Source organism: Henckelia pumila, chromosome 4 (genome assembly GCF_033568475.1).
Source record: "Henckelia pumila isolate YLH828 chromosome 4, ASM3356847v2, whole genome shotgun sequence".
NCBI classification, from domain to species: Eukaryota; Viridiplantae; Streptophyta; class Magnoliopsida; order Lamiales; family Gesneriaceae; genus Henckelia; species Henckelia pumila.
Genome location: NC_133123.1, coordinates 144,077,618 through 144,149,706, shown reverse-complemented (window position 1 = coordinate 144,149,706; position 72,089 = coordinate 144,077,618). Strand labels below are relative to the sequence as shown.

The 72,089-nt window shown below is 36.1% G+C and overlaps 5 protein-coding genes across 6 annotated transcripts; 3 read left to right on the top strand and 2 right to left on the bottom strand.

The window, feature by feature from the left end:
- The first annotated feature begins 27,173 nt into the window (after positions 1–27,173).
- Positions 27,174–29,126, top strand: LOC140864525 (uncharacterized). Its single transcript, XM_073268763.1, has 3 exons — positions 27,174–27,609; positions 27,685–27,771; positions 28,970–29,126. Exons 1-3 carry the CDS (start codon positions 27,193–27,195, stop codon positions 29,114–29,116), a joined length of 651 nt encoding a protein of 216 aa, XP_073124864.1. The 5' UTR covers positions 27,174–27,192; the 3' UTR covers positions 29,117–29,126.
- Positions 29,127–29,888: 762 nt separating this feature from the next.
- On the top strand, positions 29,889–33,747 carry LOC140864524 (amino acid transporter AVT6A-like). Of its 2 annotated transcripts, XM_073268762.1 has the most exons (6): positions 29,889–30,274; positions 30,815–30,967; positions 31,634–31,837; positions 32,211–32,676; positions 32,810–32,929; positions 33,728–33,747. In XM_073268762.1, exons 1-6 carry the CDS (start codon positions 29,890–29,892, stop codon positions 33,729–33,731), a joined length of 1,332 nt encoding a protein of 443 aa, XP_073124863.1. In that variant the 5' UTR covers position 29,889; the 3' UTR covers positions 33,732–33,747. The 2 variants fall into 2 exon arrangements, with proteins under 2 accessions (XP_073124863.1, XP_073124862.1); XM_073268761.1 differs by lacking the exon at positions 33,728–33,747 and having other exon boundaries at positions 32,810–33,644.
- A 15,220-nt stretch (positions 33,748–48,967) lies between these two features.
- On the top strand, positions 48,968–52,560 carry LOC140860692 (probable xyloglucan glycosyltransferase 12). The gene is made up of 5 exons (XM_073263699.1): positions 48,968–50,308; positions 50,412–50,720; positions 50,973–51,263; positions 51,407–51,520; positions 51,622–52,560. The coding sequence occupies exons 1-5, from the start codon at positions 49,553–49,555 to the stop codon at positions 52,243–52,245; spliced, it is 2,094 nt and encodes a 697-aa protein (XP_073119800.1). The 5' UTR covers positions 48,968–49,552; the 3' UTR covers positions 52,246–52,560.
- A 3,147-nt stretch (positions 52,561–55,707) lies between these two features.
- LOC140864052 (transcription factor bHLH74-like) lies at positions 55,708–59,011 on the bottom strand. The gene is made up of 8 exons (XM_073267949.1): positions 57,309–59,011; positions 56,989–57,219; positions 56,837–56,902; positions 56,686–56,754; positions 56,465–56,536; positions 56,232–56,372; positions 56,085–56,154; positions 55,708–56,005 (listed from the first exon to the last, which is right to left on the bottom strand). The coding sequence occupies exons 1-8, from the start codon at positions 57,771–57,773 to the stop codon at positions 55,998–56,000; spliced, it is 1,122 nt and encodes a 373-aa protein (XP_073124050.1). The 5' UTR covers positions 57,774–59,011; the 3' UTR covers positions 55,708–55,997.
- Positions 59,012–65,108: 6,097 nt separating this feature from the next.
- On the bottom strand, positions 65,109–68,900 carry LOC140863428 (AP2-like ethylene-responsive transcription factor ANT). The gene is made up of 9 exons (XM_073266858.1): positions 68,261–68,900; positions 67,592–68,144; positions 67,217–67,299; positions 67,041–67,049; positions 66,851–66,939; positions 66,706–66,779; positions 66,578–66,628; positions 66,338–66,414; positions 65,109–65,965 (listed from the first exon to the last, which is right to left on the bottom strand). The coding sequence occupies exons 1-9, from the start codon at positions 68,526–68,528 to the stop codon at positions 65,340–65,342; spliced, it is 1,830 nt and encodes a 609-aa protein (XP_073122959.1). The 5' UTR covers positions 68,529–68,900; the 3' UTR covers positions 65,109–65,339.
- Between the last annotated feature and the right edge of the window lie 3,189 nt (positions 68,901–72,089).

The following is a 72,089-nucleotide window of genomic DNA, read 5'->3' as shown; positions in this document are numbered from 1 at the left end:
GAACTACACAGATGACCGAAGAATTCGGTTAGTGTGGTACCAACTTAGAGCATTGATAAAAGTTGGTAAAATTTGAAGAAGAGAGCATTAGGAAATCGAGGTCTGTCATCAGCCCGTACACTCTGCCAGAGTTAATATTATCGAAAGATCTCCGAAGGGAATTTCCTTGTGTCTTCAACTCTGACAAAGGTACTAGCCGTTTCAGTTGTTCCTTTCGTCCGCAATAGTGTTGGAGAACAGCGATCAGATCAATCAGAATTGATACCCGGTGCAGCGGAAGTTTAAAAATTTTATATGGAACGATTCCATAATGGATATCAAAACTTTACGATTAAATTGTGTGTGTAAAAATTAAATAACAATTATAAATTTTTACCTCCAATCTCGAATCGAGATTATGGACACCAACAGATTGCTCTGCTCTTGTTGTATCTCCCAGGAACTGATGGACGAACTGTTCTTCAATCAGGTCCACGAACAGAGATTTAATCTCTCTGATAGACTGCACTAGAAAATCTATCAGAAGTTTCTACGAAGAGAATTAACGAATTTGATCCGTTAAACCAGACTATAAATTCAAAATTCACAGGCTGGATTTTCCCGAGCAGAGGGGAGGGGGGCGGCCACTTAGAGAAAACAAGGCTAGGGTTTTCAAAAATATTTTGTGACCTCTGTTGTCTAATTTCTGTACTGCAATAACTTATTTATAATGTGGGCTGCTAACAGCTTAGGGCCCATTAGTCATAAGTTCAAGCCTGACAAGCAAAGCCCGCATGTTCAGAAATTAATATAAAATTCATCGTGACTCTGATTGATAAACCGATTTTACCAATGTTCACAGAAACCATTTCTGCACCTTTTAAAGTCAAGATAAATTTTTCTGAATCCGAATTCAGTGATTTCCAAAAATGCCCATCCCTATGTCATTTTAGGAAATCTTACTCCTCTACTCTTAAATAAAAAATCCAACTTCTTTGTTCATTAAATTTAACTCTTTAAATTTAACTATCTCAACGGGGATTAAAAATCCATTACTCTGTGTGACCCTCAATGGTTCAGGGATACAGCTAGCCGTGGGCTCACAACTCCTTGTGACTCGGAACAACAATTTCCGACTTGCCCATCGAATCATGGTAAGAGCGCCTAGCAACATCGCCCCATGATTCCCTAGGTATCACTGATAGTGCCTACAAGAACGAATAGATTTTGGTTAGCGTACAGTACGGTCCCTTCATCCAAATATCCCGATCGAATCAACAACCATTGGTAAATCGAGAGTCGTTCTAGATTCGATAACTATGCAACGCAGCTTGAAGATCAAATAGTGACATCGCATGTGCTACTAAGAAACCATTTCTTAAAACACATCATGTACTCTGGCCAGAGATTCGTCACACTAATATCTCCTCAGATTGCATAGGATATCCACACTCGCAAGTATGTGGTGAATCCTTGACAACAAAGCATCGACTCCTATATGTGTTGTAACTGTACCCAATCCCGACACCTGATGACCCCAATAGAGTCGGTAAACGAGTCAAAGCACAGTACTAGCATATAGAGTCTCAATGATGTTTCAAGTAGTAAGGACTAATGGTGTACAACCAAAACCGCGGACTTTATCCACTCGATAAGTGATAACCACTTGGAAAGTCCGGATAGGGTAGTTCGATCATTCATCGTATGAATATCCATTTGCATGCTTTGAACATCTCTATGTTCCTTACCAATGAAACGTGGTACTCTGCATCGCAAATGCTAGTCTCAAACTCGAGCGATCCTTATCCTTATTATCGGACGGCTCAATCGACTAGGAACAGTTTAGAATATACAGTGACTATAAGATGTGTTTCATGATAGTCATCCCCATGTACTACCACATCTTACATACACTATAGTATATTCAAGGTCTTTATCAAAACAACAATAGTATATCACAATATAACAATATGAAGAAAGATAAAGTCATTGCCATTAATAAAATTGTAAATTATATTAAACAAAAGATTGTTTATACAAAGAGTCATCAAAGCCCTTAGCCACAAGTTGGCTCACCGGGCACCCACTCTTTCAAATAGCAAAATCTATGAGAATTTAATCATATGATGAATCAATCTTCGAGGCAATAGATTCTAGTTGTACTCTTATCGAGGATCAGACTCAGATTTCTCCGATGATGACCGCAGGAAACAGTAGATTATGGTTTCTTTTATTATTATGATATGATCGGTTACACACCTTATCTTTCTTCTTATTGATATTTATTGATTCATCTCAATTTATTGAATTTGATTATCAGTAGTCGTAATTCTTTGAAATGACGAGATGAGATGGAACCAAACAGTATAGTACTTCAGATTCTGATTTGATTGAGATTTTGATTTGATTGTGACTGTACAGTATCATAATTTAGTTATCAAATTTTGATTTGATTGTCTATTAGCTGTTTTATCCAGTTCAGAACTACTGAGGATTGTTTCAGGGAGTTGACAGATTCAGATCCGAGTCAATAGACGAACAGAAATCCTCCGATAAGGACTCTCGATTCCAGGATTCTTTGTTAGTTATCTGCCGAATGACCTTCTGATTTTAGAGTTTCGCGGAGGTATTGTCTTGTTCATAGCTGATGTCCTAGAATCTAGCCTGAAGTGGTTGATAAACTAGTTGTTAGAGAGTTGCTGTTATCATCCAGATGAGATTTCTGGATTACCTCTGTCATGAGGTTAGATTCAGCAATGACTTGAGATCAGATACCCTCAGCCGAGAGTTTGATAGAAATAAGTATTGAAGACTGGACTTGGATCGATGTATGACTGCTTTGGAGTATAGTCGTACCGTTTGAAGTGAAACTCGTCTACAGTATTGTAGATCATTCGGACTGAATCTATTAGAAGTGTTTAGATGGAAGTAGAAATTCTTATCGATCTTTTTGGTTCTTTTCGAAGAATAGTACTGATCATACAGAACATGGGAGAATGGTTTTACAGAATTGAGACGTTGCATCTCATGCTATTGAAGTCTGAATTTTGATTGTATCGAGATGTCCTTTCCTCGATCATTTTAATTCTAGAGCTGGAATTTCTGTGATCATTTCAAGACCGAAGCTGTTTTGATTGAAGCCAAACCGACATCTGTACCTGAGAATTGAAGATTTTGAGTTCTATAGCAGATTTTCGAGAGATTCTTATCGTCGTGGAGCCAATTTCTCATCTAACTCCAGAGAATGCACTTGTACCTGAACCGAACCTTATGAGATCAGTTTGTTTGACATGAATAAGAGATCGACCCGAGATCCAGTATTTCTTATTTTCCTCTGTACTGATAATCTTGAATCTTCAGTGCATTGCATCTTTTTATCCAGATTCTGGAGATATTCTTATTCAGAAGGAGTCTGTGATAGCTCAGTCATAGTAGCAGCTGAAGCAGTACGAGACTCAACATCCGATTCATGATATTGAATTGGCAGTAATCTTATTGCTTGTAAGATCGGGCATCACTATCTCCAGTGAAATTTTCGAAGTCTTTTCTGAACTGAGAAGTCAAAGTCTGAGTTTCACAACCGAACTGATTTTGAGATTGAGGAAAAGAATTGATATAATGAAGAATCCGATGGTGAATTCCAATATGATCTGAAGTAGAACAGTGCAGCCACTGAGGTTTGAACAAAATGATCTATTATTATTTTATCTACTACCATTATTCTCTTTGAGCCGATGGATCTGTTCTTATTTTATCTACTATCCTTGACTTCGCCGACCGATGAGTGTTGCACTTCCGATTTAGAGTCTGAAACATATATGAAGTCTATCAGAATTACTTTATCCGAACTGAGCCAGAATTGATTTAGAAGATGGAGATAGCGCAGAAAACAGATTCGAATTGGAGAATTTAATGAAGAAGAGTCAGAACTGAGCACAGTCTGAGTTTCAGGACAGTGACGATACCTCAGTTGTGAGTAATTGTTTTGTTGTGCCAGAGATTTTGATTTAGATAGAGTATCTTGAAATTGGCACTTTGCAGTTATTCATTATTATTTCAGACGACCGAAAGATATTCAGAGGATTGAGGAATCGACCTTTATAGGAACAAATGAAGAATGAGGTTCGAAGTATGATTTCGTAATTGCTAGTCTGTCCACTTTTGATAGTTGATAGAGAGAAGGAACCGACTGTCTGTGGTACAGTTAATTGTCAGAATGAAAGGAAGATTACTTTTCGACGAATACCTTTTTGAAGCTATCGATCAGTCTGGAAATTTGAAGCCACCCGAGCTTTAATAGATCGATTGCATAAATCTGCTTCTGTACTCCATACAGAATGAATTCCAGACTCGACCCGATGTCGATAAGTTGGCCAGAAATAATTTCTGATTGTTTTGCTTTGTCGCAGTTTATCCGTGCAGAATAGAATTGGGAGTGTTCGGCATGTGGTCACGGAGGTATAGAACTGTCTGATTTGGAGATGCTATCTGATTAGAATCGAGATATTGCTGTAGTCTGCTTCTGTTTTCGTACAGAATAGATTTCAAACACGACATTATGATTGGGATTGTTGTCAAGAGGATTTTCATATAGTTGACTTGTCAAAGTCTGTCCTTTCAGAATGAGATTTTGAATTAACTCTTCCCTTGAACTCAGTCTTTAAGAGACTTTTGTTATTGGATTATAATTGGGTTCAGTTTATTATCCTCAGAACGACGGACAACCAAGAATAAGCGATATAGACTTTAAGAGTATATGCTGAGCTGTAGTGCTTGATTTTGGCACTAGCTGGATAAATTTCTCATCTTTTGCGAAGTTTCTGTACAACAGCTATCAGACGAGTATCTTGATATCAATTTTTTTAAATGAGTTGTACGAGAAGAAATGAGAATCCCAATTGAATTGGGATGATTTTCTGAGTTCCCTGACTTGGGATCAGATTTGATTCGAGGTTCGATAGATGGATGGAGATTTCCTATCTAGAATGAAGACGACTTGAGGAGAAGGATGAACGAAGTACTCGGATTCCGATGCAGATCTCTGTACTTAGGTTCAGGGAGGCCAAGTAATTCAGAAAATTTCCTCTGTTCGAGGTTGTGACAGTTATGATAAGAGAGAGAATTGTCTCGATGAACTCACGAGTTCCTTTGAGATTCTAGAGGAGATAGGCGATCTTGCCTACCGACTTTTGCGATCTCGCCTACCGACTTTTACTCCTTCAGTTCTCCTTGTTTTTCCACTACCTTGATCTTCAGTATTCAGCAGGTATTCCTGACGTGCTTCTCGTCTTTTGTTGTCGGTTCACAGATTTTCTTTGATGTCGAGACAGAAATCGATGAGTCGCTAATTTTTTTGAGACGACCGATTTAGAGTTGACCGAACATAGAAACAGCTCCTTAATGGAACCGAATAAGATGAGTTTTTGCAGTTGAACCGATTCAGATTTGAAGAAACGGTTCAAGAAACGGAGTTTGATTTGAACCATGCTTTCAGAATTATTTTGAGAGGAGAATTATTTTAGCAGTCTTTGAACTTTATCTTGTTTTTTGAGATTGAACTGCTTTGATTTCGAGGACAAAATCAATTTTTAGAGGGGGAGAATTGTAAGGCCCTGAAATTAATTATTTTGGGATTAGTGGAATTTGTTAATTATTAGAATTGAATTGATGGGAATTAATTGAGTCGGGATTGAATCGAATTAAATTGGGAGTTTCAGGGACCAAAATGCAAAAGTTGGACTTTATTATTATTATCTCATGCAAGTTGCTCCTCCCCATCCCTTCACCATCACTTCACCCATTCCTCTCCCTCCTCTTTCCTTCCATTCGTACGTACTGAAGCGAGAAGCCATGGGAGACGCTTCTTCAAGCTTTTCTTCCGTCTGATTCGCACGATCCGACCATTAGATTTTATTTTCGAGTTGAGATTCACGATCACCGCAACGAGGGCTTCGTTTTGACGTAAGTTTTGCTACGATCTATGAACTTTGATTTTTGTTGGGTTGTCAGAATTTGATGATTTTTGAGTATGTTGTTCTTGAGCTAGCATAGTCTGTGTATTCGAAGTCGGTTTGGAAAAAGAACGAAGTTTGGATTTTATATGAATTTTTAGGCTTAAATTCGAAAATGGGTTGTTGGATTTTGATTGGATTTTGATTATATTGTTGGTTGAGAAGTTGAAATGGATGGTATAGGATGGTTTGATGATGTTGATGATTTTTGGTTCGACCGTTTATAGTCGTTATGTCGCCGAAATCGAGTTTTGAACTATCGGTTATATTATTCGGTTTGATTTTCGGGTTTGTTTGAGTTGGAAGATTTATATCGAATCCGTATTTCACATTTTCAGATTTGAGTTGAAAGATTTGGGTTTGGATCGAACTTGGAAGTTGAATCGATTCGAGAATTGAAGAACGGTATAGTATTGAACTTCTTGTATGACTTGTTTTGATTTGATTCGATTCGATATTGATTTAGTTTGTTGTTATTTTCAGATTTGAATCCTCGACGAACTTGAAAAGGTAAAAAGACGACGATTGAATGAATGGGACGATTAACTCGAATTTGAATTAATTCGAGTGCCCAAAAGAAATCACATACTTGTATGTTATTTGAATTATTTGTTTTTAACTTGAATGAGTTTATTTTCACTTGCATACATCTTGAGCCAAAGATTCGATTCGTTTTGAATTTAGACGATTTAGGGAGCTATATTGAAGTGGCTTTGGATTTCGAGTTTTTCCAATTGCCAGAATACTTCTTATAGTTGCTCTAAATTCTAGGGGTTTGAGTTGAACGACATCCACCCCGAATGGGTGTGTCGGTGAGTTGTTCGTGAAAACTTGACCCCGGGATCCCAACTGAGTACTGATTGATTTTGATTATCCGATTAGATAATCCCGAGTTTTGAATTCATGCATTGCATTTTAATGCATTTCGAGTTGAGTGCTGATATGCCTTTTTGAAATTGATTGAATCGTTGTTTTATATAACATGATTGGTTATATTATTTGAAATTGCTTTATTTGTCTCTTTTACTGGGAATTATATTCTCACCGGATTATCCGGCTGTCGTTTTGTTTGTATGTGTACTTGACGGCAGGTGGGGCAAGATCGAGTCAAGATCTGCATGACTAGATCGAGTGGGAAATGATAGAGTAAGGACTTGGTTTTAGAAGTCATACCTTGTATTCGAACTCCCGTGTATTCCATTTTGAATTGTAGAACTTAGAATCGACGCTTGTTCTACATTTTTATGTATTTGAATATCTCATTGTTGGAAAAATATTAGTTGGATCATGTTAGAGTCCTTATGGGTATGACATTACACTTTTGGATCATTTTTGGTGCAAAAACAGCAGGCCATGCGCTCCCGCGCAGCCCGGAAGGTGCGCCCGCGCGTCTTGCACTGTCTCGGAGGCCCGAATAGGCGTCATGCGCGCCCGCGCCTCGTTTGGTGCGCCCGCGCGTCACCCCGAATTAAAAAAAAACAACCTACTTTTCGCGACGTGGTTTTGCGTCGCCGAATGTAAGATGTGCGTCGCTAAATGTCTTATTGATTATTTTTATTTCTTTTGAATTACATGATTTATTTATGTTTGAAATATTAGAATCCGGGTCCTCACATTAAGTGGTATCAGAGCGATAAGATTCTTGGAATTGAACTAGAGGGGTAGATCGAGTCCGCATGAATTGAATTCTCGCATGTGATTGATTTATTTAAATGAGTATTTAAATACTTGCGAGCATGATTTATTGACTCTTGAATTAATTGAATTACATGAGTTGTGATTTAATTTTCGGATCACGATTACTTGATTTGATTGAAAGCATGCTTTATTATTTGTAAATTACTTTAAATTACATGATTATGTGATTTAAAATTTAAAGCATGAATTACAAGAAATATGAACGGTATTTTTATTTCGGATCCGAGTTCCACCATCTGCTTGAGCTAGCAGATCAGAGATTGTTTGCGATATGAATTAGAATTTGATTGAGATCCGAAATTCAGTAATTTGTAGTTGAACGAACTTTTCGAACAGAGATGTGGAACACCGAATTTTGATATGGAGATTTGGTATCCTTTTCATACCGAACATCAGAATTGTCTCCTGAAAAATTTTAGCAGATGTCAACCAGCAGTAACTCCTTCACCTAGACCGTATCGCTACTTCACTGATAGATGTCACTTTGACACCGATGGGAGTACGACCGAGGAGGTTTTAGTTGTTTAAATTACCGATTTTGAAGAGTACCGGGAATGCTGTTGGATGCAGAATTCGAATAAAAGAGATTTATCAGTTGGGTGATTCTCTGAACTACACAGATGACCGGAGAATTCGGTTAGTTTGGTACCAACTTAGAGCATTGATAAAAGTTGGTAAAATTTGAAGAAGAGAGCATTAGGGAATCGAGGTCTGTCATCAGCCCGTACACTCTGCCAGAGTTAATATTATCGAAAGATCTCCGAAGGGAATTTCCTTGTGTCTTCAACTCTGACAAAGGTACTAGCCGTTTCAGTTGTTCCTTTCGTCCGCAATAGCAGAATCTATGAGAATTTAATCATATTATGAATCAATCTTCGAGGCAACAGATTCTAGTTGTACTCTTATCGAGGATCAGACTCAGATTTCTCCGATGATGACCGCAGGAAACAGTAGATTATGGTTTCTTTTATTATTATGATATGATCGGTTACACACCTTATCTTTCTTCTTATTGATATTTATTGATTCATCTCAATTTATTGAATTTGATTATCAGTAGTCGTAATTCTTTGAAATGACGAGATGAGATGGAACCAAACAGTATAGTACTTCAGATTCTGATTTGATTGAGATTTTGATTTGATTGTGACTGTACAGTATCATAATTTAGTTATCAAATTTTGATTTGATTGTCTATTAGCTGTTTTATCCAGTTCAGAACTACTGAGGATTGTTTCAGGGAGTTGACAGATTCAGATCCGAGTCAATAGACGAACAGAAATCCTCCGATAAGGACTCTCGATTCCAGGATTCTTTGTTAGTTATCTGCCGAATGACCTTCTGATTTTAGAGTTTCGCGGAGGTATTGTCTTGTTCATAGCTGATGTCCTAGAATCTAGCCTGAAGTGGTTGATAAACTAGTTGTTAGAGAGTTGCTGTTATCATCCAGATGAGATTTCTGGATTACCTCTGTCATGAGGTTAGATTCAGCAATGACTTGAGATCAGATACCCTCAGCCGAGAGTTTGATAGAAATAAGTATTGAAGACTGGACTTGGATCGATGTATGACTGCTTTGGAGTATAGTCGTACCGTTTGAAGTGAAACTCGTCTACAGTATTGTAGATCATTCGGACTGAATCTATTAGAAGTGTTTAGATGGAAGTAGAAATTCTTATCGATCTTTTTGGTTCTTTTCGAAGAATAGTACTGATCATACAGAACATGGGAGAATGGTTTTACAGAATTGAGACGTTGCATCTCATGCTATTGAAGTCTGAATTTTGATTGTATCGAGATGTCCTTTCCTCGATCATTTTAATTCTAGAGCTGGAATTTCTGTGATCATTTCAAGACCGAAGCTGTTTTGATTGAAGCCAAACCGACATCTGTACCTGAGAATTGAAGATTTTGAGTTCTATAGCAGATTTTCGAGAGATTCTTATCGTCGTGGAGCCAATTTCTCATCTAACTCCAGAGAATGCACTTGTACCTGAACCGAACCTTATGAGATCAGTTTGTTTGACATGAATAAGAGATCGACCCGAGATCCAGTATTTCTTATTTTCCTCTGTACTGATAATCTTGAATCTTCAGTGCATTGCATCTTTTTATCCAGATTCTGGAGATATTCTTATTCAGAAGGAGTCTGTGATAGCTCAGTCATAGTAGCAGCTGAAGCAGTACGAGACTCAACATCCGATTCATGATATTGAATTGGCAGTAATCTTATTGCTTGTAAGATCGGGCATCACTATCTCCAGTGAAATTTTCGAAGTCTTTTCTGAACTGAGAAGTCAAAGTCTGAGTTTCACAACCGAACTGATTTTGAGATTGAGGAAAAGAATTGATATAATGAAGAATCCGATGGTGAATTCCAATATGATCTGAAGTAGAACAGTGCAGCCACTGAGGTTTGAACAAAATGATCTATTATTATTTTATCTACTACCATTATTCTCTTTGAGCCGATGGATCTGTTCTTATTTTATCTACTATCCTTGACTTCGCCGACCGATGAGTGTTGCACTTCCGATTTAGAGTCTGAAACATATATGAAGTCTATCAGAATTACTTTATCCGAACTGAGCCAGAATTGATTTAGAAGATGGAGATAGCGCAGAAAACAGATTCGAATTGGAGAATTTAATGAAGAAGAGTCAGAACTGAGCACAGTCTGAGTTTCAGGACAGTGACGATACCTCAGTTGTGAGTAATTGTTTTGTTGTGCCAGAGATTTTGATTTAGATAGAGTATCTTGAAATTGGCACTTTGCAGTTATTCATTATTATTTCAGACGACCGAAAGATATTCAGAGGATTGAGGAATCGACCTTTATAGGAACAAATGAAGAATGAGGTTCGAAGTATGATTTCGTAATTGCTAGTCTGTCCACTTTTGATAGTTGATAGAGAGAAGGAACCGACTGTCTGTGGTACAGTTAATTGTCAGAATGAAAGGAAGATTACTTTTCGACGAATACCTTTTTGAAGCTATCGATCAGTCTGGAAATTTGAAGCCACCCGAGCTTTAATAGATCGATTGCATAAATCTGCTTCTGTACTCCATACAGAATGAATTCCAGACTCGACCCGATGTCGATAAGTTGGCCAGAAATAATTTCTGATTGTTTTGCTTTGTCGCAGTTTATCCGTGCAGAATAGAATTGGGAGTGTTCGGCATGTGGTCACGGAGGTATAGAACTGTCTGATTTGGAGATGCTATCTGATTAGAATCGAGATATTGCTGTAGTCTGCTTCTGTTTTCGTACAGAATAGATTTCAAACACGACATTATGATTGGGATTGTTGTCAAGAGGATTTTCATATAGTTGACTTGTCAAAGTCTGTCCTTTCAGAATGAGATTTTGAATTAACTCTTCCCTTGAACTCAGTCTTTAAGAGACTTTTGTTATTGGATTATAATTGGGTTCAGTTTATTATCCTCAGAACGACGGACAACCAAGAATAAGCGATATAGACTTTAAGAGTATATGCTGAGCTGTAGTGCTTGATTTTGGCACTAGCTGGATAAATTTCTCATCTTTTGCGAAGTTTCTGTACAACAGCTATCAGACGAGTATCTTGATATCAATTTTTTTAAATGAGTTGTACGAGAAGAAATGAGAATCCCAATTGAATTGGGATGATTTTCTGAGTTCCCTGACTTGGGATCAGATTTGATTCGAGGTTCGATAGATGGATGGAGATTTCCTATCTAGAATGAAGACGACTTGAGGAGAAGGATGAACGAAGTACTCGGATTCCGATGCAGATCTCTGTACTTAGGTTCAGGGAGGCCAAGTAATTCAGAAAATTTCCTCTGTTCGAGGTTGTGACAGTTATGATAAGAGAGAGAATTGTCTCGATGAACTCACGAGTTCCTTTGAGATTCTAGAGGAGATAGGCGATCTTGCCTACCGACTTTTGCGATCTCGCCTACCGACTTTTACTCCTTCAGTTCTCCTTGTTTTTCCACTACCTTGATCTTCAGTATTCAGCAGGTATTCCTGACGTGCTTCTCGTCTTTTGTTGTCGGTTCACAGATTTTCTTTGATGTCGAGACAGAAATCGATGAGTCGCTAATTTTGATTGTATCGAGATGTCCTTTCCTCGATCATTTTAATTCTAGAGCTGGAATTTCTGTGATCATTTCAAGACCGAAGCTGTTTTGATTGAAGCCAAACCGACATATGTACCTGAGAATTGAAGATTTTCAGTTCTATAGCAGATTTTCGAGAGATTCTTATCGTCGTGGAGCCAATTTCTCATCTAACTCCAGAGAATGCACTTGTACCTGAACCGAACCTTATGAGATCAGTTTGTTTGACATGAATAAGAGATCGACCCGAGATCCAGTATTTCTTATTTTCCTCTGTACTGATAATCTTGAATCTTCAGTGCATTGCATCTTTTTATCCAGATTCTGGAGATATTCTTATTCAGAAGGAGTCTGTGATAGCTCAGTCATAGTAGCAGCTGAAGCAGTACGAGACTCAACATCCGATTCATGATATTGAATTGGCAGTAATCTTATTGCTTGTAAGATCGGGCATCACTATCTCCAGTGAAATTTTCGAAGTCTTTTCTGAACTGAGAAGTCAAAGTCTGATTTTCACAACCGAACTGATTTTGAGATTGAGGAAAAGAATTGATATAATGAAGAATCCGATGGTGAATTCCAATATGATCTGAAGTAGAACAGTGCAGCCACTGAGGTTTGAACAAAATGATCTATTATTATTTTATCTACTACCATTATTCTCTTTGAGCCGATGGATCTGTTCTTATTTTATCTACTATCCTTGACTTCGCCGACCGATGAGTGTTGCACTTCCGATTTAGAGTCTGGAACAGATATGAAGTCTATCGGAATTATTTTATCCGAACTGAGCCAGAATTGATTTAGAAGATGGAGATAGCGCAGAAAACAGATTCGAATTTGAGAATTTAATGAAGAAGAGTCAGAACTGGGCACAGTCTGAGTTTCAGGACAGTGACAATACCTCAGTTGTGAGTAATTGTTTTGTTGTGCCAGAGATTTTGATTGAGACAGAGTATCTTGAAATTGGCACTTTGCAGTTATTCATTATTCTTTCAGACGACCGAAAGATATTCAGAGGATTGAGGAATCGACCTTTATAGGAACAAATGAAGAATGAGATTCGAAGTATGATTTCGTAATTGCTAGTCTGTCCACTTTTGATAGCTGATAGAGAGAAGGAACCGACTGTCTGTGGTACAGTTAATTGTCATAATGAAAGGAAGATTACTTTTCGACGAATACCTTTCTGAAGCTATCGATCAGTCTGGAAATTTGAAGCCACCCGAGCTTTAATAGATCGATTGCAGAAATATGCTTCTGTACTCCATACAGAATGAATTCCAAACTCGACCCGATGTCGATAAGTTGGCCAAAAATAATTTCAGATTGTTTTGCTTTGTCGCAGTTTATCCGTGCAGAATAGAATTGGAAGTGTTCGGCATGTGGTCATGGAGGTATAGAACTGTCTGATTTGGAGATGCTATCTGATTAAAATCGAGATATTGCTGTAGTCTGCTTTTGTTTTCGTACAGAATGGATTTCAGACACGACATTATGATTGGGATTGTTGTCAAGAGGATTTTCAGATAGTTGACTTGTCAAAGTCTGTCCTTTCAGAATGAGATTTTGAATTAACTCTTCCCTTGAACTCAGTCTTTAAGAGACTTTTGTTATTGGATTATAATTGGGTTCAGTTTATTATCCTCAGAACGACGGACAACCAAGAATAAGCGATATAGACTTTAAGAGTATATGCTGAGCTGTAGTGCTTGATTTTGGCACTAGCTGGATGAATTTCTCATCTTTTGCGAAGTTTCTGTACAACAGCTATCAGACGAGTATCTTGATATCAATTTTTGTAAATGAGTTGTACGAGAAGAAATGAGAATCCCAATTGAATTGGGATGATTTTCTGAGTTCCCTGACTTGGGATCAGATTTGATTCGAGGTTCGATAGATGGATGGAGATTTCCTGTCTAGAATGAAGACGACTTGAGGAGAAGGATGAACGAAGTACTCGGATTTCGACGCAGATCTCTGTACTTAGGTTCAGGGAGGCCGAGTAATTTGGAAAATTTCCTCTGTTCGAGGTTGTGACAGTTATGATAAGAGAGAAAACTGTCTCGATGAACTCACGAGTTCCTTTGAGATTCTAGAGGAGATAGGCGATCTCGCCTACCGACTTTTACTCCTTCAGTTCTCCTTGTTTTTCCATTACCTTGATCTTCAGTATTCAGCAGGTATTCCTGACGTGCTTCTCGTCTTTTGTTGTCGGTTCACAGATTTTCTTTGATGTCGAGACAGAAATCGATGAGTCGCTAATTTTGTTGAGACGACCGATTCAGAGTTGACCGAACATAGAAACAGCTCCTTAATGGAACCGAATAAGATGAGTTTTTGCAGTTGAACCAATTCAGATTTGAAGAAACGGTTCAAGAAACGGAGTTTGATTTGAACCGCGCTTTCAGAATTATTTTGAGAGGAGAATTATTTTAGCAGTCTTTGAACTTTATCTTGTTTTTGAGATTGAATTGCTTTGATTTCGAAGACGAAATCGATTTTAGAGGGGGAGAATTGTAAGGCCCTGAAATTAATTATTTTGGGATTAATGGAATTTGTTAATTATTAGAATTGAATTGATGGGAATTAATTGAGCCGAGATTGAATCGAATTAAATTGAGAGTTTCAGGGACCGAAATTCAAAAGTTGGACTTTATTATTATTATCTCATGCAAGTTGCTCCTCCCCATCCCTTCACCATCACTTCACCCATTCCTCTCCCTCCTCTTTCCTTCCATTCGTACGTACTGAAGCAAGAAGCCATGGGAGATGCTTCTTCAAGCTTTTCTTCCGTCTGATTCGCATGATCCGACAGTTAGATTTTATTTTCGAGTTGAGATTCACGATCACCGCAACGAGGGCTTCGTTTTGACGTAAGTTTTGCTACGATCTATGAACTTTGATTTTTGTTGGGTTGTCAGAATTTGATGATTTTTGAGTATGTTGTTCTTGAGCTAGCATAGTCTGTGTATTCGAAGTCGGTTTGGAAAAAGAACGAAGTTTGGATTTTATATGAATTTTTAGGCTTAAATTCAAAAATGGGTTGTTGGACTTTGATTGGATTTTGATTATATTGTTGGTTGAGAAGTTGAGATGGATGGTATAGGATGGTTTGATGATGTTGATGATTTTTGGTTCGACCGTTTATAGCCGTTATGCCGCCGAAATCGAGTTTTGAACTATCAGTTATATTATTCGGTTTGATTTTCGGGTTTGTTTGAGTTGGAAGATTTATATCGAATCCGTATTTCACATTTTCAGATTTGAGTTGAAAGATTTGGGTTTGGATCGAACTTGGAAGTTGAATCGATTCGAGAATTGAAGAATTGTATAGTATTGAACTTCTTGTATGACTTGTTTTGATTCGATTCGATATTGATTTAGTTCGTTGTTATTTTCAGATTTGAATCCTCGACGAACTTGAAAAGGTAAAAAGACGACGATTGAATAAATGGGATGATTAACTCGAATTTGAATTAATTCGAGTGCCCAAAAGAAATCACATACTTGTATGCTATTTAAATTATTTGTTTTTAACTTGAATGAGTTTATTTTCAATTGCATACATCTTGAGCCGAAGATTCGATTCGTTTTGAACTTAGACGATTTAGGGAGCTATATTGAAGTGGCTTTGGATTTCGAGTTTTTCCAATTGCCAGAATACTTCTTATAGTTGCTCTAAAATCTAGGGGTTTGAGTTGAACGACATCCACCCCGAATGGGTGTGTCGGTGAGTTGTTCGTGAAAACTTGACCCCGGGATCCCAATCGAGTACCGATTGATTTTGATTATCCGATTAGATAATCCCGAGTTTTGAAGTCATGCATTGCATTTTAATGCATTTCGAGTTGGTTGCTGATATGCCTTTTTGAAATTGATTGACTCGTTGTTTTATATAACATGATTGGTTATATTATTTGAAATTTCTTTATTTGTCTCTTTTACTGGGAATTATATTCTTACCGGATTATCCGGCTGTCGTTTTGTTTGTATGTGTAATTGACGGCAGGTGGGGCAGGATCGAGTCAAGAGCTGCATGACTAGATCGAGTGGGAAATGATAGAGTGAGGACTTGGTTTTAGAAGTCATACCTTGTATTCGAACTCCCGTGTATTCCATTTTGAATTGTAGAACTTAGAATCGACGCTTGTTCTACATTTTTATGTATTTGAATACCTCGTTGTTGGAAAAATATTATTTGGATCATGTTAGAGTCCCTATGGGTATGACATTACACTTTTGGAGTCATTTTTGGTGCAAAAACAGCAGGCCATGCGCGCCCGCGCAGCCCGGAAGGCGCGCCCGCGCATCTTGCACTGTCTCGGAGGCCCGAACAGGGCTTCATGCGCGCCCGCGCCTCGTTTGAAGCGCCCGCGCGTCACCCCAAATAAAAAAAAAAAAAAAAAACCTACTTTTCGCGATGTGGTTTTGCGTCGCCGAATGTAAGATGTGCGTCGCTAAATGTCTTATTGATTATTTTTATTTCTTTTGAATTACATGATTTATTTATGTTTGAAATATTAGAATCCGGGTCCTCACATTAAGTGGTATCAGAGCGATAAGATTCTTGGAATTGAACTAGAGGGGTAGATCGAGTCCGCATGAATTGAATTCTCGCATGTGATTGATTTATTTAAATGAGTATTTAAATACTTGCGAGCATGATTTATTGACTCTTGAATTAATTGAATTACATGAGTTGTGATTTAATTTTCGGATCACGATTACTTGATTTGATTGAAAGCATGCTTTATTATTTGTAAATTACTTGAAATTACATGATTATGTGATTTAAAATTTAAAGCATGAATTACAAGAAATATGAACTGTATTTTTATTTCGGATCCGAGTTCCACCATCTGCTTGAGCTAGCAGATCAGAGATTGTTTGCGATATGAATTAGAATCCGATTGAGATCCGAAATTCAGTAATTTTTAGTTGAACGAACTTTTCGAACAGAGATGTGGAACACCGAATTTTGATATGGAGATTTGGTATCCTTTTCATACCGAACATCAGAATTGTCTCCTGAAGAATTTTAGCAGACGTCAACCAGCAGTAACTCCTTCACCTAGACCGTATCGCTACTTCACTGATAGATGTCACTTTGACACCGATGGGAGTACGACCGAGGAGGTTTTAGTCGTTTAAATTACCGATTGTGAAGAGTATCGGGAATGCTGTTGGATGCAGAAGTCGAATAGAAGAGATCGATCAGTTGGGTGATTCTCTGAACTACACAGATGACCGGAGAGCATTGATAAAAGTTGGTAGAATTTGAAGAAGAGAGCATTAGGGAATCGAGGTCTGTCATCAGCCCGTACACTCTGCCAGAGTTCGTCATCTCGATATTATCGAAAGATCTCCGAAGGGAATTTCCTTGTATCTTCAACTCCGACAAAGGTACTAGCCATTTCAGTTGTTCATTTCGTCCGCAATAGCAGAATCTATGAGAATTTAATCATATGATGAATCAATCTTCGAGGCAACAGATTCTAGTTGTACTCTTATCGAGGATCAGACTCAGATTTCTCCGATGATGACCGCAGGAAACAGTAGAGTATGGTTTCTTTTCTTATTATGATATGATCGGTTACACACCTTATCTTTCTTCTTATTGATATTTATTGATTCATCTCAATTTATTGAATTTGATTATCAGTAGTCGTAATTCTTTGAATTGACGAGATGAGATGGAACCAAACAGTATAGTACTTCAGATTCTGATTTGATTGAGATTTTGATTTGATTGTGACTGTACAGTATCGTAATTCAGTTATCAGATTTTGATTTGATTGTCTATTAGCTGTTTTATCCCGTTCAGAACTACTGAGGATTGTTTCAGGGAGTTGACAGATTCAGATCCGAGTCAATAGACGAACAAAAATCCTCAGGTAAGGATTCTCGATTCCAGGATTCTTTGTTAGTGATCTGCCGAATGACCATCTGATTTTAGAGTTTCGCGGAGGTATTGTCTTGTTCACAGCTGATGTCCTAGAATCTAGCCTGAAGTGGTTGATAAACTAGTTGTTAGAGAGTTGCTGTTATCATCCAGATGATATTTCTGGATTACCTCTGAGTCATGAGGTTAGATTCAGCAATGACTTTAGATCAGATACCCTCAGTCGAGAGTTTGATAGAAAGAAGTATTGAAGACTGGACTTGGATCGATGTATGACTGCTTTGGAGTATAGTCGTACCGTTTGAAGTGAAACTTGTCTACAGTATTGTAGATCATTCGGACTGAATCTATCAGAAGTGTTTAGATGGAAGTAGAAATTCTTATCGATCTTTTCGGTTCTTTTCGAATAATAGTACTGATCATACAGAACATGGGAGAATGGTTTTACAGAATTGAGTGCCTAGACGTTGCATCTCATGCTATTGAAGTCTGAATTTTGATTGTATCGAGATGTCCTTTCCTCGATCATTTTAATTCTAGAGCTGGAATTTCTGTGATCATTTCAAGACCGAAGCTGTTTTGATTGAAGCCAAACCGACATCTGTACCTGAGAATTAAAGATTTTGAGTTCTATAGCAGATTTTCGAGAGATTCTTATCGTCGTGGAGCCAATTTCTCATCTAACTCCAGAGAATGCACTTGTACCTGAACCGAACCTTATGAGATCAGTTTGTTTGACATGAATAAGAGATCGACCCAAGATCCAGTATTTCTTATTTTCCTCTGTACTGATAATCTTGAATCTTCAGTGCATTGCATCTTTTTATCCAGATTCTGGAGGTATTCTTATTCAGAGGGAGTCTGTGATAGCTCAGTCATAGTAGCAGCTGAAGCAGTACGAGACTCAACATCCGATTCATGATATTGAATTGGCAGTAATCTTATTGCTTGTAAGATCGGGCATCACTATCTCCAGTGAAATTTTTGAAGTCTTTTCTGAACTGAGAAGTCAAAGTCTGAGTTTCACAACCGAACTGATTTTGAGATTGAGGAAAAGAATTGATATAATGAAGAATCCGATGGTGAATTCCAGTATGATCTGAAGTAGAACAGTGCAGCCACTGAGGTTTGAACAAAATGATCTATTATTATTTTATCTACTACCATTATTCTCTTTGAGCCGATGGATCTGTTCTTATTTTATCTACTATCCTTGACTTCGCCGACCGATGAGTGTTGCACTTCTGATTTAGAGTCTGGAACAGATATGAAGTCTATCAGAATTATTTTATCCGAACTGAGCCAGAATTGATTTAGAAGATTGAGATAGCGCAGAAAACAGATTCGAATTGGAGAATTTAATGAAGAAGAGTCAGAACTGGGCACAGTCTGAGTTTCAGGACAGTGACGATACCTCAGTTGTGAGTAATTGTTTTGTTGTGCCAGAGATTTTGATTGAGACAGAGTATCTTGAAATTGGCACTTTGCAGTTATTCATTATTCTTTCAGACGACCGAAAGATATTCAGAGGATTGAGGAATCGACCTTTATAGGAACAAATGAAGAATGAGGTTCGAAGTATGATTTCGTAATTGCTAGTCTGTCCACTTTTGATAGCTGATAGAGAGAAGGAACCGACTGTCTGTGGTACAGTTAATTGTCAGAATGAAAGGAAGATTACTTTTCGACGAATACCTTTCTGAAGCTATCAATCAGTCTGGAAATTTGAAGCCACCCGAGCTTTAATAGATCGATTGCAGAAATCTGCTTCTGTACTCCATACAGAATGAATTCCAGACTCGACTCGATGTCGATAAGTTGGCCAGAAAGAATTTCAGATTGTTTTGCTCTGTCGCAGTTTATCCGTGCAGAATAGAATTGGGAGTGTTCGGCATGTGGTCACGGAGGTATAGAACTGTCTGATTTGGAGATGCTATCTGATTAGAATCAAGATATTGTTGTAGTCTTCTTCTGTTTTTGTACAGAATGGATTTCAGACACGACATTATGATTGGGATTGTTGTCAAGAGGATTTTTAGATAGTTGACTTGTCAAAGTCTGTCCTTTCAGAATGAGATTTTGAATTAACTCTTCCCTTGAACTCAGTCTTTAAGAGACTTTTGTTATTGGATTATAATTGGGTTCAGTTTATTATCCTCATAACGATGGACAACCAAGAATAAGCGATATAGACTTTAAGAGTATATGCTGAGCTGTAGTGCTTGATTTTGGCACTAGCTGGATGAATTTCTCATCTTTTGCGAAGTTTCTGTACAACAGCTATCAGACGAGTATCTTGATATCAATTTTTGTAAATGAGTTGTACGAGAAGAAAAGAGAATCCCAATTGAATTGGGATGATTTTCTGAGTTCCATGAATTGGGATCAAATTTGATTCGAGGTTCGATAGATGGATGGAGATTTCCTGTCTAGAATGAAGACGACTTGAGGAGAAGGATGAACGAAGTACTCGGATTCCGACGCAGATCTCTGTACTTAGGTTCATGGAGGCCGAGTAATTCAGAAAATTTCCTCTGTTCGAGGTTTTGACAGTTATGATAAGAGAGAGAACTGTCTCGATGAACTCACGAGTTCCTTTGAGATTCTAGAGGAGATAGGCGATCTCGCCTACCGACTTTTACTCCTTCAGTTCTCCTTGTTTTTCCACTACCTTGATCTTCAGTATTCAGCAGGTATTCCTGACGTGCTTCTCGTCTTTTGTTGTCGGTTCACAGATTTTCTTTGATGTCGAGACAGAAATCGATGAGTCGCTAATTTTGTTGAGACGACCGATTCAGAGTTGACCGAACATAGAAACAGCTCCTTAATGGAACCGAATAAGATGAGTTTTTGCAGTTGAACCGATTCAGATTTGAAGAAACGGTTCAAGAAACAGAGTTTGATTTGAACCGCGCTTTCAGAATTATTTTGAGAGGAGAATTATTTTAGCAGTCACATACTTGTATGCTATTTGAATTATTTGTTTTTAACTTGAATGAGTTTATTTTCACTTGCATACATCTTGAGCCGAAGATTCGATTCGTTTTGAACTTAGACGATTTAGGGAGCTATATTGAAGTGGCTTTGGATTTCGAGTTTTTCCAATTGCCAGAATACTTCTTATAGTTGCTCTAAAGTCTAGGGGTTTGAGTTGAACGACATCCACCCCGAATGGGTGTGTCGGTGAGTTGTTCGTGAAAACTTGACCCCGGGATCCCAACCGAGTACCGATTGATTTTGATTATCCGATTAGATAATCCCGAGTTTTGAAGTCATGCATTGCATTTTAATGCATTTCGAGTTGAGTGCTGATATGCCTTTTTGAAATTGATTGACTCGTTGTTTTATATAACGTGATTGGTTATATTATTTGAAATTGCTTTATTTGTCTCTTTTACTGGGAATTATATTTTCACCGGATTATCCGGCTGTCATTTTGTTTGTATGTGTACTTGACGGCAGGTGGGGCAGGATCGAGTCAAGAGCTGCATGACTAGATCGAGTGGGAAATGATAGAGTGAGGACTTGGTTTTAGAAGTCATGCCTTGTATTCGAACTTCCGTGTATTCCATTTTGAATTGTAGAACTTAGAATCGACGCTTGTTCTACATTTTTATGTATTTGAATACCTCGTTGTTGGAAAAATATTAGTTGGATCATGTTAGAGTCCTTATGGGTATGACATTACACTTTTGGAGTCATTTTTGGTGCAGAAACAGCAGGCCATGCGCGCCCGCGCAGCCCGGAAGGCGCGCCCGTGCGTCTTGCATTGTCTCGGAGGCCCGGACAGGGCGTCATGCAGGCCCGTGCCTCGTTTGGCGCGCCCGCGCGTCACCCCGATTATAAAAAAAAACCTACTTTTCGCGACGTGGTTTTGCGTCGCCGAATGTAAGATGTGCGTCGCTAAATGTCTTATTGATTATTTTTATTTCTTTTGAATTACATGATTTATTTATATTTGAAAGATTAGAATCCGGGTCCTCACACATAGTGCCAGAGAGGAAGCGGTAGCAAGGAAGGCCGAGGGTAATGAAGATGGAATTGGTGTATGTGGCCAGGTATAAAGTCCATCCTTACAAGACCCCGTGTGGAGACTGGCCTCCGTTAGCAGATCCTTCACCTGAAAAGACGAAGAGGAAAAAATAACAGAAACATGGTTAGTACGACATAATTGAGAGACATAGATTAAATTCTTGCACATAGATGGAACACATAAAGTATTTGGTAGTTTTAAGGACTGGGGTGACGAGGGCAAGATGAGAGTGCCAGTGTGTGTAATGGGCAAACCAGTGCCATTGCCTACAACAATGGAGTCCGAACCATCATAGGGAGTGTGATGAGACAGATTGGTGAGATCCGTATAGACATGATGAGAGGCACCAGTATCCAAGAGCCAATCAGAGGGGGATGGTGTAGACGTAGGGGCAACAGCCGTGTGATCTTGAGGTGGAGGGTATGTCTGCCGAGATGGAGAGGACGGCACCGGAGCGTAGTGAAAGGAAGGACAACGTTTGGCAGAGTGACCAGTGACACCACAAAGTTGACATCGACCAAGGTAAGGCCGCGGTGTGAAGGAGGCAGCGGGCTGTCGAGGAGGAGCCGAGGGAGAGGCACGGGCATCCCGACCCCACTGCCCATGACCATGACGAGAGGAGCCCGATGAGGTGGTGGTGTAAGTGGGGCGGTTGGAGCGAGATGCAGGGAAGGCAGTGACTGGCATGGAGGAGGGAGGAGGCGCTGCAGCATTCTCATAAAGTTCATCGAAGGAGATGGCGGTATCTCGAGCCTATATGACATGAGATAATTCCTTGTAATTGTCATCAAAGCCATGAAGAACCTTGATAGTGAGGTCTTCGGAGTCAACAGACACACCCATGAGAGCAAGAGCATCAACAGTGACTTTGATGCTTTGCATAAAATCAGTGACGGACTTCGAGCCTTTGACAGGATTCGAAATTTGAGCTTTAAGTTGGAGGATGCGACCCCGGCTAGGAGAGGCATAAGTCTTGGAGAGAGTGGACCAAGCATCAAGGGAAGTCCGTGAAGCAACAATAAATGGGATTATGGTGGGAGAGAGAGCACCAATAATCGCATTGAGGAGCAACTGATCCTGGCGAACCCAGAGTAGATATTCCGAGTTGGGAGAAGTGACAACGTTGGTGGTAATGGTGGGTGGAGGGCAAGGCTTTGAGCCATCGACATAGCCCAATAGATCATATCCAATAAGAAGAGACTGGAACTGAAGCTTCCAGGCAGGATAGTTGATAGCAGTGAGTTTTAAGGGGGCTTGAGCAGTCACATTGATGGCGGTGAGAGAGGATGGGGCAGAGGTAGTAACTGCCGAGAAAGACATAGTGGAGGTGGGCGGCGGCGTGTAGTAGGGAGAAGTAGGGTTTAGGGGAGTAAGCCAAGAAGCTTTGATACCATATAAGAGTTTGAAAGTGAATGAATCTTATTAATCACAAGATATATATATATATATATATATATATATATATATATATATATATATATATATATAATTGAAGATTAGCCTAATATTCTAGATAAGCACAATATAAGATCCTAGTATAGATTGAAATATACAAAGATAAAATCTAAACAAATAACAGAAAATATTCACACAATATTCACACAATCTTCTGCTAATATAATATAGTTAACTACTTTTAATCAAAAAACCATTTAGTGGAGACAATAGACGATCATTCTGACTAATTAATTACTTTGTATGTTTGATTATTTATATTAATTTCTACATTATATATGTATATATATGTTATGTTTTTATCAAATAATTACAATATGTTTAAAAAAATATTCACATCTATTTAAGAAGTGATAAAGTCAGATAAACATGGAAATCGAATATTGTCATTATTAAATCCCTAACGCCCTACTGGGGATTGCATTCGTTTCGGGGAATGAGTGCAACAAATTTGTTGTATAAACTATATATATATATACACCATTTGAGAATCCAGCTCATGGATTAAATGATCATTTGCAAGAATTATAGATATTCTATTTCTATCTACATATATATATAATATAAAAAATAATCATAATAATACGAGTATATTTTTCTGGATTCATCAAATTCGTGGATGATGCAAATATAATTACCTACCTAATCTGCTATCGTATTCGTACTATACAAATATATATGTGGTGCGATTTCAATTCTGCAACATTATATAATATCTGAGTACACCCAATTTCCCATGCATATACAGAAGCTGCTCCACTATCCATCTGTATATTAGTCTGCTTCCATTTATTACATTTTTTTAAAGGGAAAAAGATAATTCGATTTTGTAGCAATGAAAACTCAAATTCTGGGGCATCCAATTGGAAATTTAAGTGGTGTTTGCTATTACTTTTATGAAGTATTTTGGGCCTTTTAAATTTTGTAAAATAAAAAAAAAAACTCAAAAAGTTTAATGCCATGGAATTATTAGTTAGGTGCATATAAATATACTTATATACATCGACTTCCCACCGCCACTTGGATGCGTAAAATGAGGCGGTGCCGCGGACAAGTGTAACCTCAGGAATCACAAACTATATGGAGTTCTAAAAAGATGACGATGCATGTCCATATGAATTGTTAACAAACGAAGATTTTGACCATAGTACTAATTAATTAAGAATGTAGCTACTTGTAAAATATTAAACAATTACACAAATTATATTTAAAATAAGTTAATTATTTTAAAGTTATTTATTTAATCTATTATATATATACTATGCTATCTATTATCTTTTCTTATATATATAAAGAATCCGTCTCTTAGACACCATTTTTTATACCAAAATTACCATTATAAGATATATATATATATATATATATATATATATATATATATATTACACTTTTGTTTTAATTTGTTTTTTTTATATATTTCGATATTTCAAATTAAAGTTTAGTCCCTTGATAATTTTTACAACTATGATGTTATTCTTATTTGAATATAAATCAAATTAATTACAAAAATATTATGCAAGCACACAACGCGAGCATCAATACATTAGTATATATAAAAAATCTGTCTATTAAACCACATAGGAAACCGTAATTTTTTTTGTCAAGATTGCTCTTATATGGTGTGTGTGTGTATATACATATATTACATTTTTGTTTTGTTTTGTTTTTTTTTATTTTGACTTTTCAAATTGCAATTTAGTCTCTCATAATTTTTACAACTAAGATATTACTTATATTTAAATATAAATCAATTAATTAAAAGAATATTATACAACGTGTGCACAGTGCACCGACATACTAGATCATTAAAGTAACTATTTTTGATGTCTTAGACTCTTGGGCACCGCGTTTTGTTTGAAGTATGATATAAGTAATATATAGATAAGTAATATAATGTAATAAAAAATAAATAAAAAATGATAGTTAAAATAGTATTGGATTTGATTGATAGATTATGGTTTATTTGATTTGATTGATTAAATTTTATATAAAAATGTTAAATGACTATTTTGTCCTTTTAACAATAAATAAAATAAAAAATTATATTATTTATAAGGGATAATATAGTAATTTGAGTTCAATGATTTGATTGATTTGAGATAAATAATTAATGATTTGATTGATGTAAAATAAATAGTTAATATATGGATAAATAATATGATGAGAAGAACGTGAGATGAGATGAGATGAGATGAGATGAGATGAGTTATACGTATATTAGTAATATGGTGAACAGAACAATGCCTTGATATAGCATTATTTACTTTTCAAAAATTTAAATTATTAAATATTTTAATTCTATATCTATACTTCTAATATTTAAATAGTTATATCTTAAAATTCATTAATTAAAAATAAAAAAATTATCATATTTAAATAATTATTTCTTCTGTAAAACACACAACAACACGTGCAGAATGCCTTGTTATTATTATATATTATTCGTATAGATGAAGATAATTGTCGTTTATTACTTTAATACATAGTAGATTACAATATATTATCTATTTTTTAAGTTTATAAATTATTAAATTTTTTATCTTTATATTTTTGAAAACTGGCTTTTCATATTATCATAAAAATTAATTAATAAAAAAATTTATATATATAAATGCATCTCGTGTAAACTAATATTTATAATACAGCTAATAACTTATCTCAGGACACCTAAGTATGACCCGCATATACTTATGGGAAAATAAAGTTTTGCTGTACAGTGCATATGTTTTTAAAATTTATAAAATATCATTATCATTAAAAATAACTTATTCTAAATAAAGTTCACAGGTGGGAAGCAGAAAGTTATAGTTTTTAACCCAAAAAAAAAAAAAATTTATCACCTTCTCGATGTTTTATAATGTTTAATATTTCAAATAAATTATTAAAAAATGATGTACTTTGAGAAATACAAGTTGTCACATAATAATTTTGTATAGAAAAATGATTAAAAATCAGCATGTTAATTTGAGTATACTTGCGCTTAATATTTAGTTTGGATTCTAAAACAGTAATCAATATGGTTTATTTAAATCATTCAGTTTTGCATCTGAAAGATAGAGTGGCAACGAAAGTATGGAGCAAAAAAATGTTTTCCGAGGGGCAAAGAAATTCTCATCAAAAGCGGTACTACAGAGTACAGTCTATCGCCGTCTATTTTATCCATGCTTTAAAATTCCGGATGCCATATCATAAAAATATCAAAAGAATCATGCAAGTTGGGAAGTCAACTGGAAAGTATTATTTATGTAGGCTAAAGAAAATGAGAGGGATGGGTTTTAAAGACCTCAAATTGTTTAATAATTCTCTTAAAAAAGTATGCGTCCATGCGAGATTAGTCTCGAAGGGCCGATAGGGCGATACCATTGGAATGGAGGCATTATGGATTCGCAACTGAAAAATAATCATTTTCTATATGGGGTATTATCCCATGTGCAACATCGACTCAACTTCTAATTAGATATTGTTATAATATTGGAAGACAAATGATAGAAAAAATATAAGTCCGTTTTAGCTTAGATGAGTGATCGATTTTATATGTGGCCAACGGATCTACTACCGTATGCACAAGTGATCTAATTGACAGATCGGAAACGAATTAAATAGGAATCTGATTTCCCAGAGAACTTTATGCCATATATGATTTTGAACGTGCTTTTATATATCCTCGAAAAGTAATCCGGATGCTAAGATTTTGGAAGTGTGCATTTCGGTCACGATGACAAGTGAAACAGAGGAAATTTTTTAGCTCCGTACCAAGAGATCATACAATGTTGTCGTTGCTGCAAATGCTATTGCTTTTTTGCTTCTTTTTCTCACACACTATATTTAGTTAGGTGAACGAAGATATTCCAAAACGACGCTTGTAAACATTGATATCATTTGATTTTTAATTAATTAATAAATTACAAGCAGCTATGGAATTATTCAAACGTACGGTGTCTCTAAAATAAATATTTTTTAAAAAATAAAGATTTTATACAGTGGCACTGGCAACTGCACTAGCAGCAGCGATGGAATTATTCAAATGTTCGGACGCCAGTCAATGGAGAGAAGTACTCTCTTCATATGAAACCCTAATCAAATCCCACCCAAAACCCAATCTCGTTTCCCTCGACCATTTCTACCGCGATCTCCTCCCAAATCTTCTCCGCCAGAGGAACCCTCATCCCTACATTACTGCCGATGAGCTCTCCCAGCTCATGCAATGGAAACTCGCCCGTGGAAAGTGGAGGCCACGCTTGTTAGCCTTTGTCTCTTCTCTCAGCGACGATGTCATTCAAGCCGCGTCCCGGAAGGCATTCGATTCTTTGCCTGACGTTTCCAAGGCTGTTTCTGAGTTAACGGTGTTGAAGGGCGTCGGGCCCGCCACTGCCTCGGCTGTTCTCGCTGCTTACTCGCCGGATGTTGCGCCTTTCATGTCCGATGAGGTGCCTAAATTTGAATTTCAATTCTAATTAGACCAAGTTTTAATTTTTAATTTTTAACGATGTTGTGGAACCTAGGCAATGGAGGCATCGGTCGGAGATGCAAAGGATTATTCGTTGAAGCGGTATTTGCAGTTCGTCGAAAAGATGCAAACCAAAGCGGAGGTTGGTTAAATTAATTACTTGTTTTTATTGTCGTTGGTAACACCGGTCTTGCTTCTGCACATTATCAGCTTGATGCTCGATTACTGTCTCTCCTAAAACACTGGAATAGGAAGTTTCAATGACCTCTGACTCCGATAATAATTCATCTCCAGTAGTTCTTCTACATCTTTGGGGTTATGAATTCAATTGTCTCGTGACACTACTCTTTGACACTTGTATTTTTTTGTCCATGTATTTGTTTCTTAATTTGTCTGGCTTCAATTTTATAATGATCCATAGTGTTGATACGAGCACTATAATCCAGTGATGTCTCAACTTTAGTCATGGCTATTTTTCTCCGACATTCAATTACATTTCACCAACAGTCTTTCTTCAACATTTTCTTGCCGAATTCGGTCATATTCCCCATGAGCATGTAAGAACAAGTTTCCTCAAAACTGAACTCGTGAGCCTCTAAATTCAGCTGAAGCGTGCTGCATGTGGAAGTTGAAGTCGCCTCAAAACCAAACTAGTACAACTTGAAATTCGGCACATGCCTTAGATTGAGAAGCTTTCTTACAAACCTCTGAGTGCGTTTTGAAATTCAGATATCTTATCTAATTGTTGGAAATATGAGATCTAACGGTATGAACATTATTTGGAAATATGAGATCTAACGGTATGAACATTATTTTATCTATAGCTCTTGTAATTTGCTACATTCCGGTTTACACATTCATTTTCTGATGTTCTATTGCAATAATACTGCATGTTTTTAAAATTGTAGAGATGTCAAGATCCTGCAGTCTTGACATTTTATCCGTATTAGTAGTGAGTAGTTCATGATTTATCATCCCTACAAGCATATCCAGGAAAGTCGTTTCCATTATTTTCTATGATGTGGATAATGGTTATGCACTTGAAATAGTATTTTGTTTTCACGTCTTTATTTTCTTTATGTTGTGCTGATGCGAGCTTGCGTATCAGTAGTAGTTTTAGTGAGTCTATGATATTAGTGAGTCTATGATAGACCAAACGAGTGCTCCACCTAGCATACATCACCGGACATATGGGCCAAACATGAATTTGTGCAGGATGCACACATGTTATTATTATGCATATAGCCACATATGCGTTCCGTGGCTAATTCTTTTGGTGCGTCGTAAACTAAATTATTAGTGTTAAATGTTAATGCACCACTTCACTCAAATTATTCCAGGAGTTGTCGACATCAAAGGAACCGTTCACTCCATCAGATGTTGAAAGGGCGTTATGGGCTGCTGCTATTGGTTCCAAATCAAGTACCTCCTCATCAAAAACAGACGAGGTTAAGTCAGACAATAAATACAAAAGAAAGAGAAAATAGTGACTAACTTGTCTTTTAACCAAATGCTAACAGCATATAAATATTTTATTGCCTGTAAGGTGTTGATGTATCTCTGTGGAATGGAACTAGACATGTTTTTATTTTATGTTGGATGTATTAGTCGTATGGAGTTTCTTAATCTATCGCTTCTCTGCCACAAACTTGCATTTTCAACCTAAAATTTTCACCATGGACTTTTGATCTTTTATATCAGTAAATGTGTTATTTCCTGTTGGTGGTGGATGTATTAATGTGGAAAGGAACGAGACACATTTCGGTTTGAGTTGTATGTTTCTATCATCCATGGCACATTGGTTCACATGTGACATGAGTATCATTCTTTTTTCATGTTGATCCAGTTTCTATATTGAATTTCATCAATAATAATAATTAAAGGATGTGCTCATTGTATTCTTTCAGTTACGCTCAGCTGCCACGGTACCACGTTTTTTAGGGTGGCTGGTGGACGAAAAACAAATAAACAAAAAAATTGATAATTTCAAATGTCTTGATTGATTTTTATGTTTATTGGTGTTTTTTTTATTTTGGAAAAAAAAAAATTGGATTATATTAGTTAAAATTTAGTAGCACAAAAATACACAATTACAGCATACACTTATATGACGTGTCAAGCTCTCATTGGCCACCACATGGTAGGCATCGTCCATTCCCGCGTAAAATTCCTTTCCGCTAATTAACGTTTTCACCCACTAATGGCTTACTTTCAATGACTCAAGAATCCGGGTTAATTATCTTTGCTAGACAAAGCAGCAATGCCCTTCGCGGATCGGAAGCACCGCCGGATCCAGAGGTCCGCCCCACTCCTCCCGAAGGACCATGGAGGCGGAGAATTCGACGGTGCTTCTTTCTCCAGCGCGGTGTTTAATCTCTCCACCACCATCGTAGGTGCTGGAATAATGGCCCTCCCGGCGACGCTCAAACAACTCGGCGCGATCCCGGGTTTGATTTCCATCGTATTGGCTGGGATGGTGACCGATAAATCAATAGAAATGATCCTTCGGTTCAGCAGAGCCGCCAAGACCGGTTCGTATTCCGGTCTAGCTGGAGACGCGTTCTCTGGCGCCGGTCGCAATCTTCTTCAGTTCTGTATCGTCCTTAATAATGTTGGCATGCTGGTGGTTTATATGATTATTATAGGTAATTGTCAACTTTCTTACACTTTGTTATTTATTTTTCGGTTATTTCCGTTTCAAATATTTTGTTTCACTGATTCTATGCTCCATTTTGAGTTCATGGGATTTTCTTTTGCTTTGATTTAGTAATTAATAACTTTTGCTTATTAATTTTTTTTATTTTTATTGGGAATTTGATTGGTGATTGGTCCTACTTTTCATGGGTTTGATGAATAAGTTTTTGGTTTATGAAGAGAAATTACTTCATTTATCTGGTTCTTCTGGCACGGGCAGATTGCAAAGCTAGACCACATGTTACCCGGATCTGGTACTAGATCTAATTTGAATTGTTAACTAGAAAAACAGTAAATCTTATGAACACTGTGTTTTAGGAATGTGTATAGTTGTCTGTTCAGGCTTCAGACCAAAGCTACAAAGGCTAGCATCATAAGTGGATCCGTAACACACACCTTCATTTTGATGAATTTTCTTTTTTGCATTGAGAAGGCCGAGTTCATATGTGTAAATTTACAAATCATGAGCTCATATTCATTTTATATGGCAGGCGATGTGCTATCAGAGACATGGTCACAGGGAGTGCACCATACGGGTGTGATGGAAGAATGGTTTGGTCTTCACTGGTGGACCACACGCTGTTCCATATTGCTCCTCACAACCATCTTTGTTTTTGCGCCTTTGATTTCTTTCAAGCGTGTCGGTGAGCTACTTAAACGCTTACACATTTTCTTAATATTGTGACTGCAGTGTTGAAAATAAGTCCACTCTTGGTGTATAGCCAGATAGGTGACTGGGTTCTCATGGACGAGAAATCTTGAGTATGGAGGGGAACTTTATGCCTGCATTTTCCTTTTTCCTATCAATGAATAGCATTAAAATTCATATAATACAAATTTCATACATTTCTTGTAGTCGTCCTTGTCATCGGAAGTTAATGCAATATTGAAGAAAATAATCAACATTTTTGGCTGTGCATTCAAAATTTTGGGCAATCAGTTGCCTCAAACATCCAGAGATTTATCCTCTTTCAAGATAGTTGCAGAAAGTCAGAAGTGGAGGAATTTTATTTTCTTAACATTGTGCAATTTCAATATTTATTTAGATGAAAATTTTGAAAAGATATGATTGCAATTTGCTTGGTTGATGCAGTACAACGACTTTTAAAGGATGAAGTTTCCTAAGTTGAAGCAATAGCTTGGGCGAGGCATAAGATGATATTTTGACTAGACATAATGACTGTTTTCTTGCGTGCTTTCTAAGATAACTTGTAAAGATTACCTAGTTTTTTTTCGTTTCTCTCTCTAAAGTAAGAGTGTAATATCATTCTAACTTTCCAAGTACATTGTTTTAATGGTTGTGGTATCAGATTCTTTAAGATACACTTCAGCGTTGTCGGTGGCATTGGCAGTTGTGTTTGTGGTGATTATAGCAGGAGTAGCTGTTATCAAATTGATAGGTGGAAGCATTGGAATGCCTCAACTACTGCCTGACCTTGTTGATCAAGCAGCTTTCTGGAAGCTTTTCACCTCCGTTCCTGTACTTGTCACTGCGTATATTTGTCACCATAATAGTAAGTTTATCTGAAACTACTTGACATTGTTTCTTTTATCTGTTTGACGGTTGCTTAAAGGTCAAAGAGGTAATTTTGATGCTATATACTGACTACTGAGTGATCATGTGTCACTCGAAAAACCGAAACTCTTTACCAATTGGACCTTATCTTATGATATACGGTCTTTTCCAAGTTAACCATACAAGGAACTGTTGGATGGTCTTGCTCCAAAATTTTCCTATTTAACAGACGCATCTCTCAACTCTTGGGTTTATAAAAAAATTTGGTGTCTTATTCATTTTTTAATACAAAACTTGTTTTGGTGTCTTATTCATTGTTTAAATCCCTAATTCGACATTATTTTTGTTCGGATTCTTGTTCAACTTCATAGTTCATCCAATAGAGAATGAGCTAAAAGACCCCTCGCAGATGAAGTCAATAGTTCAGACATCAATTACTTTGTGTACTTCAGCTTATGTAGCAACCAGTTTCTTTGGATTTCTCCTCTTCGGGAATCAAACAATGGATGATGTTCTTGCGAATTTTGATGGAGATCTTGGTATCCCGTTTAGCTCGTTGCTTAATGACATTGTGAGAGTAAGCTATGCCATCCACTTGATGCTTGTATTTCCGATCGTCTTCTTTTCTCTTCGTCTCAACATTGATGGTATCCTGTTCCCATATGCCATTCCCATTGCATATGATAACCGTAGATTCTTTTCAGTGACACTATGTCTCATGGCCTTTATCTTCATGGGAGCAAATTTTGTCCCTAGTATATGGGATGCTTTCCAGTTTACTGGTGCGACAGCTACTGTTTCTGTTGGTTTTATATTCCCTGCTGCCATTGCTCTCAGGTGAGTAGAAGCTGCAACCACAGTTTAAGTCAAGGGATTTAGTCGAAATCTAACTTTTGTTTACTAAAGTCCAGCGCAATAGGTCATTTATACATATAGTACATTGATCTTCCCGGCTCAATGTATGATGCAGGGATACTCGTGGAATCGCAACTAAAAACGACAGAGTAGTTTCTTGGATCATGATACTTTTGGCTGTATCTTCCAGCACTGTGGCCATCTGCAGTGATATTTACAATGCTGTTAATGGTAGGCAGTGGCGGACCTAGATGGTCCCGAAAGGATGCAACCGCCCCCTTGAAATTATAAAAATTTTTAGTACTATATACATAATATATTTTTAAATATAAATTTAATTTTGCGACCGCCTCTTTGAATTTTTTTTAAAAAACTTAGTTCTATATATAATATATATTTTAAAATGTTGATTTAATTTTATATTGATTAGAATGATATTTGATGAATAAGATAATAATAAATTTATTTTAGACTATAATAGATTTGATAGTATGCTTTGTATTGGCTCATATTTGTTTGGAAAATAAAATGTTTTTTATGCTTGAATGTGACATGAGAAATTTGATTGTGTTTACTCAATTTTATCCATCTGATTTCTTCTTGATGTATTTAATGCATCTTAAGTATCAACTTCATAACTTTATTTTTGACATGCGAAGTAACAATCAATTCTCTAAGGCTGGGTGATTAGCGAGATTGCTAAAATGATGTTCCAATCAAATAAAGATCGATTATATTATTTGGGATATTTACTTTTAAAGTTAACATTGTTATTACTTGTTGCAATTGCTACCGTAGAGAGAGTGTGTTAGATGATGGTTTGATACCATATATTGAGTGTGATGTGTTTGCAGTTGATATTGAAATTATTTTTATTCAACATTTTCAAATTATAAAAATTTCGGAGTGTATTGTAAAATCATATTAAATTAATATATGACTTTTTATTATACACTTTGTAGCGTAATATTTTTTTTAATTTATTGAATTCGCTCCTCCTAGTTAAAAATTCTGGGTACGCCACTGATGGTAGGTAAGGAGCTGAAGCATATCACCTTTGTGTTGAAGGAGTTGTGGGACACTTGTTATTGATCTCGAATTATGCAGCAGCCGAGGAAAAAAATACCTGAACTATACTTATCAAACTCAAATAGAACATAAATCCAGCCAAGTGTTCTCTCTGTTCATGGTACACATTCGCACCTCTCGATTTTCTGATTCGTTGCGAGTGTATTTACATTAAACTTAGAAGAGCGGTGCCTCAAGATTGAAAAGAGAGAGGATTTTTATCTGTTGTATGTGGACTCAATTTTAGGTAAATATTTTATAGTGAATCCTTATATAGATGACCGAACGGATTAGTGTAGAGGCTTTGAGATGTGATGTTGTGCAATTTGTCTACGATTATTTTCAAGAATAGCCTTTTAATAGATAACGAACGGTGCGTCGATTTGTCTAGGTACAAATATTTGCATATTGAATATGATCAGATCGATCTTAACAATTTTTGGGTCTGAGTCTAACTTTTAAAAGAGGCCCCTAAATTATAATATGCGTTTATATTATTTTAGACTAATAACAAATTTTTCGACACCCGGTATTTTTAATTACTTAAATCCGCCTGCATAATTAGGATATTTAATTATTTAAATTTATGATTTATGGGTTAAATAATTATGTGAATTATTTATGCATGATTTAATTTATTTTTAAGCATTTAACCCATAATTAGTGATTTTTATGATTTTTAGTATTTTTATTATTTAATCGCGTAGACGGGACCGTGGACGGACGAGATGACAACTTTCCATCCAAATTATTTTATGAGTCTTTTTAGAGCCTTAAAATATTATTTTGAGTTTTATTATCTCAAAATTTTAAGTATTTAATTTTATTTAATTTTAGGAGTCATTTTTATCCAAAATTAGTCAAAATATTGACTTTTTAGTATTTTTAAAATTCCACTAAAATTATATTTCGAGATTTTATTTTATGTTTCAGATTTTTTTAAAGGTTTCTTTTAGAGTTTTAATTAAGTTATATTTTATATATGTTATATCCTTAATTATATAATTAATTACCCTATTTCCTAATTAAACTAAACCTAATATCCCTAACCTCACGTCCCAAAGCCTTAGCCGACATCTCCCTTTTTCTTCAGCACCTCCATCGACTGAACAATCTCCAAGAAGACTCCATAGCCGATCCTCTTCAAAGTTTTAAGGTTTCTCGTCGCCCGTCGTCCCGGAAACGTCCTACGTGCGTGCTAAATTGATTTCTACGGTGAAAGGCATGTTTTATTTCATCTTTATTTCACCATATCAGTGTTATATGTGCATGTTGTGTATGCATCAAGATCCTTAAGAACTTTTCAGAAAATGGCATGAGTTTGTTGAGTACCTCACGTTTTTTTTTCATTGGTTGGCATCATCTCACGTTTTTTTTGGCAAGGGTGGTTCATGGCTGCTGGCAGGGGTCTTCATGGGTGTGTGAGGGTCCCTAGGGTCGGCCTAAACCAGGGCTAAGGGCTGGAGATGGCTAGGAAGAGGCTGGGCATGGCTGCACAAAATCTGTGCTGTTCGCGCAGGTTTAGGGGTTCAAGGAAGGGAGCTTCGTTCTCCTTCCTCAGACCACGGTTTAGGGTAAGGCCGGTTGGGTTAGAACCCCATTTGAGTTTTCTAAGTTTTTGCAGAAGGTTGCATGGGCTTTCGTGGTGGTCGGAGCTTCGAGGACGAAGGGTTTTCCCGCAGCTGCTCGGGTCTGCGCGACAGTGCAGAAGGCCGGGTTGCAGGGCTTCGTTCTCACTCCATAGTCGACGGTTTGGGCTGGTTCTTGGCTTGTTGGAAAGATCTGGATGTGAGCTAAGTCCTAGGGGTGGTGCTCCGGCCGGTGGGTGGCCGGAGCATGGCGGCCGCCGGCGTTCTTTGCAACTGCTCGTGGCCGCAGCAGTGCAGGGAAGAGGGTGATCGGGTTGGGCTTGGGGTAGGGGTCTGGGTCGGGTCTGAGTGGTCCGGGTCGGGTCGGTTAGGTAGTGGGTCGGGTTAGTGAGTTCGGGTCCGAGTTTGGTGGGCCGGGCTCGAGTATTTTTATTTTTAAAGTATTTTACGAATTTATGCGTTTTTGAGTCAAATAAATTGAAATAAAATTATTTGGATTCCCAAATAATTTTATTTGGACTTTCAAAATTTTAATTAAGTTAGCCCATTAATTTTATGGGTTTTTGGGCCCATAAAAGTTAATGGGCCAGTCTTTGGGTTTTTGGGCCCATTGGGCCAGTTTAAGTGTTATTGGGCTTAGTGTAATTTTAATGGGCTTTATTAATTTAATTGGGCTTAGAATAATTATTTGGGCTTAAAGTTTGAAATAATGGGCTTAAGTATGTTAATGGGCCAGATTTAAGTTAATGGGCTTGTGTGTAGGGCCAGCAGTCCAGGACCATCCATGAGAAAATTTGCATGTGTCCTGAATATATATTTAATTATTTATATGCATTTAAGTTATTTTAATATTTATATGTTAGTAAGAAATTAAATTAAATATATATGATGGACACACATTTTATTCAAGTACATGCATTCATGAAATAATATTTTATGCATGATTTAATGTTTAAGTTGAGCAATAAAAATATTTTATGTTGGAAGTTGAAGTAGTGTGACAATTTAAGGGGGATTCGTCCCCATATGATTGAAGGGCAGTTTACTGCCAATTTAAGAGGTGATTCGTCACCGGCCACGTACGTAGGTTTCCACGCTGATCAGTATTTAATGTATGATTTAAGGTTACACTACGAATACAACCATGCTATGTTAGAAAATAAATTGCTCAATATTGTTATGTATTATGTTATGTATTATGTTTATTTAAGTAAGTTAGGTTATGTAATTTTTAAGCATGCTCATTCATGTATATGTATGTATTAGTATTAAATTGGTTTAAATTATTTTAAACCCTTGTTATGTTAGCATGTTGGGCCTCTAGGCTCACTACACTGGGATGGTGCAGGTGAGTACGTTGAGGATGACATTGTACCCACCGGAGGCGAGGACGTATGAGCATGCATGCAGTGGCCCCGTGACCGTGAAATATTCTGAGTCGCTATGCATGTTATTGTTTTTGTCAGCATGATACATTTTTATTATTTTCAGTGATTGAGGGTCTAGAATATTTATTTAATATTTTCAGTGCATGCAAACTTTTATTTACTTATGCAGTATATTTTTAATTAATGTTTGACTCAGATATTTATTATATTTTTAAGAATGCATTTTTATTTAAGTATTTAATTGTTTATTCATTTTAAATATTTTTATTCTGTGCATATATGTATGGGCATATATGTACATATTTTATTTAGTAAGTATAAAAAAAAAAAAAATTTCCGCATATTTATTTATTATAGAGTTAGGGTCGTTTCAGTTGGTATCAGAGCACGGTCCTCGGAGGGGTCCTCACTGCTATGCGAGCTCAGAAATCCACGCTACCGGTCTGTAAGTTTTAAATGTTTATAGCATGATTTAATTTCTAGAATTTAAGTTAGCATTAATTTTAAAACACTTAGTTATGCATGGCGATTTACGTAAATAAATATGTGGTGGTGCAGAATGCCTCCCAGACAGGTGAATCGACGTGGGAGACCTCCACATCCACCTCCACCGCCACCTCAGCAGCACCCCATGACAGCACTAGAGCAGGCCAGTGCCACGATGATGGCGGGTATTACTGCCTTGCTGGAGCAGCAGGCAGCCCGTCCCAGACTGTCCCACGAGGAGGACGTCGCCGAGAGGTTCCAGAAGAAGGGGCCTAAGGAGTTTCTGGGGACCACCGATCCGTTGGTGGCTGAGGGATGGATTCGATCTTTGGAGTCCATCTTTGACTATATGGGGATCACAGACGCCGACAGGGTGAGCTGTGCTACATACATGATGCGAGGCGATGCAGCCTCATGGTGGGAGGGTGCAGTACGAGGAGTCCATCTACCTACTCTGACATGGGCTGAGTTCAGGCGTATCTTCTACGCCAAATATTTCACTGAGGATGTGCGCAGTCGCATGATCCGAGAGTTCATGAGTCTCCGTCAGGGGGACAGATCTGTGGTGGAGTACATAAGCCAGTTTGAGAGGGGCTGTCGTTTTGTGCCCATGATTGCTGATAGTCCGCAGGAGAAACTGCGACAGTTTGTTGAGGGCCTGAAGGCTGAGATCAGGCATGACGTGCGCATGGCAGACGTGTTTACATATGAGTCTGCAGTCAGCAGGGCTTTGCGTTCTGAGGAGGGTCGGAGAGCGATCCAGAGAGAGCAGCAGGGTAAGAGGCAGTTTGTGCAGACAGGGTATCAGCGACCATCTTCGCAGCCACCTGCGAAGAAGCAGTATACAGGGCCGGCTAAGGGCCCGAATCAGCAGCAGAGGCCACAGCAGCAGAGGCCGCAGCAGCAGCAGAGGGGCGGGGCCCCTAATGCCATAGCTCATCCCACTTGCCCGAAGTGCCAGAAGATGCATTCGGGACCTTGCCTATTGGGAGCAGGAGTTTGCTTCCACTGCAGAGAGCCGGGGCATCAGATTGCTAACTGCCCCAGGAAGAAGAACACCGCTGGTAGGGTGTTCGTGATGCAGGCTGAGGAGGTCGATCCAGACACCTCCTTGATCACCGGTACATCCTATCCCTAGTATTTTAATAAATTCTCCTTTGGTTAAAGATTTAGTATTTAATTTGAAGTTCTTGTTATTTGGGACATTTAACAGCATGTTAGAATAGGAAGCATGTTTTACTTGTGATTAGAATTAAGAACTTGTAGTGACTCGTTTGGGAAAAAAAAAAATTAGAAGTGGTATGAAACTGTTGGGAATTTTCTGCGTGCAGGGAGAATTCTAGTTGGAGGCAACTCCACGTTTGCGTTGCTAGATTCAGGGGCTACGCATTCGTTTATCTCCCTGGAGTTTATCAGGCGAGTAGGCATCACACTTGAGAGTAGTGACAGTGGGTATGATGTTACTATGCCGTCAGGGCAGATTATGTCTACCTCGAAGGTTATTCGAGGACTGGAGTTAGAGCTGCAGGGACACTCCATTCGAGCAGATGTAGTAGTCTTGCCTTTGAGTGGTTTTGATCTTATTTTGGGTATGGACTGGTTGACAGTCAATGGAGCTTCGATTGATTTTCGTCGGAGATCAGTGTCAGTGAGACCTACAGGGGGCGACCCGTTCACTTTTCATGCATCTCAGAGCAGTGATATTCCTCAGGTGATATCCTATATTCAGGCGAAGAAGTTGTTGAGACGGGGTTGTCAGGGGTTTCTAGCGAGTATTGTCACGACTTCAGAGCCATCTAGCAGATCATTATCAGAGTTAGAGGTGGTTCGTGACTTTCCGGATGTCTTTCCGGAGGATGTGGCAGGAATTCCACCAGTGAGAGAGGTGGAGTTCAGTATTGACTTAGTGCCAGACACCGTGCCTATCTCTAAGGCACCGTACAGGCTTGCTCCTACCGAGATGAAAGAGTTGAAGGAGCAGATTCAGGAGTTGTTAGAGAAAGGCTTTGTTCGACCTAGCTTTTCTCCTTGGGGAGCTCCGGTGTTGTTTGTGAAGAAGAAGGATGGCAGTATGAGACTGTGCATCGATTACCGAGAGCTTAACAGAGTCACAGTGAAGAACAAGTATCCACTGCCGAGGATAGAGGACTTGTTTGACCAGTTGCAGGGAGCTTCAGTGTTCTCCAAGATCGATCTGCGATCTGGTTACCATCAGTTGCGTGTTAGGGATGCAGATGTGTCCAAGACTGCTTTCCGGACACGATATGGGCATTACGAGTTCTTAGTGATGCCATTTGGGTTGACCAATGCTCCAGCGGTTTTCATGGATCTCATGAACCGAGTCTTTCAGCCATATCTGGATCAGTTCATCATAGTCTTTATTGATGATATTTTGATCTATTCTAGGAGCATCGAGGAGCATAGACAGCACCTTCAGACCGCATTGCAGACTTTGAGGGAGCATCGGTTGTATGCCAAGTTCAGCAAGTGCGAGTTTTGGCTTGAGCAGGTGGCATTTCTTGGCCACATTATTTCGAGAGATGGAGTTGCAGTCGATCAGTCTAAGGTGGAGGCAGTGCAGAATTGGGGCATTCCGAAGAATGCTTCAGAGATTCGCAGTTTCTTGGGTTTGGCCGGATACTACAGGAAGTTCATCAAGGGTTTTTCCTCTATTGCAGTACCCTTGACTTCCTTGACCAAGAAGAATGCGAAGTTTATATGGAGTTCAGACTGTCAGAGGAGCTTCGATCAGCTGAAGGAAGCACTCACTACAGCACCAGTGTTAGCAATGACAGTACCACATGAGGAGTTAGTGGTTTACACCGACGCGTCTAAACTTGGTTTAGGCGCAGTGCTTATGCAGTGTAGTAAGGTTATTGCGTATGCGTCGAGACAGTTGAAGATTCATGAGCAGAACTACCCGACGCATGATTTGGAGCTTGCAGCAGTGGTTTTTGCGTTGAAAATCTGGAGGCACTATCTTTACGGCGAGAAGTGCAAGATTTTCACCGACCACAAGAGCCTCAAGTACTTCTTCACCCAGAAGGAGTTGAACATGAGGCAGCGCAGATGGCTTGAGCTTGTGAAGGACTATGATTGCGACATTAGCTACCATCCGGGTAAGGCTAATGTAGTGGCAGATGCTTTGAGTCGAAAGTCGTCAGTGGTATCATGTTTGACTGCACAGTTACCACTACAGACCGAGATTCAGAGATTTGGTTTGGAGTGCTATCCGAGTGGCCATGCACCGAGCTTGTCAGTGTTGACGGTGCAACCAGTTCTGCGAGATCGGATTATAGAGGGGCAGGCCACTGATGAGGAGTTACAGCGATGGAGACAGAGAGATGAGGCTAGAGGTAATCTCTTGTATACAGTGGAGGATGGCATCGTTCAGTACCGTGGGAGGATGTGGGTACCGAACGTTGATCAGTTGAGAGCCGAGATTCTAGCAGAGGCTCATGCATCTCCGTACTCCATTCACCCCGGAAGTACGAAGATGTACCGAGACTTACAGTTATCGTATTGGTGGCCCGGGATGAAGAGTGACATCGGGAGAGTGGTGTCAGAGTGCTTGACTTGTCAGCAAGTCAAAGCAGAGCATCAGCGTCCAGCAGGACTTCTTAGACCTCTCCCTATTCCGGAATGGAAATGGGAGAATATTACGATGGACTTTGTGGTTGGCTTACCGAGGAGTGCCAGAGGGTGTACAGCGATTTGGGTGATTGTGGATAGACTCACCAAGTCAGCTCATTTCTTGCCGGTAAAGACTACTTACACCTTGACACAGTATGCAGAGCTTTACATCAGAGAGATTGTTAGACTGCATGGCATACCAGTGTCTATCGTGTCAGACAGAGATCCGAGGTTCACCTCAGCGTTTTGGAAGAGTCTGCACACAGCCTTGGGGACTAGACTTTTGTTCAGTACAGCTTTTCATCCCCAGACGGATGGTCAGTCCGAGAGAGTGATCCAGGTTCTCGAGGATCTTCTGAGAGCTTGTGTTATCGATTTTCGAGGATCTTGGGAGACTAGACTGCCATTAGTGGAGTTTACCTATAACAACAGCTTTCAGTCGTCTATAGGTATGGCTCCATATGCAGCACTCTACGGGAGGAGATGCAGATCTCCGGTGCATTGGGATGAGGTTGGAGAGAGGATTTTGTTGGGTCCAGAGATTGTGCAGCAGACAGCTGACATTGTGACGCAGATTCGAGACAGGATGAGGACAGCGCAGAGTCGGCAGAAGAGTTATGCGGATGCCAGACGACGCGATTTGGAGTTCGCGGTAGGTGATCACGTATTCCTGAAGGTGTCACCTATGAAGGGAGTAGCGCGTTTTGGGCGGAGAGGCAAGCTTAATCCGAGATACATAGGGCCATTCGAGATATTGGAGCGAGTTGGCACGTTGGCCTATCGTTTAGCTCTACCTCCAGGGCTAGCGGCAGTGCACAACGTATTCCATGTATCCATGCTTCGGAGATATGTCTCCAACCCGTCGCATGTGTTGGATTTTGAGCCCTTACAGTTGCCGCCAGATCTTGTTTACGAGGAGAGACCAGTGCGGATCTTGGCTAGAGAGGAGCGGAGGCTTAGGACGCGGGTCATACCGATGGTCAGAGTCCAGTGGCTGAATCACTCGGAGGAGGAAGCTACTTGGGAGACCGAGGAGGATATGAGGACTCGCTACCCGGAGATGTTCGGGTAAGTACTTTAATTTCGAGGACGAAATTCAATTTAAGGGGGGGAGAATTGTAACACCCGGTATTTTTAATTACTTAAATCCGCCTGCATAATTAGGATATTTAATTATTTAAATTTATGATTTATGGGTTAAATAATTATGTGAATTATTTATGCATGATTTAATTTATTTTTAAGCATTTAACCCATAATTAGTGATTTTTATGATTTTTAGTATTTTTATTATTTAATCGCGTAGACGGGACCGTGGACGGACGAGATGACAACTTTCCATCCAAATTATTTTATGAGTCTTTTTAGAGCCTTAAAATATTATTTTGAGTTTTATTATCTCAAAATTTTAAGTATTTAATTTTATTTAATTTTAGGAGTCATTTTTATCCAAAATTAGTCAAAATATTGACTTTTTAGTATTTTTAAAATTCCACTAAAATTATATTTCGAGATTTTATTTTATGTTTCAGATTTTTTTAAAGGTTTCTTTTAGAGTTTTAATTAAGTTATATTTTATATATATGTTATATCCTTAATTATATAATTAATTACCCTATTTCCTAATTAAACTAAACCTAATATCCCTAACCTCACGTCCCAAAGCCTTAGCCGACATCTCCCTTTTTCTTCAGCACCTCCATCGACTGAACAATCTCCAAGAAGACTCCATAGCCGATCCTCTTCAAAGTTTTAAGGTTTCTCGTCGCCCGTCGTCCCGGAAACGTCCTACGTGCGTGCTAAATTGATTTCTACGGTGAAAGGCATGTTTTATTTCATCTTTATTTCACCATATCAGTGTTATATGTGCATGTTGTGTATGCATCAAGATCCTTAAGAACTTTTCAGAAAATGGCATGAGTTTGTTGAGTACCTCACGTTTTTTTTTCATTGGTTGGCATCATCTCACGTTTTTTTTGGCAAGGGTGGTTCATGGCTGCTGGCAGGGGTCTTCATGGGTGTGTGAGGGTCCCTAGGGTCGGCCTAAACCAGGGCTAAGGGCTGGAGATGGCTAGGAAGAGGCTGGGCATGGCTGCACAAAATCTGTGCTGTTCGCGCAGGTTTAGGGGTTCAAGGAAGGGAGCTTCGTTCTCCTTCCTCAGACCACGGTTTAGGGTAAGGCCGGTTGGGTTAGAACCCCATTTGAGTTTTCTAAGTTTTTGCAGAAGGTTGCATGGGCTTTCGTGGTCGGAGCTTCGAGGACGAAGGGTTTTCCCGCAGCTGCTCGGGTCTGCGCGACAGTGCAGAAGGGCCGGGTTGCAGGGCTTCGTTCTCACTCCATAGTCGACGGTTTGGGCTGGTTCTTGGCTTGTTGGAAAGATCTGGATGTGAGCTAAGTCCTAGGGGTGGTGCTCCGGCCGGTGGGTGGCCGGAGCATGGCGGCCGCCGGCGTTCTTTGCAACTGCTCGTGGCCGCAGCAGTGCAGGGAAGAGGGTGATCGGGTTGGGCTTGGGGTAGGGGTCTGGGTCGGGTCTGAGTGGTCCGGGTCGGGTCGGTTAGGTAGTGGGTCGGGTTAGTGAGTTCGGGTCCGAGTTTGGTGGGCCGGGCTCGAGTATTTTTATTTTTAAAGTATTTTACGAATTTATGCGTTTTTGAGTCAAATAAATTGAAATAAAATTATTTGGATTCCCAAATAATTTTATTTGGACTTTCAAAATTTTAATTAAGTTAGCCCATTAATTTTATGGGTTTTTGGGCCCATAAAAGTTAATGGGCCAGTCTTTGGGTTTTTGGGCCCATTGGGCCAGTTTAAGTGTTATTGGGCTTAGTGTAATTTTAATGGGCTTTATTAATTTAATTGGGCTTAGAATAATTATTTGGGCTTAAAGTTTGAAATAATGGGCTTAAGTATGTTAATGGGCCAGATTTAAGTTAATGGGCTTGTGTGTAGGGCCAGCAGTCCAGGACCATCCATGAGAAAATTTGCATGTGTCCTGAATATATATTTAATTATTTATATGCATTTAAGTTATTTTAATATTTATATGTTAGTAAGAAATTAAATTAAATATATATGATGGACACACATTTTATTCAAGTACATGCATTCATGAAATAATATTTTATGCATGATTTAATGTTTAAGTTGAGCAATAAAAATATTTTATGTTGGAAGTTGAAGTAGTGTGACAATTTAAGGGGGATTCGTCCCCATATGATTGAAGGGCAGTTTACTGCCAATTTAAGAGGTGATTCGTCACCGGCCACGTACGTAGGTTTCCACGCTGATCAGTATTTAATGTATGATTTAAGGTTACACTACGAATACAACCATGCTATGTTAGAAAATAAATTGCTCAATATTGTTATGTATTATGTTATGTATTATGTTTATTTAAGTAAGTTAGGTTATGTAATTTTTAAGCATGCTCATTCATGTATATGTATGTATTAGTATTAAATTGGTTTAAATTATTTTAAACCCTTGTTATGTTAGCATGTTGGGCCTCTAGGCTCACTACACTGGGATGGTGCAGGTGAGTACGTTGAGGATGACATTGTACCCACCGGAGGCGAGGACGTATGAGCATGCATGCAGTGGCCCCGTGACCGTGAAATATTCTGAGTCGCTATGCATGTTATTGTTTTTGTCAGCATGATACATTTTTATTATTTTCAGTGATTGAGGGTCTAGAATATTTATTTAATATTTTCAGTGCATGCAAACTTTTATTTACTTATGCAGTATATTTTTAATTAATGTTTGACTCAGATATTTATTATATTTTTAAGAATGCATTTTTATTTAAGTATTTAATTGTTTATTCATTTTAAATATTTTTATTCTGTGCATATATGTATGGGCATATATGTACATATTTTATTTAGTAAGTATAAAAAAAAAAAAAATTTCCGCATATTTATTTATTATAGAGTTAGGGTCGTTTCAGTGCAATAGTCAAAATATTTCTATTTTAATTGAGGAATAAGATCAAATATGTACAAAATGATTACTATAAAACAACTCGTCTGACAATTTAGAGCTAACAATATTGATTAAATTGTTCAGGAATTTTTTTTCAATTAATAACATAACCAATTCATTCAATCTTTTTTTATGATATGGTTTATTGAGAAAATGTTTTGAAGAGCTTTAAATTTGAGAAATTATGTTTTGCTCTTACAACAACAAGATTTTATAAGTAATGTGAGCATTTGAGAAATATTCATCTATTTTTTTCAAGTAATTCACTACATCCATTGCCGATTTTGTTTCTCTTGGTAATGAGAACTTCAAGATTGTCAACTTCGAAAATAAATCATCCTCATTAATATCAGAACAACCCCTATGAGTCAGAAAATATATTTTTATATTGGTCCAATTACACTACTATATAATAAATTTAGGGAATAAAAAAGATTTTTTTGTTTATATTGGGCATCAGAAAAATAATTTATATTTGAAAAAAATTATCAAGAGACCTATGAATAATAAACTTCATAAATAAATTTATCAATAGGCCCATAAAAAAATTATATTAGGCAGTAGGCAAAGGAAAAATAATTTTCGATGATATTAATGAAAAAAGCCCAAGAATAATAAATTTATATTGGATCAATTTACACTTTTATATAATAATTTTTTTTCAAAATTATGGGCCCCAAAAAAATATGAGCCCGAGTCAAACGACTCTTATGCCTCCAAATAGGAATGGCCCTGAATATGATTTTGATTCTATATAAATATATAAATATATATATATGTATGTGTATGTGTATGCATATGCGTATGTGTATGTGTGTGCGTTTGCGTGTGCGTGCGTGTGTGTATCTCATAAATTCAGCGTTAGGTTCTGCTTATGACTTTTTATTTTTACCATCTTCGGCTACTTGAATTCTTATTTATGTTGTGCTGTGCTTGAGATATTACATTTACGTTGAGTATGCTTAGATTTCGATCTTTGAATGTAATAATAAGTTTTATGGGTACAAAATTAAATTAGTGACGGTTGATTTTGTGAAATGGTGCCGACATTCTTTGTCATCATTCATTGAATCAGTGGACAACACAAAGTGCATGTGACCATATTTTAAAACATCCACTTGGCCTAATGTTTTTTCTTGTGAACTTTATAATGAAAAATTTTAATGAATACCACGCAAAGTCCAACTAAAATACCTTCTCTCGGGACTAAAATTGAGCAACATGCCTTTAATGTGTTCTAAGAGTGTTTAAGTTAATGGATTAAATAAATATTTGGTCAATGATAAGGTGTTCGATTTTCTCTGTCAACATTTTATTGGACTAATATATTGCATAGGATTTGCTCATTGTAGTTTGAATGACTGACGTGGTTTGCAAGTTATTACATTAATATGAGGTTTATCCAGTGTACATCGAAAAATAACAACGGCGTATTCTCATGTCAAAAAAAAAATTAAAACATGCTTTTATTGTGTTTGTATATGTATATTAATATAAAATAAAATATTACATTGTATATTCATATAAAGTAAAATATTATAATCTAAGACTAGAGTGCCGAATCTTGAACAAGAAAAGCTTTCCAAGATTTCCACACACATACATAAATTTCTGCACCAAAAACAAAACAAAGGGGATAGAATTGTCAAACCACCGCTCGTCTTCTCCATTTTTTTTTGGGCCGTAGTTTATTAGTTTTGTCATTCTCCTAGTTTTGTCATTCTCTCGGTGACGGTGTTCGAGATTATTTCTCATTATCACTTTTGAATTTTTTTTTACAAAATTTTCTATGAAAGAAAATTTCAAAAATAATTATTAAAAATAATATCAAACACTACTATTTTTTTTCACGCTTCAATTTTTCTTCGATGAAAATCTTTTCATTTTACTTCTACCTCTGCCTCACTTTCCAATTGTCACTCACGCAGATTTCTCAACCCAATACACTTTACTTGACATGACACCATGGTTTAACTGGACAGATCTAATCATTATTTAGTTATATTAAGTAGGTTTGTATGGATTCGCAACTCACTTAACATCCTCATCAAATTATTATTTGCAATAATGCAAACAATTTTGGATTGGATTATGCAAATTCGTTTCCTAAAGTGAATCTTTCTTTTGGTTTGAAGTAAATAAATGGTGTGTATATCTATTGGAATACATAAATGGTAATCCAACTATTATTTTCTAGTTTCTACTACTGCCCTTCTCATTAAATAATCGGCGAACGTAAATGATTTTATGTGTAATACCTAAATTCTCCGTTTGGTAATGATTTGAGTTATAAAATAAATAATATATAGATAAATAATGTAATATAATAAAAAATAAATAAAAAATAATAGTGAATATAGTATTTGATTTGATTGATAAATTATAGTTTATTGATTTGATTGATTGAATTTTATATAAAAGTATAAAATTATCATTTTGTCATTTTAACAATAAATAAAATATGAATAATATTATTTATAAGGGTAATGTAATAATTTAAATTCAATGATTTGATTAATATAAGATAAATAATTAATTATTTGATTTATATAAAATAAATAATTAATAAATGAATAAATAATATGACGAGAAGAACTTTGAATAAAATAAAATAAGTTATATATAGATTAATAATAACTCTACCAAACGATTATGTATACCTGTGTGTACATAGAGTGTAAAGGATTAAAAGTTCTTTAACTATTGCAAAACTTAATTAGTCCTACCGCGTACAATTAAAATTTTTAGCTTCTGCTTTTCGAATTTTGCTTAGAAAATTTATAGAAGTACTATCTCATAAAAAATTAAAAAAATATATGTTATCTATACTATACTATTATATAAAACTTGGGCACCCTTTAATAACTACTTTTGATGTATCAAGATGACAACAATTTTATTCTTCATTTTACCCCTATTCATTAAATTTATTAAAAAAAACACGCAACGCGTGCTTCGAATCAATAGTATTATTGAAAAAGGAAACAAATAAAGAAACCGTTCCAAATAAAATAATCTTTAAACTTCAGCTGTTATATTCGAACATTGGTAAATTTCATCCGTCTCTCTTGTAGAAAATAAAAAATAAATAAAAAATAGAAAATACATATTAAAAAAATAGAATGAAGAAATATTTAACTAAACCTTTTTGTTTGACCTCAATTTTAAGAGGGGTATGATGTAATAACTTGACGCTAATCTCATCCAATCAAATAGAATAACTATATTTTCATAAGCTTATAACTTATTTTTCAAGTTTCTATTTTTGTTGATTAAACTCCAAAAGTCGCATGATTTTCACAAATTCCAAAACTTTTTGCGAGTAGAAAAGGGTTACAGCGGATTCATGAATTCCAAATATATATATATATATGTATCTTAAAAGACGCCTTGATTGAGTCGAATCCACTTATTTTAATAATATGCCCGCATTTATTTTCATCACCCCTAATTAATCGTCGCTTACCTCTTATACTTCAATCAATCATGCGTTATATTCATTAATATTATTTTAATTTAATATCATATAGTAATAATAATAGTTAATTTGTTTTGAATCCAAAAACAACAATAGTAGGTAGAAGGGAAAATAATGGTACTAAAAAATTATTGTAGGCATATTAATTAAATTATAATTTGTAAATAATGAATCTCGTTTCCTATTCTTCCTATCCCATCGATTGGTCTTTTTAGTACTACTTCTCTTTTTTATTTTATATTTTTTGTCATTGGTATTAATATTTTATAGTTTTCGTCGGCCATGTATTGTTTTCCATAAAATGAAAATGGGAAAAAATTATTATTACTTTGGTTTGCTTCGTGGAAAATGAAATATCCTTTTTCTTTTGAAAGTTGTGATTCTGATTTCTGTAGAATATGGTTATGATTGATAATAATTAGTTTTTAGTTTTGATTTTCCAAAGTAGATTGAAAATCAAATACGTGTTGAGCTGTTACCCTTTTTCTTCATTCCAATTTCCACCACTCTTACTTTTCACAAGTAGATACAAAAGCTAGAAAAGAACCAACCTGGCAACTCGGTAATCTGTTTAGCAATACATAATAATATTTGTTCAAACTAACATATTTTTCAAAATTTTGTTATTTCTTTTTTCCGGAATTATTATTATTCTCACTTGCAAGCTGTAAATGAATCGCAATAATGAAAAATGAGTTCATATCAGTATTAGCCTCCCCTTTTCTTTTTCTTTCTTCTTCATCTCTCAGAATATATATGAATATTATATATTGTATGGTATTGCATTTGTGCTGTATGCTCTCTGTGATTCCAATATTGCTTCTTACCTTAACACGCGTCCATTGTTGCTTCTCTTCACCTCCTCCATTATTCTATATCTTAATTTCATCCAGAATGAAGTTTTTGTAGCATTCACTGTCTCTATTCCCGCACCTCTTCCCCCCCTGTTTTACTGGACTTTCTTTTGGTAATTCAGTGTTTGTATATCTCAGAAACCATTTAACAAAGGCTCCTGTGTCGTTAACTTTTGGTGTTTCTTCTGCATTTTCCTAGTTAACGATCTTCAAATAGCTTGGAAGTCATTCAAGATTCTATCTTTAAGTGTTTCTTGAGCTATTCCCCGCCTGGATTATCACCATTTAGCTTGAAGAAGACTCACCGATTCCGCTTTTTTTGGTCATTTTGGCTCATTACCTCTTCTGGGTTTTGAAAAAGAACTTGTTTGTATATAATGGCCCCATCCTTGTATTGGTGGGCAAAGGAAACTCACAGGGGGACCCCTGTAGTTGTGAAGATGGAGAACCCAAATAATTGGTCAATGGTGGAGCTAGAATCCCCCTCGGAAGAAGATTTCATGTACCCAACCGGCGCAATTCCGAAGGGCGCCCGTAACAAGAACGCCAAGCAGCTCACTTGGGTTCTCCTCCTCAAAGCCCACAAGGCCGCCGGCTGTCTCACCTCCATCGCCGCTGCATTTTTCTCCCTCGCCGCCATCGTCCGCCGCCGTATCTCCGATGGAAGGACCGACTTCACCGACACGTCGGAGGCAGAAAGCCCTGCCGTCAAGTCAAAATTTTTTACCTGCATTAAAGTTTTCCTTTGTCTTTCTTTAGTCCTACTCGGCTTTGAAATATCTGCTTATTTCAAAGGGTGGCATTTTGGAGCTCCAGATCTCCAATTGCAGTATCTTTACACGCTAACAAATCTTTCGACCGTAAAGGGCGTGTTTGATTTTCTTTATTCGAGGTGGGTTCTGATCAGAGTCGAGTATCTTGCTCCACCGCTTCAGTTCTTGATCAATGTCTGCATAATTCTCTTCCTAGTCCAAAGCGTGGATAGGCTAATCCTGTGTTTGGGTTGCTTCTGGATCAAATTCAAGAATCTCAAACCCGTAGCCAAACAAGAACTTGTCGATCTAGAGTCTGGTGATGGGGGTGGCTATTTCCCCATGGTTTTGGTTCAGATACCAATGTGCAATGAAAAAGAGGTGACGTACCGATTTTAAAGCAAAACAGGATAAATTATTAGTCGAATTCCTCATTTCTTGATTGGTTAGTTACTGGATATTGTTGGATTTTGCATTGTGATAGGTTTATCAGCAATCTATTGCTGCCGTGTGCAGTTTGGACTGGCCTAAAGGGAGAATGCTGATTCAAATCTTGGATGATTCCGATGATCCTACAACCCAGTTGTTGATCAAAGAAGAAGTACTTAAATGGCAGCAGAGTGGTGCCAACATCATATACAGGCATAGAGTTATTAGGGATGGATACAAGGCTGGCAATCTTAAATCTGCCATGGGTTGCAGCTATGTTAAAGATTACGAATTCGTCACCATATTTGATGCTGATTTTCAGCCTTTCCCGGATTTTCTTAAAAGAACTATACCTCATTTTAAGGTATTTTTACTACTCACAAGTTCGCGTAATTGCTCGGAAATTGCCGCATTAACTGCATTTGTTATCTTGAACTTCCCTTGTTCATCGTGTCAGAACATGTTTTATCATCCAAAATTTCATTAATGTGGCATTAATTTCGATCAGTATTGATTACAATTTGGGACAATATATGCATAAAAACTATGGAGATAAAAGTGTTGTGTTAATTGTAGCTAAGCCAAAATAAAGAAGTGGTTACAATTTGGATTTCAGGATAATGAGGAACTAGGATTGGTTCAGGCAAGGTGGTCCTTTGTGAACAAGGACGAAAATCTTCTAACAAGGTTGCAGCTCATTAATTTAGCATTCCATTTCGAAGTGGAGCAGCAGGTTAATGGAGTTTTTCTCAACTTTTTCGGGTTTAATGGGACTGCTGGGGTGTGGAGGATAAAGGCGTTGGAAGAATCCGGCGGTTGGTTGGAGAGAACCACTGTCGAGGATATGGACATTGCAGTTCGAGCCCATCTTCATGGTTGGAAATTCATTTTCCTCAATGATGTTGAGGTATATTTGGCTTTTTGATCCTTGGTAGTTTAAGTTTCTCTTTGAGCAATCTAATAGGTCATGAAATTCTTGATTTAATCAATCAATCTATTTAAACTGTTTGCGAACCGGGATAACTAATGTTGATTTATCGAAACTTTCAGTGCCAGTGTGAGTTGCCCGAATCTTATGAAGCATATCGGAAGCAGCAGCACAGATGGCATTCAGGGCCGATGCAATTGTTCCGTCTCTGTTTGCCAGCCATACTCCGTTCAAAGGTTTGTGCAGAATCTTTTTGATTATTTTTGTTAAAGGCCAAAACATATATCGTGAACTATTGATGCTGATTCGGTATTCTTTCTGAATTTGGTATGTGCAGATAAGCATTTGGAAGAAAGCCAACATCATCTTTCTCTTCTTCTTGCTAAGAAAACTCGTACTCCCATTTTACTCTTTCACCCTTTTCTGCATCATTCTTCCCATGACCATGTTCGTCCCGGAGGCTACCCTTCCATCATGGGTTGTATGTTACATTCCAGCAGCAATGTCGTTTCTTAACATTCTTCCGGCACCCAAATCATTCCCCTTTATTGTCCCATACTTGTTGTTCGAGAACACAATGTCGGTGACCAAGTTCAATGCCATGATCTCCGGCCTCTTCCAACTTGGATCTGCATATGAATGGGTGGTGACGAAAAAATCTGGCCGTTCATCTGAGGGGGATCTGGTATCATTGATTGATAGACAGCCGATGCCTCAAAGGGGTAACTCAGAGCCGAATTTAGATGAAATGAGGGTGGAAATGCAGCAGCAAGAAGAGAGGGACAGTAGGAAAAAGAAGCATAATAGGATATATACCAAGGAGTTGGCCTTGGCTTTTCTTTTGTTAACAGCTTCAGTAAGAAGTTTGATGTCTGCTCAAGGGATCCATTTTTACTTCCTGCTATTCCAAGGCGTGTCGTTCTTGCTCGTCGGCCTAGACTTGATAGGCGAGCAGGTATAAGATGATGCACGAGAAGTTCAAGATTGACTTGCCCCGTGTTTTCTTGTAAATAAAAGCTCCAGCAGATCCAAGATGATGCTTTACTCCAGATCCAAGATGATGCATGAGAAGTTCAAGATGGCTACTCTTCGAATCAAAAGGGAAAAGGGTGGATATTGGTTTAGTAAATAAAATTACTTTTCCCTTCTTCTTCCTTTTTTGTAATTTCATTTATTTTATGGAATTCTTTTGTTTTTTTTTAAATTCCCCTGGGTATATATTCTTTTTGTACGAAGTAATGGTTAAAAATCAATGAACGGAAATTATTCGTTGTAATTAGAGTAGGTAGACTTCACGTGGTATCCACCTAATACCGATACAAGTATTTTATATTATCGAACGAGAAATCAATTATTTTGTAATGGAGACAATTTCTTGATGATTTAACAAGAGAATGAATTCATATAATACACTCCCAAATTTTTTTGTATCCTTTATGACTACTTTAACATTATCAATGACAATGGCGTATCACTCACTCTTAGCTGGATTTGTATGGTTTACAATATGTATTCTGTTGGCGGCATTAATCTTTGTTTTGGTACATCAATTCAAGACAAGAGTGAGTGAACGGCTATAGCTAGCTTCCTTGTCTTTTTTTGTGGGTATGATCATTAAATTCTTCGTTCAACAAATTTAGACACACACGAGAATTGACATTTCTTTTCATTACGGCGCCTATATTAATATCAATTTACATAATAGAAACACGTATTGTGTATGTAATACGAAAAATGGATAAAATCAATGTAGAGAAGGTTTACAATTTAGTTGAGTGGTGGGGTGGCTCAACTTGTGTTATGGTCGCACCATTATTAATATTATTTTATAATAATGGATCGGACTTTATGCTATGAAACATGGGACATTTTATTTTATTTTATTTAAAATTTGTCCGGAACAAGCAACATGCCCACACATGTCACCCATACCAAACAAATGGGGCCAACGTAATTCCATTTTTATAATGATTGTATTTATGCATTACCAAACAACCCAACAAAAAGCCCACGATGCTTCGCCGAAGATCATCCATAGAAAGTGGTATGATTTTACAACCAAATTAGACTTCTGATTTTTGAAAATACAAGAACTCTCGTGAGATATTTTCAAAAACTCTCGTGAGACTCTATCTCACGAGAGTATTTTGTGAGATGAATTTTGTAAGTGGGTCATTTATGATATTGTGTTATTTTTTGTGTTAAAAATATAACTCTTTGTTGTAAATATAAGTGGGCTTGACACGTATCACGGATAAAGATCGTCTCACAAAAAACCAACACTTTTTGAAAATATAATGTTTTTGGAATGTATTGTATTTTTCACCAAATATTTATTAATTGGTGTCTTATTAGGATTTTAAACTAAAAATGTTATTTTGACTCAGGTCACAGTAATATATTTCGAATTTTTATTGATATGGAAATTAAATATTTGAAATAAAAAAGTCATACAACTTTTTAAGTTGTTTTGTTTCGTGTTCATATGATAAAGATATTATTGAAGTAATAATTGATTATTTGATTTGACGTAATTGATGTATTTTGAATGATAATTTACCATGATAGCATCTAATTACTTCCTGCTTCTTTCGGGATTTTTATTTTTCTTTTTTAACGTGGGGTTTTTGCTCAAAGTTACCCCAAAAAGGGAACTTTGCAAGGGACCTGAACGGAGGTAATACGGTACTCAGTCGCATTAACGATGTATATCTTACTATATTACAATAATATAAATATTTTAATTAACTAATTTTTAATTAATTGATGAAGTTTGAGATAAAATTCTACAGGTAATTATATCCAAATTTAATTTACAACAAAATCAAAAATCAAAATTATTAGGCAAATTAGTCACTTTGTATGACCTTATCTTTTTTTAGTCATTAGACGTTATCTTATTTATCAAAATGACATTAACTCTATGACATTTAATATATTTTTATTTACGAAAATGTCACTCACAAATAAAATTAAAGTATTTGTAATGTTTTAATGACTATTTATTTACGAAACACTATATGTTTTGTGTTTTTTAATTTTAAAATTTATCTTTTATCTTTTTTCCCCCTTAAAAAACACGGATTTCAAGAAAATACTAGTAACCATGATTAATCTATGTATCGGTCTAATAGTATCAATCAAACAAAACCATTAATTAAGGAAAGAGAGAAAAACAAAACAAAAACAAAAGTTGCAGATAGAATTAAATGTTGTGAAGGCCCAACACTACAACAGGCTGGGATGCCCCATGGAAAACATTTATATGTCCAATATCCATCCTATTACACTACCATTTTGAGTAATTTATTGGATGAGAAAAAAGAATATCCTGTAAATTACTGAGTCGTGAGAAATTGAGCTAGAAATCAAAGAGTGTTACATGGAGGTTACACCTAATTCTTTGTCTTGTTCAAAAAAACTTTTAATAAAAATATTATTTTTTATTTTATTATTTATTGTGCAGTTTTAGGGATATCAAAATTGAACTCGACTCTAGTTATTAAGGTTGAGGTTTTTGGGTTCGAGTTGGACCCGAATTTTTATAACAAAATAATTAAATACACGTAATAATAATCAATATATTTTGATTTAAATACATAATAACAAATCTCACTAATATAATTATATATAATTTAATAAAATATAAAAATATAATTATATAAAATTTAAATTTGAAAATTTAATTGTATAAAATTTAAAATATACTTACTACAGTAAATATATATTTTTTTTTCAAAAATAAATAATTTACAAATTAATTATTACATGTTGAAAATCTATGATACAATATACAATAGTTTTTTTTTTCAAACATATAATATATAAAAATACATTCAATATTTCTTAATTCTATAAATAAGTAAAAAAATTTCTCAACCCACATCCGAATAAATCCAAAAGCGACCAACCCGAACTCGACTAACTCGATCAACCCAAACCTACATGATTTGATTTTTTATTTGTTGTTTATTTAACAAAAAAATAATTAATATACATGATAATAATAAATATATTTTAATTTATATACATAATAAAAAAATATCGCTTATATATGAATTAAATTTGAAAATTTAATTTTAAAAAATTTAAAATATATTTACTAAAAAAATAATTAATTAATATTTTTGTTGAACTCGATAAATAATTATATTTTCATAATTATTTTTTAAAATTTTATAGTATAATTATTTTGTTGAACTAAGTAAAATTAATTTTATAAGTAAGTAATAAATACATAATAATAATATTTTCATTAAAAAAAATTTTGAACAAGAAAAACAATTAAGAAAAATAATTATAGGTTGAAAAGAAAAAATTTTTTTAAAAAAATTGGTATACTTTCCTAATTTAATAGAGCATGTATTTTATTTTTTACACGAGACGAAAGCCATATGATCATCATCTCTCAAAGTAAAAAAGCTAAATACAACAACAAAATCAATCATCTTTCACTATTCCCAATCCAATCCGCATTTACAATAAGGTTTCGTGAATCTAAACAGTCATTTTCTTCTGCTAAAATTCGAAGAACAAAGAGTTAGGACTCATAACCTATCAACACCACAATAACAAAATAAGTTTATCCATATCTCACCATTTTCTTAGAGAAAAGAACCAAAAAAAAAAATTCCAATCAGTACAGGCTACATGTTGTTAGAAACAAAACCATCGATTCCCAACTTTTGACAAATTCAACAGCTCCATCGTCGTTTACATCTCTGAAAAGGACGATATCATGTTAATGAGACAATGAAGTTGAACAAAGATTACTAAAACAGCTCTGTTTGAGGTGAGTACCTTTCTGCCCTGGTGGATTGGAACCGGATCCCATTTGAAGGATACTTCGGAGTTCATTGTCGAATAGAGTCTGCATGAGACACAAACATCTTATCAGTCCTTTGAAGACACTTTAATACAAAATAAGCTGATGGATCTTGTGTTTACGGCTGGTAAGGGGTAGAACGGCTGAACGGTGCCCGGGAGTCCATTGAAGGTGCCATGTGAAAATCCTCGAAGAGCATGAGATGGGCTCAGTCCGGGGTTGATTCCATTTGCGTTTGCATTGCCACCTTGCGAGTTAAGTATCTAATACGAATGAATGAACGCAAATGGTTACAAAGGCTCTGTTTACAAGAATATTACTAAATGCTAGTTGAATCTCTTATATTATATCTCACATTTTTTGATAAGATCTGGTCTATATCCACATTCAGTTCTGGATTTACAGTCGCTAACTTCATCGACAAAAACTGCAACCACAAAGCTTACTCATCTTCATGCTATACTAAAAATATAAATTGACAAAACAAATCAAACTATAGTCTGTATCTATTTTGGGGAGAAGGAATAAAAAACATCTATATTTTCCAAATATTCGTACAGCTTTCAGACGACATACCTCAACCTGATGCTGGAGTGATTGCACATAGTTGATGATCTCATCAAGCATCACTGCTTTCCCAGTAATCTTGAATTTCAAATCAACAAACTTCAATATAAAGTTGAGCAAAATAGATTTAACCAAAAGTTAAACCAAACAAGCCGGCTACCTTGTTGCATCCCGGAACCAGTTCTTGCAGCAATTTCATCCTCTCACTAATCCTCTCCCTTCTAACCTGTAGACCATATTATCTTGCAAACTTCATTTCACAGTTTTGGCAGAAATTTTCCTAACAATTCTACTAACTAATCGAAAAATTACCCTTTCTGCAAGACTGTGACTACTCGTGGCCTGTCCCCTTTTAGCTCTCATATGAAGGTAATTTTCTTTAGAAGGTTCAGCACCAACATCATTATTCTTAGTTTGATCAACATCTTGCTTACCCCGTGAATTTGTGGAACAATTTGGATCGATCTTTTGATTCATTTCGTCATGTTCTCCGGGTGATTCAAGATCCTCAGAGGGATCCTTACCATGTTGTTCTTCAGCATTCTGTAATGGCAATAGGCAAAGATGGTGTTAGATCAACTCTGGACATGGTACATTAGACATTTAAAGGAAAATTTTGTTGGATCAATTACCTTAATTAATGCTCCAAAAGATACTTTTCTTTTCCTCTTCCCGTTAAAGGAATCTCCTAATGCCCTATGTTCCGAAGTTTGGCAGTGATCCAGAGAAATTGCACCATTTCTTGAAGCTCTCTGAGTAATAACTCCATTATTTTGAGCAAAACTCGAGTGAATGTTGCCAAACGAATTGTCCATTTGTGAAAAGCATCCACTTCCAAAGCTGGGAGCCTTTGGCACCAAATCAACCAGATTAGGATCAGATGGGAAATGAACCAGGTGGGATGATCTTGCCAGAATCTGATTTTCTAGCACAGCTGAGTAATGTGAATCATTAAACTCATTTTGAGCAAAATATGACGAATTTCCAAGATTCCCTTGATTTATCGACATAATCGAATCCCAGTTAGATCCATAATAAGGGTCTACTTCACCTGAAGCCATTGCCATCCCCCTATCCATATTTTCCTCGGAACTCATGATCAAGAAACAAAAACCCAAGAACTTGGAACCCTAAATCTTCTTTTTTCGGAAGGAATTCAACAAAAGTTAAAGTGGGTTGATTTTGACCAAAAACAGCTGGTAAAATCTTGCGGGACTTAACAAGGAACAAATAAAAATGTCAGCTTTATAGTACTGAGAGGTAAGTTAAAGCAAACAAAAGAAACCCCTAATTTCAGCATCCTGAAGTCACAGAGAAAAAGATTAAAAATATATAAATAAAAAATCTTAGTACTAGGCACAATATCTACACAGCTATCCAAGTCATCTTTTGTTGAATCCTGGCATCAATTCTACTCTAATGTGGAAAAAGTAATTCTCCCAAGACAAGAAAGTATGAACCTTTCATAGCTTAAAGTAGGCAATGGAGATATTAAAGATATTGGGCCTATTGGCTAGCAACAGCTCATCAGACTATGATAACAGATTCCTTATTCACTCTTTTGATTAGATTTAGATAAATTATAACGCATCAACAAAGAACAAATCTGCTGAATGCTTAACCCAAAATTTAATCTAATCGACAGCAAATCTCTTCACCAAATATGAAATTAGCTTGTTACCACTAAAAAGGGCCCCAACTCTTAACAAAAAAGGGGAACTCTTTTTAATCTGCTTAACCAGAAACTTTGACTAAGAACTCAACCATCCTACGAGTGGGCTAGAATCGAAGAAAAGCAAAATTGCAGGGACCCTTTTGAGATATTCTCACTGTGGGTGGCTAAAATCGATAAAGAGGGATCAAATTCTGGTTGAACTAACTATAAACAAACAGAATATGAGCAGGGTTTCAAAGGTATACAGCTAGCCACTCGGAGCATCAATCTTGCTTAAATTCCACCCAAAAAAAGAAAAAAAGCAAATTGCACGGGCCTAACAAATAATATCACAAAGAGGACAGCATATATATATATCAAAGTATACAAATAAAAAGATAATGAAAACAAAGGCTTGTCTTTTACCACCCAGTAAACAAATGTAACAGAATGATGATTTTAAAACAAAAGCTGACCAGTGTGCCAACTACTCTCGCAGATTAAATAATTTAAGAATCTAATCCCCCGTACTCATTAATCTAATATATCATCTAACATCGTCATAAAATAAGGTTCTTCACTTGAATAACAAGCTTACTTGACATCTCTTTTCTTGTCCTTCCTTTACTTTTTTTTTTTTTTCCCTCTGACAAATTTGCCAACTATTCTTACAGGCTTATCCTTGCTGTTGCACACTCAAATCTCCAAAGTGCCAACCAACCTAACAATTCTTTAGACAACCTTCAATGGGGTGCTTATATGATTTCACCCGGGCCATTCATTGGCCCGGGCCCACGTCCAGGGGCCGGACCCCACACACAAATTGTGTGGTGTGTGGGACCCGGGTCAATGAACGGTATTTCACCCGATGCAACATAGAATGAGCCCCTTCAATGAGGTGTTGGAACAAAATTTCAACAATTCCATGGACTAATCAATTAATGTTGCAACTACGACCAAAAAAAAAAAATCATAACCAATTTTTAAAGTTTTTATTTTTATCGCAACTATTTTGCATTTATCTTGAAACCATGACAACGTTAATTTGTTGCGGTTAATTAATATTTTGGATCTAAAATATATTTGATAAATGACAAGTTTCATTCTCCTGTTTAGCTTATATAATATTGTCTCGTGTTCAATCTGTCTCGTATTTCATCTGATCCATTACGGATTTAACAATCTACTGGGCTATAATTTGGCCCTACGAGAAATTGGACTCAACCTCAGAGGCAATTGGAAGCCCATATTGTTACCATTCTCGGCCTACTATGGGAGGCAGGCAGGCCCGGACATGCATCGTCCAGGAACATTTTCATCATGTGGCCACTAAATATTAATGTATCAATCAATATATTTATTTAAATTAAAATGATGAAACGATTATAGTGTTTATTCGAATACTATACACTTTATTTGTAATAATTTTAATATTATAAAGTAGCCAACTAATTTTGATATACCTTCACTTTCTTAATAAAAATCTTTTACAAAGAAAGTATATAATCGCATATCATTCAAATCTCACATAATTTATTCCTAAATCATATCTTTATCCCCCATTTCAATGCTAATTGCTAACCATAACTTCTTGAATGCCCTGTCATTTTATAATAAGTATATACATTAAAAATATTTGTAATTAATATATATACATACAAAATATATCTAATATATACATCATTTATGCAAAATTAATTTATTTCAAAAAAAATGAAAATGGTAACTGTATTTGGCGTATAGAGAACGTAATTTTTCACAAAAATTCATACAGATAAAATAAAATAAAGAAATAGGTGGGGACGCAAAATTAGGGGGAGAGAACCGAAGATAGATTTCGTGATTTAGACTTGTCTTGGGTGCTCGGATACATTGTTTACTCGCTACACATGAAACAAAATAAAATAAAATAAAATACTGAAACGTATATAATACAGCCAGGTCACAATTCACACCACATAAAAGACTCAACGCCTTACACTTGATTTTTTTTTTTAATAATAATAATAATAATAAATTGTCCTACACTTTTAGACTTTTTGTTCATGCCAAAAATAGCTAAATTTTCAACAAAAAAAAAAAGCTAAATTTTAGTTTTATCAAGTACCTGCCTACTTGTAATAAGAAAAAATTGGTTAATATAAATTTTTATGTTTATATATATTTAAAAAAAACAATTGATTTTATTATAAATTAGCGAGGAAAAATGGAATTTAAGTAAGTAATGGGTGGACCGAACTGTACCCTCTGCGGTGGTTCTGTAAATGAATGCTCACTAATTACGATGGGCCAGGCCTCCTATTTGATAACAATCACTGCAAAAACTGGCCCATCATTAATGGGTCGGGTTTTCGTTTATTGTTTTTCAAAAGAAAAATACACATAAAATAAGTATTTAGAGCTGGATAGACACCACTATTTACCTCGTGAGACACACAAGTTGTAGTAAAATTTGAATGATGAAAGAAGACAAGTATAAATTTGTTGTTTGTGTTGGTTTATCTGGAGATAAAGATTTATCATGTGATGGGCCAACATGAGTGAGTAGTAGTGCATGTTGTATTGGGCTGAGACTGAATAGGGACCATGCATTTTTGGAAATTAATGGTGGATAGTTTCATGTTAGGAAACAAGTCCCCCTGTGAGGGGACATTTTTCACCTTATTATTTGAAATTTGAATGTCACATATCCTTTTCATGGGGCATTACATTTTATTGTTTTGTTGATGTCAATTATTATTTTATTTTTACTAGGGCATGTGACCACCGCTTTCGGCATATACTACTAAATTGCATAATCCATGAAAGTTTTTTTCACTCTTTAAATGGGAGGAGGTCCAGTCCACTTCACACCTATTTATTTTGTTCTTTCTACACATCATATAATCTAAATACTTATATATGCTTGGAGTGGTTGAATTACAATCCTCTCATATGTTTGATCAAGAACGGAGATCCATCTCAATAAAAGTGTGTGAGACAGCCTCACAAATATTTATCTATGAGATTGATATACTCGATCAATAGATAAGAGTCAAAATTATTTTTTTGAAATAAAAAAAAGTGTTGTTTTTCGTAAGTTTGATCGAGAAAAGAAATCTATCTCAACAAAAGTAACTCACGAGATCAAGATTTTAAAACACGCGGAACGCATTGAAGCGTGGAGGTAAACATCAAAAGTGTATTCAAAACTTCCTATAATTTCAATTATATTAAGCCAAACATCAAACGAATAATATAATTACGATAAGTATAAGATTTAATATACAGCTTCAAGTTCTAAATAATAAATATATATTTATAAAAATATTTAATTAAAAAAATGAAATCTTTCAGTTTAAAAATTGGTTACTTAATTGAATTTATGCGTATTAAAACTTAAACGAGTTACGATCTCACAAGAATTACATGTAGAACAGGAAGCAATGTATTCTTTAAATTTATGAATGACAAGTCATTAATATAACCTTGACTAACTTAAAAAAAAATTAAAAAAATTATAACTTACATGCTTACAGAAATTGGTACGCATAACTTTTATTTTTCAATTAATCCAACTGTCAGCAACATATAAATTGTAATTGTAATCATGAAACTTGACTAATAATAAAGTTTGAAGAATTTTGAATCACATGTTTGTGATTTTCATACATGATTTACCAACTACCCTTTTGCTTTTTTTATGGAAATTTCCAGCTGACATGTCATCCTTTTGACCCAAAAAATGCTCTAAGGGGCCACTTAATAAATTTTGTTTTTAAAAAAAAAAATAAAAGAAGCTCGCCCATTTAATTTAAATTTCTTCAAAATTATTCACTAAATCACAATATCCAACTCGAATTCTATATACATTATCAAAATCATTTGTATAGCAAACGTAATATGATAAGAAATCGAACCAGTAATATAATCACGAAAATTAATATACATTAATGTGATTTTTTCTCATCAATATATTTAGCTAACAAAACATGTAACATCCCAAGCTTGCAATATATATAATCACAAAAATTAATGTAAATGAATATATACACACACACACATACATACATACACACGTACACATGTTTTGTTCGCTAAGTATAGTACTGATAATATTATGTGTGTGTGTGTCAGTGTGTGTGTGTTAGAGTCTATCAACTGGAAAATTTTATCTTATCCCATGGGTTTTACCCCATGTGATAGGTGAAAACACATGATTGGTTAAATTATGCGGGTTTCACATAATTGATGTGGGGCCCCCATGATTTGAACCAATAAAAGAATTTCACCTATTCGATGTGATAATGCCCATGGAATAGGATCGAATCATCCCTATCAACTATCAAAGAGACGTGGAGTATATAAGTAGCCCCTCTCTCTATTTGAAATAAATAAACGTAACGTACATGCAATTTTTGGAACACGGCCATATATATATATATTTTTGTTTATTATTGACTTTTAGATAAGAATTAGAGTCATGAAATGTGAAGCCACGTTTTTTGGTCATAGGCTAGAATTGTAACAGCCACAATTAGTAGCAGATTAGTGTTGCATGTATCAGCCAAGGAGTGTAACAGCTAGAAATCAAGAGATTGTAACAGCTGCAATAATGAAGAATGATGGCTGTTAATATGAGTTATTGGCCATGAATATGAGGCCCTTCAGCTGCTTCTTACACCTATAAATAGTGGCAGATTTAGCAGGGAGATCACACCAATTTCGAACACAAAAACTGAGTAAAACTCTGCACATTTTGAGTTCCAACCTTCTGCCACTTTCGAGGACTAGCAGAAGCAGTACCAGTTCGATAGCAGCAGTTCAAGCAGAGCAAGGTTTCTGTTCCAGTTTCAAAGAAAGCATTCTGTTCTATTGTGGAAGAAGTTTTCTGCTCACGTTTGAGGCTTACCATCAACATCAAGTTCTGCACGATTTGTTATAAATCGAATACGGTAAGAGGGCTTATATCTATATATGTTTTAAATACGTTCATGATCGTGTTTGTGAAAATTCAATCGTAAATGGCCTGGTTCATACTTCTTTGAAATTCGTACATGTTTGTTCTATGAAACTCCTTGTTATGCACTGTTAGAATTCGACTTAAGAAGTGGATAAGGAATTCCGAAAACATGATAGATATGATATGGCCCTGATGCGGTGGGTTATAATAACCGTTTAAGGCCTCGCCCCCTTAGAGGAGTAAAAATTAGGGACTGATCAGTAGCCATGATTAACGAGATGAATAACAGTGCTATGTCTAAGTTTATGTGATATTCATGATATGTATTGATGCTCAGTTTCAAGTCATGCCTTGTTCTGATCTATGTTGCGACATGTGTTGGAACGTGTTTCCTTTGAACTCCTATATATATGTATATTCGACATTTGCATGTACGATTGGCCCCCTCTTGCTGAGTGTTTCCCAAAACACTCATCCCCCTTACTTCCCTTCCCAGATACTGAAGAGCGGTTGGATGATGATGAGAAAAACGCATTCTGGGGTTGGTGATCAAGTCTAAATTTATGGAATTGCTAGCAGTCTTATTAGTTTTATTATCGCTTATATTTCGCTTCCGCTATTATCATGTTTTGGTTATTGTAAAGACATTACTGGATTTGTAAAGACTGGTTGAAGGATGTTTATGTACTACATGGCTTGTTGTTTTACGATTTAAAATTGTTTACAACGCCGATGCTACGTTCCGATCACGGGGCGTGACATGAAAAGCGACTAATATTTGAGATCTGGCTGGCCTATTCTTGAAGCATGTAAATGTGTAATGGAGATTGCACTTAGAATTTAAAATGGGGAATCACCTTTTTATTGACGACTAATAAGAATTATTCATGAAGAAAGCACAAACCTAATATTAAGTACTTTTTTGTGGTGTCATTTTACCATATTTTGTGGCATTATTTCCTCCTTGTCGCTTCATAATGCAATTTCCCCATCTCGAGTCAATTCATCAGAATATGAATATCCTCTGAATTAAGTCCACATCGAACTACTTAATTGGCTCTTTAGTTAAGACCTACATGATAATATATTTAATAATAAAAGGTAAAAACGGGATCTTTTTTATAAGGTATGATGGTACTACAATTATCTAGCTAGCGTGGTAATAAATGTACGTAATAAAACATACACGTGTATTGGATGAGTTGCAATACATAGGATAAATTGATGATCATGCAAGTGGTATATATTATGCAGAAGAGCACATAATTTTGCTTTAAAAGTCCAACATAGCAGCAAGTGGAATCAATATCTCAAACATATATGTATAATTAATAGACGCTTAAAACAGGAGACAAAGCATCACTAATCATGCCCCATAAATTCAAAAGCTATGCATGCCAACTAAAATCCTCTTATCAAAGAATCTCCTTCCACTCCTTTTTGAATTATGGGAGGGAATGTCTCTTGCCTTTTGCTAAAGCCAATTAGGATATGTGTGTGTGTGTTTGACAGTGGGAGTATTTCTTTATTTTTTTATAAAAAGAAAAAAAAATTGTTTAGATTTCATAATATTTTGTCAAAAATTAAAAATCTACACGTGAAATTTATCCAACATCATTTACAGTTCCACTTGTGTGATTATAAGTGATGATGGGCATGATTGTGTAATGTAAATTGAGGAACAGATGGAAAGGTGAAATCTGGATATTTCAGTCAAAGCAATGAGCTTTTTGGTGCATTATTGGCTGAACATGAGCTGGTTCTTGTACTTGACATGAACTATGTTATATAAATGAGAAAGCAGATTCACTCACACAGGAATTAATCATGAAATTCCCTTGTAATCATATTAAACATTCCCTCCAATTTGCAAAATCTCGATCCCATTAGCAAAAAAGCTTTTTTTTGAGTTTGGAAAAGTTTCCAAACACTTCAATTCACATTACACATAACTGGCTCCACCTTGTCTCCATTACACGAAAAGCTACCAAATTCCATTTTCATCTTTTCTTTTCACCATTTCAAGACAATGCAAAAAACTCCAACAACATCTCCGGACCATTACAATCATGCATCGTCCCATGGCGCAAAAACAGGCAGCTGAGCCATAGTGAGTGGCACGGGCCTCAGCTGTGCGGTTGGGATCCAAGAATTCATATTGCTCGAACCCAAACTCGCAAACACTAGAGGAGTTAGTTTTTTGTCTGGGCTGGCCTCCCTTGAGCTGCTGAGACTCGTGACTAGAGAAGATGGATTAGACAAGTGTTGAATCACATGAGTACCCGAATCATCCACCATCGAATGGCTCGAGTCCATGCCTATCAAATCATGCAGACCGACCGAGAAAGGAGAACTTTGATAGTTCCCTATGTTCATGGTTCTCACATTATTAGCTTCTGTTGTTGAATTTTCTTGATTGCGCAGAACCATTTTCCAGTCAGGGACGTTCCCTACACTTTTGACTTGGGCGCATTCCACGTTCCCCGGACCGACCGTGTTGTACTCAATGGCCGGCACCTCTACATTAGGCTCCCTGTCCTTGTTTCGCCTTGCTATCTCTCCAGTAGGCAATGTGTTGCTCGCCATGATTTTCTCCACGTCGTACCGAGATATATCAAAGTTAGTGACAGCATTCGCACCGCGGAATTTTATTGCAGCTATATCATAAGCTTCAGCAGCTTCCTCTTGAGTACCTGCATTACAGATTGAGCAAATTCGAAATTTTTATTTACTCAAAACTCAAATTGTAGAGAAGAAATCACATGAGAGAGATATTATTTTATCCCCTTTACCATTTTGTCTCATACAAACAGCCTTAAGAAAAGTTATAGTCCCACTCAAACCAGTCACTCAGAGTCAAAGTTGCTGTATGATCAGCCTTATAAAAGCATTCACCGATAAAGGAGAAGCATGAAAGCAAATAAAGACATAAAACTGAGTCCAATAGATCCTGAATAATGCCGGAATCTATCAGTACAAACAACAGTTCAAATATATTTCAAGCTTACGGACAAGAACTGAAATAAAATTTTTAAATGCAGCAAAACGTGAAAATATCAACTTACTGAAAGTTCCTAGATAAAGATCCTTGTTACCGGCTACTCGACCAATCCTCGCTTGCCATCTGCCATGCTGATGATGCCTGTTAGCAAACACAAACCCCTTAAACCTTCATCAACATAATCCTCAAAACTACGAATATTATAAAAACTGAATCTTTCTCCTTCACACTGAGACTTTCAATATGCACTAATTGTCATTCATTGAGCCATATAACAAAAGTGAAAAAATAGATTGAAATCAACCTCGTGACGCCTCTGTACATAGAAGCACCTCTTGAAAATCCACTACTTCTCCTGAAAATGAAACAAGATATAATCGTATCGCAACCAAACTCAAGGAGCAAGACTAATAAAGTCATCAATGAATTCACCTTCTTAAGTGAGCAACGTACTCTTGCCGAGTCATGTTTTTCATTTCCTCGAGTTCACGATGGTAGTTTTCCAACTGTAACAGCAGCAATAACATAACTTTGGAGACACAGATATCCTATAACCGAAATACAAATTGATATATACCGGAAAATTGATGTGTGTTGAAGCACCCCAATACTTAAGAGCAGCAAGATCATAAGCCCTTGCAGCTTTATCTTCCATATCATATCCTCCTAAAGTTTCATTATCATTAGTAAATTATGAATTCAATATATCCAAACAAAATTCTCACATTAAACCAATAATTTTGTTTCTTGAAGTAGGACATTCTTACCAAGATAAACTGAGATTATGCAATTTGATGGAACAGCATAGCCAGACCAAAGAGAGGGAATCCGACCAATAATAAACGGGGTTAGAATTTGGAAATGAAGCAAATGTGGAAGTTTATATTCATCAGTTTAATAAAATTAGTGAAAAAGGCCATTGGTTTATTGTCATTGTAATTACCTTGCCTTCCTTTTCTGGTTTGCCCCTCTTTCTTGCAGCTGTTATCCCACAAGTGAGCTTCATATCGACCTGTCCACCTATGCCTTTGGGCATAAACATATAATGGAAAAAACAAATTTTCAAATCGAGTTTAAAAAAGGCCGGACTACACTAGATAACACCCAAAGTCGATAGAAATCAAACCAAATCTTGAAAATAGAGGTGGTGGGGATGGAGGGAGGAAGAAACAAAAACTAATGAATAAAAAAAAATAGTTCAAGAAACGCTAGAAATTACGATACTTTAAAACTTTTTAACATTAAAAAAAGGCAGTGACTACTACTAACACTGTAATGATGATACCGCAAGGTCAAAGAAAGAAACATAGAAACTCACCTTGTCACACCTCTGTACTGTGAAGTTCTCTGTCCAAATGTATCGATAGATTTCCTGTGAACTGTTTGCTTCTGAGGTATTTTCTCAAGCCCTCTCTTCTTAGTTTCCATGGTTACACCCTCATTAGTTTCAGCGGGTGAAATGTGCCTTGAAGCAGTAACACAGCTTGACTGTGAACCAGGACTCATGGATAAAGTCAAGGATTGTAAATCCCCACATCCCATCACAACTCTATCATTAACCAAATCATTATTGTTGCTGTTATTGACCTGATTCTCAAGTACTTGATTTTGATCCATCCATGTTTTCAGACACGGAATTTCATCCTCAGACATATTTGGCTGTTCCTCAGTCGTTTGGTACATGGGATTGCAGTTAAGGCCAGAATAGAAGTGATTTTGCTGTCTGTAATGTTCTTGATTGTAAAATGCGCTGTCCAGGCTTAAAACCATAGCGTCCCTATGAGGAGAGGCGGTGGAGCCATATTGATGATTCGCCATCGTTGCACCTCCCAAGAAGTTTTCAAGTTTTGGAGAAGAATTAGTCACCATAGCTACAGCAAACAGCACAAATTAAAGAAGATAGCTACTAGAAAAAAAAAAACCCATGATTCACTACAAAGCAGCAGCCATTTAAGCTGAAAACAAGACAGAAGATCTAGAAACTGACCTCCGGATTGTGATCTAGAAAGAGCTTCCATAATGCAAAGAGAGCCATCAGATTTGAGTGGCATTACTGATAATGGGGAGTGAAAGACACCGTTTTCAGCTACACCATAACACAGCCCAGAATTGTTGAGGTGAGAAGAAGAAAGACAGAAGCTTGCTGCCGCAACCCCATTAGTGGTATTGTTAGCCTCCATTCTCATGTGGGGTGCCAGAGAAAATCCCAACCAGTTGTTATTGCTGCCATTGCTGTCGTTGTTTAAGGGCTTCATCTTCTACTTTACACGCACGCTAATTTTTTTTTCAAGTTCTTGAAGACAAGCTAGGATCCAGTCAATCATTGGGTGAACATAGAGCAATCATTTCAATAACCTTATGTTGAGCCAAAAATATAAAACTTGAATCTTTCATGAAACGAAGAGAAAATAAGAGAGAATCCCACAAGATTTAGCTACAAAAATTGCTATTATTTTTAAACCAATCCACGAAAAAAATAAATAAATAAAACCGGTCCCTTTAAACTAAACAAAAGGAATGAAGTTGAGCAAGCAACATATGCTGGGAAACGGGTAGCATTCCTCTCTGCATTCTATAGGGATCTGTGTACATATTTATATATACTCCAAAAGCAATATGGTATCTTCTAACGAAGGATAAACATTCTCGTTACTTTAAAAAAAAAAAAAAAAGAGTATATCTTGGTTATTAAATTCTTAAACTTGCTTAAAACATTCGGCAAGTGTCTTAATCCAACATTGGATCGTTTATTACCGAATCTTTCAATTTTCTGTCGTCTTTTTAGTTTCCGTCTATTGTTAAATTTTCTTTCTCAATAACGATGAGCTAATAATATCTTACTTAAAATACTTGTTTTTTTAAAAAAAAAAAAAATCATAAGGTTTAAAAAAATGTATTTAAAAATCGATGATGCTTATTTTTTTAATCTTAAATTATTCTTTTCGTTATATTATTTTATTCAATCCTTTAATGACTAGGTAAATTTGAAGTGTAATATTGCAAGACCCTTTCGTACAACGGGCATGCAATAAAACATTTATAAATTTATTATTATGCATTACATAATGAAAAAAATTTCAATAATAATTGTAAAAAAAATAAAATTACGTGTTAGTACCCATAATTATCAGATTACGTCAACGTGTAAATTGTTATGGTCAATCTAGTGGGAGATTTAAAGGACCAATGGGAAGAAAGGATGTTCAGAAATGGTAAAAAAAGGACATTTTTGCTTTTTTATAAAATTAATTACAGTGGCTAAGATTTGACGGACAGGATCTGTAGATCTGCCTGCCCATTCAGTCACTTCATGCTCTACAGCCTTTTCTTTTCTGTACCATTCATCCATACATCCATACATACATGCATTGCATACATACCCCTTACGTTACAAATATACAATTATTATATAATAATTTCTTTATAACATCTTTGTCGTTTGTACGAGGCTACTTACGACACTCGATATTTGCATTTGGCATTATTATTTAATAAAGAACTTAGATTACATATAATTATATTATAATCAATACAATAATTTAACGTTATGCATGTTAATATATATATATACATACCCAAATTGTGAACCTAGATATCTTTGATTTGTTTGGATTCAGTTGTCAGTCACATGATTAAATAAGTAAACATTTTAAAATCCCAAATTAAGATAATAATTTGACCTCTTTAATTTATTTAGAAATTAAATATAAAATTTAAGCAGACTTGGTTGTAATCTAAATTTGGAATTAGATTAAGATGAGCTGCTTAATTAAAGAGAGAGTGAGTGTGGATGTGAGTGTATTAGTCAACACCTGCTTGCAGACAGAAAGTAGAAGTGGGTCTTTGTGCTCCATATATTCTCTAAATGATGATCAAAGGGCCCAATAAAATCATAATGCCTTTAGAGATGATAATATATATATATATATATATATATATATATATATAATCCTTTAATTTTCTTCATATAATTTCATTTCCACCTTATCTCATACATCACTTTTATTTTCTTTGCCAGTGCGGATTAATATATATTTATATATATTATTATGAGGATGATTAATTAGGAGGTTATTTAATATTATATGTGGTTTGAAAATAAATATAAGAAGTAGTACGTGATATTCTTCGTGCGGGTGGGTTAATGATTAATATATATTTGCATGAGATGGAAGTGCATGAAAGTTTATAATTATTTGGAGACAGATTTTCAAATGTAAATGATTTGGTTTGAATCTTGAATGAAATAAAGTTTTTGGGAGGGAAAAGAAAGCAAACAGCGTAGTACTAAGTACTAACACTTTTTTTTTTTCCATTTTATGTGGCAATCATGAGTGAATCCACCAATTTTAATTAACTCACAAATGCTGTTGGGGCATGCAAATCATTGTTGCATGCTCATGCTCTATCTATGATATGCTTTGCTCTAATTAACAAGATAATTAATATTTTTATTATATATATAAATAATGTGCATGATTTCAATAAATTGCATGATCCATATATATACTTTGCATGAGTCGGCAAAAATAAGTTAGCATGAATGTCTATACACACACACACACATTGGTCTTTTAAAATTTCTAGTGTTTTTGTACATGAGAGTGAAAAGGACAGGGATGGAGACCCGCAGCTAGCGCCTTGCTTGTGTTCATTTTAACTCTTAAATGGAATTAATGGATACTGTCATTTTATTTATTTGGACATAAACGAAAGAAAGAAAGAAAGAAAAAGGAGAAGAATCTCAATTTTGAATAAATAATTAATATATAAATATTAATATTACGGGATCTGACACAATATGCATGATCAATTGTATTTGGTATGTGTATGAGGAAATTATACATACATAAACACATACCCCTTTTTCCTATTCTCTCTCTCAGCCAAAGAATGATATGTCACAATCTAAGCCTTATCGTATGGTCGCAATCATCTTAGATTCCTCTCTCTCTCTCTCTCTTTCACAAATTATTACATATAAGTTGAAGAACTGAATGGCGTAAATCTAAGATAGATATATATTATTACATCATATGATATAATTTCGCAAACATGCATGGGAACCGATTAATATTATATTTAAGATGAAAATTACAATGTTATACATAGTTTGTAATTCAGAAAGAAACCGGAAACATGAGATGTTTGCATCTAGAGCCAGTCGTTGTTAAAAATATTCTGAATATTGTGACAAATTTAATGCAAAAAAGAAAAAGAAAGAATTATAGAAATGAAAGTTAGGTGGTGTAATTTATTTAAAGGAAAGGGGGGGAAGTCTGCTGCAACTGAGCTAGGTAGCTAGGTGCATGCCTGTTGCATTTGAAAATTGAAATGTGTGCTGATGCAATACCCTGAAAACAAATTCATTAATTTCTATCCTTTGGCTAAAAATGGATGAGAGACTACGAGATTTCTTTGCTTACAATGGTGTGTTTGGAGATTTATGGAGCTAGCATGTCATGGCTTACCTGGAAAAGTGAAGATAGCTAACATTTGGTAAAGAAAACCAAACAGTACTTTGCCATCTTTAAAGCTTCTAACTATTAATTTTGGCATATTTCTTTCAGCATGGTCCCATGTCAATATATTTGGATTTAAAGATCAAATTTTTACTCTCTTCTTGCATCATGTTCTTGTTGGAAGCTGCCCAAGAAAATACTTTTTGCCTTTAAATATTTATCACATTTTATGAAACGTTAAAATCAAACGAAACACGCTTTTAATTTTATGTGTGTAGGTAATTTAATTATAAAGTAAATTAAATAATGAAGCATTATTATTATTATTATTATTATTATTGAGTAAAAGACCAT

Bases quoted from the DNA above. Each gene is read 5' to 3' on its own strand.
- LOC140860692 (XM_073263699.1), top strand. From the start codon at position 49,553: ATGGCCCCATCCTTGTATTGGTGGGCAAAGGAAACTCACAGGGGGACC. The intron at 50,309-50,411 runs GTGACGTACCGA...GCATTGTGATAG, and splicing joins CAATGTGCAATGAAAAAGAG to GTTTATCAGCAATCTATTGC. The intron at 51,264-51,406 runs GTATATTTGGCT...CGAAACTTTCAG, and splicing joins TTTTCCTCAATGATGTTGAG to TGCCAGTGTGAGTTGCCCGA.
- LOC140864052 (XM_073267949.1), bottom strand. From the start codon at position 57,773: ATGAGTTCCGAGGAAAATATGGATAGGGGGATGGCAATGGCTTCAGGT. The intron at 56,903-56,988 runs GTAATTTTTCGA...TATGGTCTACAG, and splicing joins GTCACAGTCTTGCAGAAAGG to GTTAGAAGGGAGAGGATTAG. The intron at 56,155-56,231 runs GTAAACACAAGA...TGTCTCATGCAG, and splicing joins CGTTCTACCCCTTACCAGCC to ACTCTATTCGACAATGAACT.
- LOC140864525 (XM_073268763.1), top strand. From the start codon at position 27,193: ATGGAATTATTCAAATGTTCGGACGCCAGTCAATGGAGAGAAGTACTC. The intron at 27,610-27,684 runs GTGCCTAAATTT...TGTGGAACCTAG, and splicing joins CGCCTTTCATGTCCGATGAG to GCAATGGAGGCATCGGTCGG. The intron at 27,772-28,969 runs GTTGGTTAAATT...AAATTATTCCAG, and splicing joins AGATGCAAACCAAAGCGGAG to GAGTTGTCGACATCAAAGGA.
- LOC140863428 (XM_073266858.1), bottom strand. From the start codon at position 68,528: ATGAAGCCCTTAAACAACGACAGCAATGGCAGCAATAACAACTGGTTG. The intron at 68,145-68,260 runs GTCAGTTTCTAG...TGTTTGCTGTAG, and splicing joins TTCTAGATCACAATCCGGAG to CTATGGTGACTAATTCTTCT. The intron at 65,966-66,337 runs GTAAGTTGATAT...TCTGTAATGCAG, and splicing joins TCTTTATCTAGGAACTTTCA to GTACTCAAGAGGAAGCTGCT.
- LOC140864524 (XM_073268761.1), top strand. From the start codon at position 29,890: ATGCCCTTCGCGGATCGGAAGCACCGCCGGATCCAGAGGTCCGCCCCA. The intron at 30,968-31,633 runs GTGAGCTACTTA...TTGTGGTATCAG, and splicing joins GATTTCTTTCAAGCGTGTCG to ATTCTTTAAGATACACTTCA. The intron at 31,838-32,210 runs GTAAGTTTATCT...TCAACTTCATAG, and splicing joins GTATATTTGTCACCATAATA to TTCATCCAATAGAGAATGAG.